This window comes from Prosopis cineraria, unplaced genomic scaffold, assembly GCF_029017545.1.
Source record: "Prosopis cineraria cultivar Desert tree isolate PC_DT_omini unplaced genomic scaffold, ASM2901754v1 PC5, whole genome shotgun sequence".
Classification (NCBI taxonomy): Eukaryota; Viridiplantae; Streptophyta; class Magnoliopsida; order Fabales; family Fabaceae; genus Prosopis; species Prosopis cineraria.
In genome coordinates this window covers 38,097,016-38,155,033 of record NW_026555336.1, presented here as the reverse complement: position 1 = coordinate 38,155,033, position 58,018 = coordinate 38,097,016, and the positions used below count along the sequence as shown (strand labels likewise).

The 58,018-nt window shown below is 32.3% G+C and overlaps 6 protein-coding genes and 2 long non-coding RNA genes across 15 annotated transcripts; 4 read left to right on the top strand and 4 right to left on the bottom strand.

Moving 5' to 3' along the window:
- Positions 1-4,206: 4,206 nt before the first annotated feature.
- On the bottom strand, positions 4,207-11,088 carry LOC129311638 (beta-amylase 8). Of its 2 annotated transcripts, none has more exons than XM_054954023.1 (10): positions 10,526-11,088; positions 9,388-9,612; positions 8,305-8,385; positions 7,905-8,108; positions 7,538-7,732; positions 7,182-7,346; positions 6,783-7,043; positions 5,829-6,041; positions 5,365-5,581; positions 4,207-4,505 (listed from the first exon to the last, which is right to left on the bottom strand). In XM_054954023.1, exons 1-10 carry the CDS (start codon positions 10,928-10,930, stop codon positions 4,483-4,485), a joined length of 1,989 nt encoding a protein of 662 aa, XP_054809998.1. In that variant the 5' UTR covers positions 10,931-11,088; the 3' UTR covers positions 4,207-4,482. The 2 variants fall into 2 exon arrangements, with proteins under 2 accessions (XP_054809998.1, XP_054809999.1); XM_054954024.1 differs by lacking the exon at positions 4,207-4,505 and adding an exon at positions 4,724-5,202.
- A 3,903-nt stretch (positions 11,089-14,991) lies between these two features.
- LOC129310971 (uncharacterized RING finger protein C4G3.12c-like) lies at positions 14,992-20,388 on the bottom strand. 2 transcript variants are annotated; one of them, XM_054952876.1, is made up of 7 exons: positions 19,817-20,388; positions 18,395-18,806; positions 17,773-18,305; positions 17,297-17,491; positions 17,061-17,212; positions 16,394-16,504; positions 14,992-15,537 (listed from the first exon to the last, which is right to left on the bottom strand). In XM_054952876.1, exons 1-7 carry the CDS (start codon positions 19,958-19,960, stop codon positions 15,477-15,479), a joined length of 1,608 nt encoding a protein of 535 aa, XP_054808851.1. In that variant the 5' UTR covers positions 19,961-20,388; the 3' UTR covers positions 14,992-15,476. The 2 variants fall into 2 exon arrangements, with proteins under 2 accessions (XP_054808851.1, XP_054808852.1); XM_054952877.1 differs by having other exon boundaries at positions 14,993-15,537; positions 17,061-17,191; positions 19,817-20,387.
- Positions 20,389-27,607: 7,219 nt separating this feature from the next.
- On the top strand, positions 27,608-32,279 carry LOC129310463 (carbon catabolite repressor protein 4 homolog 4). Of its 3 annotated transcripts, none has more exons than XM_054952310.1 (10): positions 27,608-27,780; positions 27,988-28,088; positions 28,923-28,963; positions 29,198-29,247; positions 29,338-29,407; positions 29,588-29,709; positions 30,360-30,487; positions 30,638-30,782; positions 30,941-31,088; positions 31,625-32,279. In XM_054952310.1, exons 1-10 carry the CDS (start codon positions 27,725-27,727, stop codon positions 31,931-31,933), a joined length of 1,170 nt encoding a protein of 389 aa, XP_054808285.1. In that variant the 5' UTR covers positions 27,608-27,724; the 3' UTR covers positions 31,934-32,279. The 3 variants fall into 3 exon arrangements, with proteins under 3 accessions (XP_054808285.1, XP_054808284.1, XP_054808286.1); XM_054952309.1 differs by having other exon boundaries at positions 30,360-30,493; XM_054952311.1 differs by lacking the exon at positions 28,923-28,963 and having other exon boundaries at positions 27,749-27,780; positions 30,360-30,493.
- Positions 31,216-33,199, bottom strand: LOC129310464 (uncharacterized). Its single transcript, XR_008593119.1, has 3 exons — positions 32,983-33,199; positions 32,734-32,876; positions 31,216-31,994 (listed from the first exon to the last, which is right to left on the bottom strand). It is a non-coding gene; the product is annotated as an uncharacterized LOC129310464 (long non-coding RNA).
- Positions 33,200-35,244: 2,045 nt separating this feature from the next.
- On the bottom strand, positions 35,245-42,195 carry LOC129311148 (pentatricopeptide repeat-containing protein At4g19440, chloroplastic-like). Of its 4 annotated transcripts, none has more exons than XM_054953189.1 (5): positions 39,287-42,195; positions 38,386-38,457; positions 37,842-38,295; positions 37,525-37,767; positions 35,245-36,775 (listed from the first exon to the last, which is right to left on the bottom strand). In XM_054953189.1, the coding sequence occupies exon 1, from the start codon at positions 41,975-41,977 to the stop codon at positions 39,482-39,484; it is 2,496 nt and encodes an 831-aa protein (XP_054809164.1). In that variant the 5' UTR covers positions 41,978-42,195; the 3' UTR covers positions 35,245-36,775; positions 37,525-37,767; positions 37,842-38,295; positions 38,386-38,457; positions 39,287-39,481. The 4 variants fall into 4 exon arrangements, with proteins under 4 accessions (XP_054809164.1, XP_054809165.1, XP_054809166.1 ...); XM_054953190.1 differs by having other exon boundaries at positions 37,525-37,974; positions 38,059-38,295; XM_054953191.1 differs by having other exon boundaries at positions 37,525-37,974; positions 38,177-38,295.
- LOC129311149 (coniferyl alcohol acyltransferase) lies at positions 35,294-36,926 on the top strand. The gene is given in 2 exon segments (XM_054953193.1): positions 35,294-36,274; positions 36,277-36,926. Coding segments are annotated over 2 exon segments (1,374 nt in total). The 5' UTR covers positions 35,294-35,368; the 3' UTR covers positions 36,745-36,926.
- Positions 42,196-47,162: 4,967 nt separating the features above from the next.
- Positions 47,163-53,616, top strand: LOC129311642 (protein NUCLEAR FUSION DEFECTIVE 4-like). Its single transcript, XM_054954030.1, has 3 exons — positions 47,163-47,555; positions 51,242-52,176; positions 52,512-53,616. The coding sequence occupies exons 1-3, from the start codon at positions 47,247-47,249 to the stop codon at positions 52,999-53,001; spliced, it is 1,734 nt and encodes a 577-aa protein (XP_054810005.1). The 5' UTR covers positions 47,163-47,246; the 3' UTR covers positions 53,002-53,616.
- A 227-nt stretch (positions 53,617-53,843) lies between these two features.
- LOC129312055 (uncharacterized) lies at positions 53,844-54,764 on the top strand. Its single transcript, XR_008593440.1, has 2 exons — positions 53,844-54,226; positions 54,326-54,764. It is a non-coding gene; the product is annotated as an uncharacterized LOC129312055 (long non-coding RNA).
- The last annotated feature ends 3,254 nt before the right edge of the window (positions 54,765-58,018 follow it).

The window sequence follows — 58,018 nt, the reverse complement described above, 5'->3', positions numbered from 1 at the left end:
GAGCACCATGTATTTGATTTACATATAATTTTCTAGAGATTACATGCAAATTATTTCTTAGGCCTACTTGTGTTTTTTTTCCATATTAATGTACATACAATCCATAATTATTTTCATGTAATTTTGGGAGATTGACAGGGGCATGCTCTTTATGTGCTTGATTTACATGTAGTTTGCAAGATATTACATGCAAATTATTCTTCAAGCATGCTTGCAAACTTTTTCCCACATTTGTTTACGTGTGATTAATTGTCATTTTCGTGTAATTGTAGGGGTATTGACGGTAGGTGCTCTTCGTGTATTTAATTTACATGTAATTCATAAGATATTACACATAATTGTGAAGTCCAAGTCAGAAACCTTACACCCTAAGACTTGTAACAAAGTCAAAAGGCTTGCACCCTAAGCCAAGCCAAAAGGTTTACACCCTATGCCAGAAATAGAGTTAGTAATTTGGGCTAAGATTGACGGGCCAGCCCGACTTGCTCAAAAAATTTAGGATCAAGCCTAAAAAAAATTAATTTTTATTGTTTGGATCAAGCTCAATTGGGTTCGGGCTTGACCCAAATACCCAAATAAAAATAATTGTTTAAAAATATATATAAATAATAAATATTAATTAATTCTTTAAGTTTTATATTAAAATACTATATATTTGAATGCATCACTATAGTTATTAAAAAATTTATATTTTCATATTTATTATTTTTAAGTAATAAAATACCTAAAAATAATATTTAAAGTATATTTTAATATTAATTTTATATTTTAGACCATTTTTTTAAAAAAATTTTGAGTTATATACATCATTTCCATATTCAAAAAAACATATTTTATATTTTTATAAAATAATATAATTAATTTCAAAGTAAAAATAATTTTAAAAATAAAATGTGAGCATGTATGAATTTTCAACTCTACTACTAGATAAATAAAATATTTTTAGATAATTAATTAGTTATCATCTATGCTAGATTTGGTTAAAAATTAAGAATAAATTAAAGTTAAAAGTAAAACCCTTTATATAAGGATTAAATAGTATAAAAAGTTAAAGAAAAACAATTCTAAAAAATAGTATTTTACTCATAATTAAATAAATTTTATATGATATAATGATAGTTATTTTTTCATATTCTTAAAAATAAAAAGTATAGTTTACTCAAAAGTTATTAAAAATTTTAAATAAATCAAAAAAATTTAATCAGTAATTTAATTATTGTTGGATTAACTTGACAAATAAAATAAAAATTTTTTAAAAAATAAAAAATATTAATAACTTTAATTTATATAAAAACTATATATTAATGCATACATAGTTATTAAAAAAATTTATATTTTCATTTTTATTATTTTTTAAAAAATTAAAATAATATTTTATTTTATATTATTTTAATTAAAATTTTTTTAAAAAAATTTTTTAAAAATCTTTTATTCAAAAAAACATATTTTATATTTTTTAAATAATAAATAATTTCAAAGTAAAATAATTTTTAAAAATAAAATGTGACATGTATAATTTTCTCTCTACTAGATAAATTTTAGATATTAATTAGTATCATCTATGCTAGTTTGGTTAAAAATTAATAAATTAAAGTAAAAAGTAAAACCCTTTATATAAGGATTAATAGTATAAAAAGTTAAAGAAAAACAATCTAAAAAAATAGTATTTTACTCATATTTAATAATTTTTATATGATATAATGATAGTTATTTTTTCATATTCTTAAAAATAAAAAGTATAGTTACTCAAAAGTTATAAAATTTTAAATAAATCAAGATAATAATTTCAAGTTAGTAATTTAATCATAGTTGAATTGAGATTAACTTGATCATAATTGAAAAATAAAAATTTTATATAACTATAATAAAAGCAATAATTAATAACTAAAAATTAATTTATAAGTAAAGAAAATATTCATGAAAAATTACACATGGTACAATAAAACAATAACAAAGTTACTTAATATAGAGTTGATATGTTATCATTTTTATTTTATTCTTTTAAAGTTAAATAATATTTTATTGTTTATAAAATTATTTAAAATTAAAATTATTTTGAAAAATAAAAAAATATTTTTAAAAAGCTTTTGGTATTCGGGCCGGCTTGAATAAGCCTGAAGCCCGATGGTGTTAGGGCTAGGCTTGGTTATATAGGCTTTTTAGAATGGGTAAGATACTTTAAACTCGACCCGCTCGAATTGTTGACTCTACTAGAACATGTGTACCCTAAGCTAGAAATCTTGCTCTCTAAGCTAGATCCCTTGCACTCAAGCCATAAACTTTGCACTCTAAACCAGAAGCCTTGCACCTTTTAATTATTGAGTTTATATGTAATCTTTAATAATTACATGTAATTAAGGGTATTCACTTTTTTTTGATGAACCTTTACTGGCTAGCTGAAGTTTCGGCAAGCACACTGTCAACTATTGAAAAAGTGGCCGGAGCTCCGGTAATCAAATTTTGTGCCTTTATCTTAATTTTTTTAGTTAACATAGAAGGGCATTTTGGTCATTTAATCAAATTATTTTATGAATAAAATAATAGGCTTGGTCTTTCAATTTATTTTGATTCATGAGCACAATTTTGGTTTCAATTAAGTCTTTGCTACCGATTTTCCCCAAAAAATAACTATTATTTTGCAAACTTTAATATCATACATAAATTATAAATGCATTCAATATGTGATCTTTTACAAATATACAAATTCTATAATTACATAAAAACAAAAAGAAAAAATTAATCATTTGGTCCTTATAGTTTTGACTCAACTGTAACTCAAACTCTTAATTTTGACTTATTATAACTCAATTGTTAAAGTTTTGACTCGATTATAAATCAGTCTTTAAATTTTATCTTTTATAATTTAGTCTTTGAAAGTTCTACATTTTAAATATTGATCCTTATATTTTAACGAGTTAAAGTTGAGTTACAACTAAATTAAAATTATAAAGATTAAAAGATTAATTTTTTCAAACAAAAATTTAAAGATTAACGATAAAACCTATCCATCAATGCTAATGTTAAAAATGTGGCTGATGAATTGTCTGAATTGCGAAGCATGTCCAGGTCTCGTAACGTTTGCTCTTATTTTTTCTCAAATCTTATCTTAAAGCTTGAAATTTTCATGGGTTCCTCTTCGCTTCGAACTTGTTGCTACCCATTGGATTAAATTGAAGATCAGAGGTAGCGTGGAGTACTCGAGACCTTTGAAGGCTTGAGTGAGCATGGATTTCCATGAAATAATTTTGTCTAATTTTGTCATTTTTAGTTTCTGGAATTGAATTCCCTCAAGTGGCATTCGTAGTTTTGTATGGTAGTGACAAGCATATTGCAATGGTAATCACAGCCGTCAAGGTCAATTCTTTCTACACATACATACCTGAAAATTACATACCTATATTTGTCTATTTGATATTACTTGTTAAGATGAATTAACTATTTATATTATTTACAAAAAAAAAAAGGATGTAGCATCTATTAAAAAAATTAGTAAAAAATTATTTAAGAGGATTTGACTATATACAAAGAAAATTACAGTAGACACCGATTAAAAAGTGAAATGAAAAAATTTCAATCTTCTTAAAAAGGGACAAGGGATTGTCAAACAGAACATTTATGAAAATTATTAACTACAACTTCTCAATTAACATTTTTAAAATTGATAAATAATAAAATACAATAATATAGTACAATCCATAGAGCCAATCTTATTTAATGGAATAAAAGTTGTAGTATATATTGCGACCACACCCGTGCGAATGCACTATGTTTGAAGATTGCCATGCCCTAATGCTACATTCTAGGATATTAAGATTTTATTAGATCTGAAGGCAATCTTCAACCTCAAGCCTCCCTTACATAGAGGAATTGAATAGGTTTGTAATAAATTATTTTAATTATGAATTTATGATCCTTTAATATTTAGAATGAAATTCAAAACGAATAAATTAATAATGCAATGATGATGATAATAAACTTTCAAGAATAAAGCAGATGATTTTCCATTTTCGGCCACAAAAACTTACCACCCCATACTTGCCATACAAAAATCATTGATATCAATATCAATAAATTGACAAATTAATATATCAATATCAAATCCATAAGAAGCAACGCTACCAATAAAATTATAAATGATGCCAACGCCATCCAAACACAAGACCCATAGGCAGCTACCATAATATTTCGGGGATCAAGCCTCAAAAGTTAGAATGAGTCCTTCTGTACTACTTATTCTCTTCATTAAATTAATACTTCAGTCTTTACCAAATATGCAAAAACTCTAATGATATCATGGTATGGCGAGGCATGGGAAGTAGCAAGCCACACACACACACACATCTTGAAGTCTATGGACATAATAATATATATTACACATAACAATATACCTTGGCTGCCATAAGATAACCAGTTACGCCCATTATACGAGGGCAAGCATGCCCTCTTAAAATGGCTTACAATCATAAATTAAAACCTAAGCCATTACAGATCCCCCATCATGTCACCTGCAAGGGAAGTTAGCAAAGCAAACATCAAATGGATATTAAAAAGAGAATTAAGTTTAAAAGGGCTTTGCTTGATCAGGGACGTAATTTCCTCCGCAACAAAATAAATTCTAATTTTTCAATACCAAGAGGAAAAGACAAAAGAAAAGGACAAAAGGGATTCCAGTTGCCATTCTCCAAGCGAAAAAGCCTATGCTAGAGCAAGAGTGCCACTATAGTTTAAAGTTAAATTGCAGCGCATGCAAGAACGGCACCACATCTTATTTAGTTTTTCAAAATGATCACAGAAATTCTAGTGATTTTTAAAACTCCTTCAACTCCCGCCCCCAAACAACAACAAAAAAAAAAAATTCTATAATTGGAAAGGGAAGAGTTGGCCAATAAAGAAAGGGGAATTCCTTTAAAATTGAAACACAACACTCTGGTTCAGGCAATGAAATTCTCTAGACTAAAGTGTGATTGAAGTTCCTACTCCTTTCTTATTGGAAAGGGAAGAGGTTGCCCAATAAAGATAGAATTCCTTTTATTGTATCAATCTTCTTATTTCTTTGCCTCTTCAGGTTCCATCCGGGGCACAAGTCCACGTATAATAATGATAGGGCAATCAGGGCATTATATTTAGCAAGTCAAGCAAGATTGTCATAACAGCTCGAACAGGGGTGGCAAATAGGAGGATTAGAGCCAACCTGATTTTAACCTGTTTAGAGTCAAGCAAGAAACTTTCAAAATTAATCCATGACATATTTCTGGGCAGGGTATCTATCCACTGACCCATAATTTCGTTGGTTATCTAATCTCTCCAATCCATCCACTACATAAACATGCTTTTCGTTTCAGAATGCATTCTCATAAAACTTACCATGCATACATTTGATGAAGTGATCCAACTCTGGCAAGCAAATATTCCCCTGAACCATGGAAGGTTGTTGATATGCAAAAAATGAAAAGAGGTGGTGATCAGGATCATTTCTTGGCTTCGCGATATCAACTAGTCTCTTGAATCCTTCTCTCTCATAACAAGGCATTGCATTCTCTCCAGCTACTATCAACCCTCGATCCCAGGATGAGTTCAATACCTGGGAACATATAAAACTGGTCATTACTCATGCCAATTATATAAATTTGCCCAGGGTGGGATGAACATGGTGATCAAAATCAGTTATGCAAATTTCAAACCCATTATAAAATATAAATGCTGCCTTTAAGCAATGCCATTTCAAAAGCTTGGGCCAAAAAAAAAAAGAAGGAAAAGAAAAGAAAATGGCCAGTTCAAAAGCTGGATTCGGGTTGCAAGCCTGGCAGAAAAAAAAAAATGACTACTACCTGCCAAGTCAAGCCCTCTGGGTCAGCCAATGACTCGTCAGCTTCCTGACTAGAAAGCTGAAATCCTAAGCAGACAAACTTCATGGTCACACCATGTTTTTTTAGAACCTCAAAAACAGGAGAGTATCCATCCTGGTTCGCAGGATTGTGATATCCTGCCGTCAACTCTGCTGCATGACTACCAGTCTTGTAACACCAGTATACAGCAGGAACCTGCACACCAGCATCTTTTCAGGTAACCCTCCATTGATTTCAATAATATTAAAAAAATCAGACTCCAATGATTAGTTCCAACGGCCCAGATAAATGACAGTAAATGTAACAATCAGTCTTCCAAAGGTTAATAAGCTATAGCAATAAATAACACTGAAATGAAAACTCATGTCAAGAATTAACTTCTTTTTTATCTTGTCAGCTCAATTGAATACCAAGCTCATGCCTTTCCAAGAATCGACAAATTTCTCAGAAAAGCAATTATCAATGAATAAAGCAGGTATAAAAGATGGAAAAATTACTATAGGAAATCATTCCGGTCAAAGTTCATTTATTAAAATGTCTAATATTTGATTAATTAACCAACAAATAAAAATATAGCACAAAATTTTTCTCCAACCAGCCACCATTTATTTGGTTGCTCTGCAAAAATATATTTCACATGCCATAATTCTATTGGGGAACCTCATAGCAAACACCTTGTAATTATATCCAAGCAAGCTAGAGCCTCTGATTCACTCTCCTGTTCCCATAAAATTCCCCAAACCATACATACTTATCCCAACATGTTTATTCTGCTGCTGATAAGCTCATTTCCTTACTTTTCTTTCCCCTAGAATACATTTGAAATTGGACCACATCCACCAGCACTTAATGCTGGCACTAAAAATCATCAATAAAATTTAGTTGCACAGATTATAAAACAACTATTGAAAAAACTATGATGTAACAGAAACATACCTTGACAATTAGTCTTTTTTCCTCAAAAGCCAGGCTTGCAAGAGACAAAACATTATCTGCATGGTCTATTAATGACTGGGCATACCAATGCAAGAAGAAGCGCCCATAATAACTGTCGTAATCGCCCCGCTCACAAAAGAATCCAGTTTCATGTGGCATAGAATTGTATTGTCCAGCATTATCAGGTCCTCTAGCCCAGAAAGTGTGACCACGTGATTTGGCTGCTCTGCGTAGACTTTGTAGCAGATATTTATCATAACACTGCCCACAAAAATGTACCAAGAAAAAGGCAAAATATGGATCAGTATCAGTACCTAAACTATGGTATCACACAAATGCATAGCAACGTTTGTAATCCAAAAGATGCAATTAATTTAAAACAGGGACAAAATTAGATACCTGAAACTCACCAATACCAGGGTACCTCCATCCCATCCTTTCCGAAAAAGAAGGATATTTCAGCTCCCCAGATGCCCCAAGTCCAATTTCTACAGCAGAAATGAGGCCCTCAGCAAACAGGTCATTAAACTCTGTCCGAAAGCTTCTCATGAAATCAAAATAGACCTGCACATATAAGACAAGGTTCATCAGAGATACAAAACAAATGGCCAACTCTTCTTTTTAATAAATGAAATGCACAACTACATTGGCAATCAGTTTGTAATGCAACTAACAGTCATTCAATGACGTTGAAAAAATACTTCATTTTTAAACAATGGAATATGAAATTAAAAAATGTATTTGGTATTTCATACCTCAATTCCAGTTCTTCCTTTCAGAACTCTCTCTTTGTCAATGCCCCAAGAAAGACATTCAGTATTCCTCCGTCCTTCACGATCTGTGAAAAAAATATCCCGGTTGTCTTTTCCAATCTCCAAAATCCATTGCGGGAGGGCAATGAGCGGATCACTAGAATCATCCCCTCCATATTCATGAAAAGCCATAACAACCTTCAAAATTTGGAATGCGAATCAGATAGGTTACTCATACAATCGTAATTCAACTAGGAAAGCATCCAAACTTAAGAATCAGAATCCTGATTCAAGATAAAAATTATATACTAATCCTCCATAAGAAGAAAAGGATAGAATAATACGCATGTCTTGGAGTAATTAAAAATACCTGCAACTTCAACTTGATTTCTCTAACAATGTTAAAGAGCTCCCTATAGCCAGACCACACATATTTCTGTGGGCTCCAGCCTTCCACAATGCCCCACCAACAATCCACAATGACACCATCAAAATTTAAAGACTTCATGTGAATTAGCTCCTGTCTAAGTCCTTCAGGATCAATCAACTGGCAAAATTTGTTAATAATACCAGCCTGCAGTAAAATCCATATTTTAGAAATAGAAATCCTATAATTGAATGAAAGGTCTAAAACAGTCAATGACTTAGAAACAGAACCTCAAAAAGTGCCGTCGTTTCGGGGGGGAAAAAAAATTGGCAGGCATTAATATGCTGGTTTAACACAAAACTGAAAAACAGAAAGATTACGGCAGCAAATAGGAGACACGTACTGGAAGTTTTATATAAACAGGAACATAAGGAGTGCCTGTAAAATCATTCCGATGCACCCCAGAATGAATATCCTGCATGAGCTGCATAAATAACTTAAATCATTAGGGGTTCTGAATAACATCTGTTTGTACCAAGTAACAGAGTACCCAAATAAAGGATATCCATCAGTTCTCAGCCTAAAACTGCAAAAGACAATTCAGACTTCTTAGTTTTAAGGAATTGACATAAAACCCTTCAAAGTTCAGTGCAATATGCATTTTATCTAAAGCACGTCAGCATGGTAATTGTAAATGTGTACTTGGCACTTATATTATCCCTGATTGCAGAGCTCAATCATTCTACGTCAGAAATGAAAGGATCATACAAATTCTGAATACCAAATATGTTCGCACACTCCAAGCTTTCTTTTTACTATGCAAAATGTAACTTCGTAGATTCACTGGAGAAAAAAGAAATTGCCAGCACGTAAGCATGACCCTCAATGACTTTTGCACCATAAAAACATGGATTAGGGCTGCAATGCTTTACCAAGAAAATTAATAAGATGGTCTCAAGTTCAACAAGCTAGATCCAAGTTAGACATGAGAATTTCATTCCTTAACCACATTATAAATTTAAATTCACACCATTCTGACCAAAATTTAAATGAAATAAATTTTACAGATAAGTTTTTGATCTATCAAAAACAAAGTATAGGATAGGACTACAAGTCATCTTTCTTTCTTTTTTCTTTTCTTTTCTTTGTTTTCTTAATATTCATTCATTCATTCATAAAGCGTCGCGACATGAAATATTGGCTAGATATCCAAGCCATCAGATGCCTCATATTTTAACCACAGCTCATAAACTGAGACATAGACAAGTCATGGAAGAAGAATATAAGACGGAATATAAAAATAGTAATGACCATGGCCATATTTCTACCAAACACTAGAGTGCAAAATTAGACTATAAGTATGCAATTTTCAAGCTAAGCTAACAAAACTGATGAAGAAGAATGAAGTCAACCAATAAGATTGCTCATATAGAGATAAATTACATCAAAAGTAATTTAAAAAAATTGAATTATACACCAAAATTACCTGATCAGCCTCCAAGCAGTCAACTGGATTGATAGGGCTTGCACTTGGATATTTCTCATTCTTTGAATCCCTCTCTGCAATTACAACAGAATCAATGGATGCAGGTGACAAGCTTTCATCAATTCTAAGTACTTGTGGCTGATTCTCTAGTGTTTCTTTAGCAGTGCAAGCTCTTAAAGAACCTGCAGAGAGTGGGGTTTCAACTGACCCCGCAGCAAATGATGCCTGCACGGTAGTATAAGTTTGTAACGTTATAAAGTAAAGAACTTCAAATTATTTTGTGGCCAAATCAATCATCAGTCATAATTCTATCTTCTTTTCTTCTGATTTTTGAAGGGAACTACTGGTCAACTAGGCTTGGGACAATAATTGCCAGGTAGGCTTTTCTTCTGATAGACCTGCTAAAGAAACAATGTCTTTCCACTGTGAATTTCAGTTAGTGGAAGACATAGCATAACCATTCTGGAATCTTCCCTTATAACTAGTAGAAACTATGCTTTCATCTGCAATAAGAGACATTACGTACGGAAAAAATTATGGCAATAACCATGCAACTCATTCCTGACTTTGAAACCCTACTAAAACCTGCTTTAACGTGTTTAGTTTCACATTAGAAAGCCTATTTCCACCAACCATGGTTTTGGTGGTCGTGAAGCCAAACATGCACTTAATCAAATTACCAAAAATGCAAAACCAAGCTGCATTGATTTCTACGTCAGAGAATGGTTTATCTTTGCCTATATCCCCCTCAGTCAGCCATATTCTAGTAAACACCAATGCTAAACTCAAAGTCAACCCCCTTCACAGATTTAGTTGGCAGACCTACGCCAACTTTTAACTAAGATGCTACACGTGCTTTCTTCCGAGTTCCAACCTTCTAAGCTAAAAATAATAACGGATAAATTTGTTTTGTTTTCTTAAATGGGAATATAGTTTCCACATGATTAATACTGCTCAAAATTCAATGCTCAATTTCCATGAATGTCACAACTCAGAAAGGGAATCACAAGTACCCCATCAATTAAGCAATACAATCAAAAGCAAGAGATGAATTAAATATAAATTTTATCAAGTTCAAGACGATGTTACTGGACTATTGCAGACATGAGCAGAGCATTTCAAAGCATATCACACGAACCATTTGCGAAGGAGGCGGGCACTGACGGTAGGTGGTACCATCTGCCTCGACAACCCAACCAGCCTCACGGGCGAGGGCAGCAAGCACATCATTCATGTCAGCACGCGCCGGGAGAGGGAAATTACCATATTGACGGAGGCCGGCGAGCATACGGCTAGTGATTGCTCGACGGTGACGCTCTCGGAGCTTGGTGCGCTCCTTCTCTTTCTCTCTCTCTTTCTTGCCCTTTCCGGCGGAATTGGGAGCGCCGGTAGCCGCCGCAGACGTGGCTGCGAAGCCACGAGGGCGGCGAGGCTGGGGCTGGGGCTGAGGTTGGAGAGGAAGAGAGTGAGCTAAATAGTCGGAACTGTGGTCACTTTGAGGGTCGAGATCTTGTCTGCAGTTGTCGTCGTTGATGCTATTCATCTTTCAGATCCTTCTCCTTCATTACTGTTATCACTGTAATTCCATTACTCTACTTCTCTATCCCTCTCTACTCATTTCCAATTCCTTCATGCTGCCTTCCAATACTCCACATTTCACAGGTTTACTTTCAATTTCAATTCGTCGCTGCTTGCTTCCCTTTCCACGCCTCTTTCATGAGTCAGCTCCTTTGTCAGTGGCTGTTATTTATAAGCGTTTTCAGCATGTTTCATTAAAATTAAGTAAATTTTAAATTTAAATTTCATTAATTTTATTTTAAAATTTAATAAATTTTTATTTCTAATAAATATTTTTAAATTTTATTATTGATATTTTTATTCAAAGTATTTAAAAAAATAAAAATTTAAAAATGAGCATTGAAAACTGACAAATATCATATAAATGAGACTAATTTTTTTTAATTTCTCTATTCTATAAATAAAATCAGGTGTAAAATTTAAATATGAACAATAATCAGTGTAATCCCATCATTATTGATGGCTAGAAAATTAAAATCATCACAAGTATATTAATATCAATATCATTACTGGTAAAAAAATATAATAAATCAAACTATTTATAAGCCAAATATTACAGTTAATCTTTTGAGCAAGTTTATATTTATGAGATTTGTTTATATTTTGAAATAGAAATTGCAGTTATTTCTAAATAATATATAATGTTTAATCGATAATACTGTCTCCTTTGGCCCAAAAAAGAAGAAGCAGGGTCTCAGGGATATCATTCTTAAAATGGATGCAATGATGATTCTGTACATGCATATCCACGTATCTGTGTATTGTGATTAGAGCGTAGGTTTTGTGCTATATGAAATTTAAAATAAATCACTCATGACTTGTCAATAATATCATTTTTTTTATAAAGCTTGTACTGTATATTTGTAATATCTTTTTGTGGAAATCTAATTCCTTTGTAAATTAACATTATTAATTTTATTAAAATATAATTCATATTTCATAAGAGGGACGCTTATGCGGACCACATGAAGGGAGGGAAAAAAAGAGGGATGCTCGTATAAAACAAAAAACAAAAAACAAAAAATAAAGAGGGATACTTTACAATGCTCCATTAAGAAATTTTCATAAATTCATAAATAGTAATAGCAATTATTATTATTTTTTAAATGTAAAATATTTTGAACACCTTCGATTTTATATTAATTACACAGACATTTTTTCTACTTTGAAAATATATAATTTAGTACAAGCCATTAATTCTGCTAAAAATATTCTTAAAAATTATAAAAATTTATTTTTAAATCAAAATTTATATTACAGAAAATTTTATTACTAATTTATCTATCACCCTAAAAATTCTAAATTATATTATTTTGATAGTTACATAATTTCATTGTCAAAAATATATTTGTAAATTTTAAATTTAAATTATTTATATAATTTTTTGAACTTATATCATTTTATGTTATGTGATGTACCAAAATATATTTTTAAAAACATAAATAAATAAGCTTCAATAAATTTGATAAAAATTAATAAAGTTTATAATGTAATAAAAATGTGAAAATGTAATTATTAGATTTTTAGTTGTGTACAAATTTTTTATAAATATAAATTTTAAAAATTCTTATATTAAAGAGGAGCATTATGATTGAGTTAAAAATTTAAAAGTCAAAGTTAACAAACAATTGAATAGATGTAAATAGAATATTAAATATATAAAAGAAGTTTATACAATATATTTTAATTTTAAAATAGATTTATATGTATTTCTAAAATAGAAGAAAGATATGTGTAATTAAGTTGTAATATAAGAATGATCAATACATTTAATTTTATTTTTAAAAAATCTATTTAGATTGTGCTTTATGCTCTTGGGCTATTTGGACTGAACTCAGCCTAACTTGATGTGCACAAGACAGTCCAAATTGCAAACTGTTTGTTCCCATTAGGTCTCATGTTCAAAAACAAGGACTCAGCGTCTTCCCAAGTCAGGCACTGGATTTTTTGCCCTTGTTTAGAACTAGTTATTTTAAAGGTGTTCATAGGTTCGATTTGGTTTTGACCAAAAATAAAACTGAATCGAACCATTCGGTTTACTTATAATTGAAACATGATCAATTTTTATGGAGTTTGATTTGGTTTGATTTAATTTTTGATTTGGTTAAGATCTGGATTGGGCTTCAATGCACTTATTTAATTTTTTTAAACTTTTTTCTATCTTTATAATGGTGCTATGTATTAAAATTAAATCTAATTCTTTTTGGCTCCTTTTTTTATAAATAGAGGTATAAAAATATAATAAAATTTCAATGTGATAATGATGATTAATCATAAAAATTGATATAAGTTTTTGGATTAAAATTATTTAGTATTATACATTTTCATTCAAGTCATTTGAAAATATTTATCTATGTATCTATATTTTAATAAACAATAAAAAACATATTATATAAAATTCAAAACAAAATATTTATTGTAGATAAATTAAATACTGAGACTTTCAAGTTGTAAATAATTAAATGATGGTCATAGCATCATCATTATAATTATTTAATATTATGCATTTTCATTCAAGTCTTTTAAAAATGTTTATCTATTACTATAAAAAATTAAAACAAAATGTTTCTTGTAAATAAATGATTATGTATTTTATAAATAAATAAGTAATATTTTTTAATCAAGTTTGGCTCGGTTTGGTTTGATTTGATTTCTATATTTAAAATTGAACTTGAATTAAATCAATCAATTCCCATATCATAAAAACTAAAGCAGGCTTGATTGTTATTCGATTTTGATTGATTTTTTTTTTGTTTGAATTAGTTTGAATCGGTTCTTTTAATTTGGATTGGTTTTAAACACTGTTAATTATTCATAAATCTTAATGTCATCCTGTAAATTTTACAATCCAGACGAAACCAGAAAAGCAAAAATGAAAAACGAAAAATGACATTTTCTTTCAAAAATAAAAGGCTTTAAAATACAAGGATGGATTTACAAAATAAAAAATATTTGAATGTTTGGCGAACTTATTTTATTATATTATCGAAAACTGTTTTATTATCTCCTCTTATTAATTAATAACTTCCAAACAAAAAAATTCAATTAAGTTTTTCAATTTTTTTATTTTTAAAAACAAAAAATTTAGAAACTCATTTGGATAAGTATTTTGGATTTAATTATTTTCAAAATTGTTCTATTTTTTGTTTTTTAAAAATGAAAATATCTTAAAATTATTTTCTTTTTATTTTTCTTATTTTCAAAATACATTACATTTTATTATTGAAAAATATAATTAGTTTGATCAATGTTTATCATAAACTGCCTACAATCATTACTAGTAGCTTATTTTTTAATTCCAAAATATTTTTAAATTAATATAACTAAACAGATTTTCATTTCATTTTGTTTTAAAAAAATCCAAAAAATTATATTATAAAACAGTTTTTAAAAATAAAAATTAAGAACAAAGACCAAACATGCACTATAGCTCCCTTATTTCCTATTCAACCATATTTTAATTAAAAATGAAAGAGATTAAAAGTCATCTGAAGAGGATTGGCTATCTCTCTCTCTCTCTCTCTCTCTCTCTCACTACTATTATTTCAACAGTTTTGTAATTTCTTGTGAGATAATTCTGAATTTCTGATTGCCGTAAAAGGCATTGGAGTGAACAAGATTAAGTCACACAATAATCAAATCAAAAATAAGATTTAAGTCACGTAAAACGTCCGGCCCAAACAATCACATAAAAGAAGGAGTCCAACTCCCTGAAATCCAAAAAGATGAAATGAATTCATTTCAAGGGTAATCCTCCCAACTCAGGCCTCGTGGTTTCTTTTCCTATTCTCATTTCTCAGCGTTCCATTCTTTTTTTATTTTTTTTTCTATTCTTTTCTTTTTTGACCAGTGATCTCAGCATTCTATTAAGGTCATGTAAACTTTACTCTGAACAATTCCTATAATAGTGCTGCAACAAACATGCTTTGCTTCTTCCTTTTTACCCCTTTTCTCCGGAAAAGTGAAAAGGCAAATCGTACACATGCAAAACTGAATCATTATTTTCAAGCACGCACTCATATAAAGTTGCAGTCAAAGATGGGGAAGCAAAAGGCACTCATTTTACTGATTTTTCTTCTTTTGGTGGTATAATCAACACCTAAAAGAAGCATACCAATAATTGTTGCCAGAACCCAGAGTAGGTTTTGAAAACAGTGTGCACATTTAGCTGCAAGTGTGAAGCAAGATGACGACTCTTCACAATGACAAAAATATCTGCAAGATACAAAAGTGTTTGATCCCTTTTTCAGAAACGTATTCAGTGTTTCTCCTTGAAAAATATCATCCCTCTTTTCTTAGTTTTTTCGTTTGCTGATTAAGGCACAGAAAGCAATAGTTCAGCCCATTTCTGCCACAATGAAGTTACATTGAGCAACGACAGTAAATAATCCTTGGACAAAAATGATAATACTGGCAGAAAAGGAATGAACTACTTAAAAATTTTTTCCCGGAGGGTCGCACAACAATGAGCTTCAAGCCTCTTTGGTAGGTTCCGAATAACAACTAGCACCTTAATTTTCCATTGACAGTGAATCAGATATACAGATGTCCCTCCGACAAAGTGGACATACCCTGCGTGCACAAGTTAAATTTTTAGCATCTCTGCTACTAACAAGATCATTAAAATAAGCAGAGACTATGAGAAGGTACTTTTTGACCGTTAGAGAATTGCCAAGTTTCAAAGACTGGGTTTGAAAGAAATCTATAGCATCAAATTTGCCACAAAGGAATTTGAGTTGCTCTAAATCCTACTCAGCATGAGCAAAAATGTTTGTTTAGACTAGAACTAGAATAGCACAGATGGAAATGTCCGCAGAAACTATGGTAGTAAAAGAGATAGTGAAAGATCAAATCTTTTTTTTCCTACAGTGCAAACTACTGGCATTTAGCAGTTAGAAGCAGGCCTAGATTCTCTTTAGTGACAGGAGGGAAAAGTGAAGAGGCAGAGAGAGATAGGGTGGGACTTTGTGGAGGGAAAAGTCGAGATATGGGTCTCACCTATCTCTTTCTCTCTCCACACTTTCTCCTCCAATGAATTCATAATAGTTAGGACTCAGACTCACTTTAATAACATAAGGATTGAACTGCAGATTAGTAGTCCCTAGAAGTTAAGGTAGGCAGACCATAAGATTTGCTTGGTGTCCACTCAACTTGAATTATGCTGACACAACATACCGCTATTAGGTTATGTTGTGCTTGTAAAAACATGGAGAAGGGAAGATTTCACTGAGACCTTCTTCCGATTTAAATATAATCTAAATTGTTCATTCTCCTCAATCCAAACATACACTAAAGTTTCCTCCAATAGAGAAGAAAAAGAATCCATCCACGTTTTACACTGCCCACTAGGATAAGTTTAAATGTTGATAAACATAGATATAAAATTCAACATGTTAAAGAGGGAAAAAAAACAGCAAATCATTCATACCTGTGAATTTCCTTGAGCCACTTGTCTATGCATGTTTTATGAAATTGGTGATGGCAAGGCAGCTCACGCATGCTGTCTCCATCCTCATATTCCACTAGGCATATATAGCATCTGTGAAATTAAGGAATGAGATAGGCAAAACTCCATCATTAAATTTCAATATTAGCAGAATTCCAGTTGTAATCTCAGTTAGATTTAATAGTAATAAATAAATAAAGGAAGAGTACACAGATGCATATCAAGTATAAAGAAGTAATTTGTAGATTGTAACAGGTCCATAAAAACTGATGTTTATTAGTTCCAATTATGAAAAAATCATAAAAATTGCAAACAAAGTTTCATAGCAATCAGTTGGCTGACATTTTCATATTATCATGTGAAACAGTAACAGTACAACTTGCAAGAAGACATTGATATCTAAGTCAGGCTCTTAAGACACTGAAAAGATGTGTGTCCAATTTTTGCATTTTCCTCCGTGATATCTCACTTTCAACAAAATAGCATACTTAATAAACTTTATCTAATGTGCTACTTGTAAGAATGAAGTATAAAATACATTATAAAGAAAAGGAAATAAAAGCAACAAAAGAACAAGAAAAAAATCCATTAATGCATTTGATAAACTGAACTATAAGAGGTTGGCGGGTGGTTAAATTCGAAAACTTACTGGGCAGCATCCTCTTGATATTTATGCAACTTTGTGTATAATCTGACTGGCAAAGACTCCACAACATCATTAGGCGCAGGAACAGATCCAATGGAAGACACAGAAGGGCGAGAAGATAAAACCGCAGATTGCTGGTGAATTTCATCCAGAACCTAATTAAAATATGTATAGAGGATTCACTTTGCATAAACAAATAATGGAAGGCCATCCTTATAGCTACCGTCATATAAACATACCTCAAATAAGGCTTCAGCTAGCATTACAATTCTTGATATGCTAGCTCTAGTACCAGTATCATCAATTGAACTAGTATCACGACTACCAATTCGGCATGTACAATGACCATTTCTATGTTGACCAGACAAGATACAAGATCTGTCATGTCCAGATAGATTCTCAAACCTGCTACCCAACCGCTGAAGAGCACGAACCTGAACCAATTTATATATAGGTCAATAACATTGCATAAACTCTTGCAGTATGATCCCCGAGCATTAACAGTTCTTTCTGTGCATTAAAATCTCATTATCGAATTATGCTAACATCAATCTCATCACCTTCCTACATGTGGATATACTACATAAATGGCCTCATGAGAATGATATTTTAGTTATGCTTTCAGTTTTTCCCCCTTTTACCAAGTTTTATTTGTGGAAGTAATACAAATTACAAAGCCATCAGTATCTGCTCAACATATAGAAAATTCATAAACCTGGGATCTTATCCTCCTTCTCCGTTCAAGGAAGTTGGACCTGTGTTCCAGCAGATCTTGGTACCTAGATTCTCTAGACCGTGAATTCTCAACCTCATTGTCTTGCACGTTGAATAAGGAGTTAGACATACTGGGTGGAGGATAACCAGACAAAGAAGAAGAAATTATAGCATTACCAAAAGATGGTAATACTCTTGAATGTCCCTCCCCTGCTTGTCTTTCATTGTCCTCACTAGTATCCCTTGCTTCTCTTTCTTGTTGCTGGGGACAAAAGCTGACATCAGATAAAGTTGATTGACGAAGAACTCTATCACGAAGCCTCCCAACACTTAGAGTTCGGCTATACTGGAAATTCCGTTCAACAGGTTCTCGAGCTCCATTTCGCCGAACTTCAACATTTTCAGTCTCAGCATGAGTTCTTGGAGAAAACAAGTTTATATCCAGCCCTTCACATGAACTATTCCCATCTCTAACCACGTTCTGAATGGAAGAAACTGAGGGATTGCACTGCAAGTTGCCAGACGAACCTGATGCTGGAAAATTAGAACATAAAGTATTATAAATATCTTCATTGTTCTGTTCATGCATTTGGTTGGCAAAAAAGGAGGAAACGAGTCATTACATTGTTGAGTTTCGTTTCTATTAACCAAGCTGCCATTTGGTCCTGGATGCAGACTAAGGTCGTCTTCATTGTTGAATATTGACAATGAAGTAGAAGAAACATGGCAAGACCTTGATGACCCTACACTGCTGGTTCTGCTAAGTCTAAAGCTTATATTACCAGGAATAAGGCCAAACCGAGAAAGAAATCGACTACCAGTTGAAGAAGTACGAGTAGATCGGCTACGAGTTCTGGAGGAATTACTGGAGATGCTTGTTTGAGCCCACTCATTAAGGTCAATGCTGGAAGGCGTGTCATCAGATGTTTTCGTTTTATTGTCTCTAAAAGACTTTGATTTCATCTCATTTGAGTGTGCTTTGGTGCAACTGCTGTATATGACACCACTGCCATTTACTTTACTCTGATCACAAACCTATAGCATGAATTATAAAACACAATTAGTGGATTGAAAGGAATCAGGTCTCGTAGTACATATTTCATTAAGGACGAAAGCAACACATTACTACAACTCAATATCAGCATCATTTACAATCTTATTTTTAGACATTGTGGGAGTTTATAGGCAGCAAGCAGTTACTCACCACCTCAGCAAATTAAAGTTTACAATCCCTTTATAGTGGAAGCAGTGAGTTTAAGGGTCTTGTTTAAACTCAAATAACAAAATATCCTTTCAACAGAAGATTATAAGTCAGACTTTGTATTTATTGCTTGAAAAACACATCATATCATCTTCATACTTGAAGGTTAAAATTCACAAGCATAAACATGTTCAGTAGCATATGGAAAGTTGGCAATTCAAGTATTTAAAGATCACTTCTCTCAATTTCTTTCTTTCTTTTTTCAAAGGTCATTAAATCATTGCCTTATAAGATATGAATCTCATCTAACTGTGAACAAGACTAGAGCTTGTTTTTCAGAGTCCTTAGCAGTGTGATCTTAGTGACAACTTTCATTCAATTATTATAAACTATCGCATGCGCCACACTTTTAGACAGAAGTTGAGATGACACATATTGTTCATCACCTTTGAGCGTTGCGGCTTCTTATATGATATATGAACTACTCCAAAAGATATCAGTTAACAAAAATATGAAAGCAAAAAAACAAAAAAAAAACAAAAAAAATGGAAACAAAACAGAATCGTAAACAAAACATAAAAAAGCAGAGAGATGAACGAAAGACCAGGATGCTGAGGACCAGAAAAGATCTTATACGCTACAATGCAAGAACAGAGCAGAACAGTAATAGCAATGCAATGAAATTGAGACCAGAATCTGTTAAGCAACATTTAAAACTGCACTTAAACTCAATGTACCTTGTATAGTCTTTCCACGTCAATACCAACCAGAACTCAAGCTCGAATAAACAACCATAAAGGAGAATCCAAACAAAATTTCAGGAATGAGCCAATGAACTACTTACCTGGTCGTCATGAGATCCAGAGGTTGTTCCCAGACAATACGACTGAAGTCCTCCGTGCCCTTTCTTAGATCGAGCCTTCCGGAAACTGCCAGAAGATGGCGACGAACTGCAAGAAGAAGTGGCTTTGCTGCTACTGGATCCCATGCTCACACCAATGCCACAAGAAATCTCCAAGCAGCAACGCTTTTTCTAGGTACTTAACCCCCTCAGGCCACAGGAAACAACCAAAACACAGAAATTGAAATGCTTCAGAATTCAGATCCACGTTGATGCCAAAATAAAGTCGCGATGTTTACTTGGTCTCGCATTGTCGTTGTCGTTTGGGTGAAATGTAAATTTACATAGGCAAAATGGGTCCAAAGAAAGAGAAGCATGTGGGGATAAAGCATTGGGAAAGTGATAGAAGGCAGTGATGGCAGAAGCTCAGTGAGTGAGAAATAGTAAACCGCAGTGATGGAAGAAAGAGAGCCATCCTCTCCCGAGAAGTAAAAAGTGAGAAGGTGGGTATTACAGACTTCAGTGTAAGGAAGAGGACGAGAAAATTGGCCTATACCGTGCCAGCATGTTAGCAATCCAGTTCCGCGGAGAAAAGGTCGGACTCATCGGTCTTTATCTTTGTTGTCCGAAACTTAGCATTAATGATGTAATAAATAGTAGTAATTAGCAGGGTTTTACATTCTTTTTTTTTTTTAGTTGAAAACAGTTTGTTGTCGGGTAAAGATATAAATTTGGACATAAATTATTTTTTGACAAACATCTGGCAGCAGGAACTTTTAAAAATAAAATATTCAGTGGTCCGATATTAATTTTAACTGATGGACTTTATGTAAAACCTACAATAACACATGACATTTCACGTTAGCATATATAAAGATACAAATTTAATCATGAACTATTTTTCAAATAACATTAGGTAGCCTTTATTATAAAAAATGAACCATTCAACATCATCCCATTAATTTTGATTAAATATCATTTATTTTTAGACTTATGAGATTGATAACTCGTCAATCTCTATAATCTTCTTACATTCTTTCATAATCATATCTCAAGAAGCAGATGTTCAAAGAGTTTTTATTTGAAAATATTCACGAAGATGACGCCAATAAAATAAAAGAAATAATCCGTGGTTAAATTAAACTATAATCAAACTTTTACTTCATTGACATCATCTTTGCGAATGTCTTTATATAAGAACTCTTTAAATATTTTTTTCTTGAGCTGATATTGAGAATGAAAGCAAGGAGATTGGAAGGATTAATGCTTTGTGAGTTTCATAAATATAAAAATAAATAATGTTTGGTCAAAATTAAGGAGAAAGTGTTGAATGATCCGTTTTTTATAATAAAGGCTATCCACGTTCCTTAAAAAATAGTTCATGACTAAATTTGCACATTTATCCATACTAATATGAAGTGCCATGTGTCATTATGGACCTTACATAACTTGTCAGTTGAAATTAACAACAAGCTACTGGATGTTTTATTTTTTAAAGTTCATGATTTATTTCATACCACTTAATAATTTAAGCCACTAAATATTTTTAAAAATAATTTATGACTAAATTTACTACTCTATTCATTTGTTACTTAACATGTCAATCGCACGATTATATTTACATATTATTTTTAATATCTTTTAAAAATATATAATTAATTAACTGTGGCTAAAAATTTAATAACTTTTAAGTTTTATTTTAATTAAATAATATATTTTCTTTCAAGAATATTTAAAGAGGTGAAGGAAAAATTAGTAAAAAAATTTATAAATAAGATAAAAAAATTATTATCTCCCTCTATCTCGTAAAGAGAGTTAGAAGTAAATATTTCTGCTTTAATAAAATTAAATGATCTAATTTACTTTGCTTCTGAGTTAATTTTATTAGTTACTCGTGTAAAGATGTTTTTAAGTAAATATAGACAATAAAACTTTTAATCTTTTAAATTTTTTTTGGTTATTGATATAATTTATGCACGAAAATTTTAAAAATTTATAATTTATACATAATTAATTAATTAATTTAGTATAATTCTCCCTTGTGTATGGTTTATAAAAATTAAACTTCATAAAACAAGTATATAGTTTAGACAAAGTTGAGTGACTAAATTTTATTATTTCATCTATACATCAACTTAACTCACCAAGTTAGTGAGTTAAATAGCCAAATCACTAAATTAAACCCATTTTTGTGTATCTTCTTGTAATGTTAATAGAATATTTTCTGTGATCTCATTTATAAGATACATTTTAAAATGTTCATTTAGTTTCATTTATAAGTCACAATACAGTTTTTTGGATAATATTTAAAATGTATTTTTAAAGTGACTTTTTATAAGAGAGAAAAAGTATCATAATATTAATTTTTAAATTTATTATAAAGGATCATATTTAAAAATTTATACATTTTTATTATTTTATTTTATTTTTATATTAATATTGATGAGATTGATGAAGATGAATTATAAAGAAGGTGAGAAAAATACATTTGTAATTAGAGAAATATATATATATATATATATATATATTGGTAAAAGAGAGGGCAAAGCCCATGACATTAGAAAATTAACCACCAAAAGGGAAACTAACTCCCACACGCTCAGTGTTCACTAAGCTCCTCAGGAAGGCAGGCACCACATCATGAAGACATGAATAAGAGAATCCTTCCTTAGCCAAACGGTTAGCTACTTTGTTAGAAACTCTTGACACATGTTTAACTTCCACACGCCAATTAAACTGAAGTAAATTATAGATTTTTAAAAGAATCAAACTTCCAAAATTTGAGTATTGAGACTACCCATTAATAAGATCTACCAACATCTTATAATCAGACTCCACAATGACACACCTAAATCCCATGTCCTAGACCAGTCTAAAAGAGCCCGTTCTTCAACTTCAAAGGGGCTACAACAACCCAGTTGGTATGAAAACCCCATAATCCATGAACTATCATGGTCTCTCAAAACACCTCCACATCCAGCCTTGTACATAGAAGAGGAGACAGCACCGTCAATATTGATTTTAACCCAATCCCTAGGGGGAGGTTGCCAAGTCTGTACCCAAGCTCCACTAAAATCCCTTGTATGTAAATCATCTTCATTTTTGCAAATATAGGATTTCCAAGAATTTAATAGAACAACAGTAGGATCAGGAGGTTTAAGAAAGCCTTATTGAAAAATGAAATTATTCCTCCATTTTCATAATTTTCAAATAGCTACTCCCTAAAATAAATCCCAATTAGATAGAAGATCGGAATGTTTATCAAAATTAAGATTCCAAGTCATCCACTCATTTAAAGTAGCAAAAAAGAAAATATTATGGTATTTACTTGGCACAAGTTTATACCAAACCAATTGAGCATAGCAGCAATCACGAAGAATATGCAAAACACCCTCCACTTTAATATCACACTAGGAGTAAAGAGGTGAACAATTAGTCCATGAGCTTCTCCATGTGTTAGTGGGTAATCTATTATGAAAAGTAAGCCAAAGGAATGGATGAATCCTTTCAGCCCCTTTCCATTTCCAAATCCTCTTGAGTAAAGGATCATACCAGTCTGAAGGTGGATCTTTAATCATAAAATAAGCACTTTTTAAGGTTAAGATACCACTAGCATTCCCTTACCAAACCATGGCATCATACCCAGCAAAAGAAGAGGGAGACATAGTACAAATAAGCTTAGAGAAAACCTTATTGGAAACAATAAGTGATAGCCTACTAAAATTCCACGCACTAAAACGTGTCCAATTAGCTACTACTGTTTTCCTTTCCTTCACAATCAGGGGCCTTAAAATTATATCCTTGCTTTTTTTTAATCAGGAAATAACCAAAAATCTTCAAAAAAAATTAACAACTTCACCATTTCTGATCTACCATCTTATGCCCTCCTTTACTAAATCCTTTTGTTGGCATATAAACTTCCAGAGCTGCAAATCTCCTCCTTTTACATTGAAAAGATCTTCCTCTAATTGGTACATGTATTTTTCTGTAATAAATCTACTCATAAGCCTTTGCTGCCTGATACAAGTTTCCACGCCAGCTCTGTACCACAAGCTTTGTTTACTGAAGAGAGCTTCTTAAATCCAAGGCCCCAAAGGCCTTTGGTTGCATTACTCTTTTTCAACAAAGAGGATGAAACCCTTATGAATTGTTACTTCCCCAAATGAAGTTTCACTGGAACTTCTCAATCTCATTACAAATCTTGGCAGGCACTTTAAAGACTTGCATTGGGTACAAAGGGATAGCACTTAACATAGACTTAGCCAAGATTGCTCTTCTAACAGTCGAAAGACAATTAGATCTAAACTTGCTGGTTAGAGAAAAATATTTCAATTGATAAAACGTGACCCATACTCCAACAATCTCTTTTGGCCCAAATGATTCTTTCTTTTTTGGGCTAGCATATGGTCCAAATAATTCAATCTAGCTAATTTGTTTTTTGTCCTTCGAGAGTCAGAGTAGACTACGTCGTTTAGTCCTGGATAGTGATAAGGGGATGTTGACAGGGGTCCCCTTGCCCATTCTCCTTTTGCTCATCAGCCCAGACCCCTTTACTTTGTTCGTTTTTGTTATCAAAAAATGAATTTTTTCTTCAATAATATTCACAAAAGCACTTGCAGAAATTAGCACAGGTCAAAAGAAACTGAAATGTGAGATAGTTAGGGTTTGTTTGATTTCAGTTTTCAAAAATAATTTTTATTTTTAAAAATAAAAAATGTTTAAATTAGTGTTTTGAACCCAATTATTTCAAAAACTGTAATATATTAAAGCTGTTTTCATTTTTTTTACTTTTAAAATACAATTATCTTGATTAATAATCATTATAAACCATTACCATTAATTACTATTGGTAATTACTATTGACCATCACTGTCATCGAGTTTTTAATTCTAAAACTATTTTTAAAATATCATAGTCAAATAGATTTTTTTTTGTCTTGTCCTAAAAATCAATTTTTAAAACTATCTTGCAAAGAAAGTTTTGAAATAAAAAATAAAAATAGAAACCAAAACAAACTCTAAAGGCCTGTTTGATTTTAAAATTATTTTTTAAAACAAATAAAAAGAAAATTTGTTTGGCTGTGATAGTTTTAAACAGTTTTGAAATTAAAAAGTTGACTAATAATAATGGTCATGGGTAATTAATAATGATATCTTATAACATTCTTTGATCAAGGAAACTATAGTTTTTAATAATGAAGTGTAATGTATTTTGAAAATAAAAAAATAAAATCAAAATGACTTTAAGATATTTTTATTTATTTGGCTTCTAAAAAAAACAATTTTAAAAACAACTAGATTCAAAGTAGTTATCCAAACAAGTTTTTAATTTTTTTTACGTAATTTTTAAAATAAAAACATGCCCTTAATAATTTCTCTAGCTTTAATTTTCTTTTTAATTAGAGAGACGGGACTTAACAACATGAAGTTACAAGAAAAATTAAACCCATGATCTTTGACTCATAAGAAATTTCATTAGTGCCACGAAATTTCAAAATTGTTGACATTTCTCTAGTTTTAATGACGTGTTGAGTTAATAATAATGCTTCATTTTATTCAAAAGTCCATGTCCCTAAAAGAGGTTACAATGAAGAAAACCAAAAACAATTTTTTAAGGAAAAAATTAAGCATATTTAATGTACTTGTTTTTAACAAAATCAAAACACAAGGATATTTTATAAATAATTTATTCTATATTGAATTGTTATTATTGATTTTATAAATATATTAAGATCACTCATCATTTTAAAGTTGCAACAAAAGCCGATTTTTTGTAGCTGACCATTGCTTAATGAGGAGGTCATGGAAGTTATTCATAAGGTTGAGTGTGTATATTTAAAGGTTGCACAAAGCTTGCAGCACAACTGAACACTCGCCATTGCTACATTCTAATTATATCCTTGATGTATTATTATATTATGTTAAAAATTTTGTTGGCATTATAGTATCGTGGTAAATCAAAATCATGCACAAAGTCCTAAATCAATCATAATTCAGCTGCGCCTAATTAAAAATGAAAATAGGTTAAGAGATTTATCAAGAGCCTATGGTATAACCTAATCAGGTCCTGACCTATTTACTAAAAGCCTGTAAGTTTGCCATGCCTTCTGTTTATGTTTTTATTTTAAAATATAAACTAATAAATACGAAACTAAATTAAACCAATAAACAAAGCAAAACTTCATTTTACAATTTATATGATACCAATTAACTATTATCACAAATACGGAGCTAAACAATAACTGTTACTATAAACATAACTAAATATTATTTTCTACCTTGTATAAATATATATGAATATATATTCCCTTCATTCAAAAATATAAAGCATTTTTAATTGATTCTCACCCTAATAAAGTAGTTACCTATTTTTAAATTAATCATATCTTTTTATATTTATTTCTATTAAATATCGTACAATAAATATAAAGTCATTCATCAATAGATGTACTTTTAAAAAAATACAATTATTACACCTTAAAAGATTAAAAATATTTTATATTTTTTAACACTTAACTATTTAAAAAATGCCTTACATTTTTTAATTGAGGGAGTATCTAATATATTATAATTTAATTTAATTAATTTTTTTTAAAATAAGTAATCACACTTGGCTACAGACATTTGCTCGAAAACTTAACTTGGAAAAATATCACTCAAAGGCCATGGAAGCAATTTAATGTCATATAAGAATCCAAAGATTTTAATATATTAATATAGAATCAGGGAATTGCTCTGAAAACAATTTTAGATAAAAAAAGATTATAATACTCCTACCCTTCTTTCTTTCTTTCTTTCTTTTAAAAATTCCACTAGAGAATTTTTTTATTAAATATAAATGAGTATTTATTAATTAATGAATGATTATTTATTAAAATATCATTTACATTTATCTCTTCTCACAATTAAGTTCTTTTAATTTTTAAACTTATCAATTAACAAATAATTTATTATTAAATATGAATAAGTACTTGTTAAATTAATGAATTGTTATCAGTTGAAACATGATTTACAGTTATTCCTTTCCACAACCAAGTTATATTTTAGATCATTAAACTTGTCAATTAGCGAATCACTTTTTATATTAAATATAAATGAGTACTTATTAATTAATAAATGGTTATTTGTTAAACCATAATCTATAATTATCTCTTTTTACAATCAAGTTTTTTTCATATTTTAAAATTTATCAGTTAGTAAATAATTTTTTATTAAATGTGAATGGGGCAATTGACATTTGTTAAATCACAAATGATAATTTGTCAAATAAAAAAAAAAGACAAAGGAATTATAACTTTTTTCTTTTAAAATTATTTTTAAATCAGTCTTTTAATCTTGTATTAATATTTTAAAATGTTTCCATCCTTAATTTGTACTCTATCGGTTTAAAAATATAAAGCATTATTAACAAAATCTTACCTTCAATAAAGTAGTTACCTACTTTTAAATTAATTTTATCTTTTCATATTTATTCCTATTAAACATCCTATAATAAATATAAAATTATTATTAATAAAATATTTTTAAAAAAGATAATAATTATATCTTGAAAGATTAAAAATACTTTATATTTTAAATATTTAATTTGTCAAAAAATATTTTATATTTTTACATTGATGGAATATTCTCTGTAGTCTTTTGAATGATATTTTCCGAATTAAGTCAATTAACCTTCTATCTCGAAATAATTTATCACATATCACGCCCAACATCATTTTTATTTTTTAACGGCAACCGCAAAATTGAATTCCATTCTTATTTGAGTCTCCTAGTCCCAAGACTGAAACAACATAACACCAAACTAAATCTACAAACCTCGACGGAGCTTCACTATGCGGTTGTTAGTAAGCGTTCAAAGAACAAACACCTTGCCTGCAAACTAAATCTACACATACCTCGACGACCCACGGATATGTTAAAAGCTTTTCCTGTGCCTCCTCGCCTTCTCTCTATGCCTTCTTTCACAAGGTACGTCCCATCCTCCCGCTGATTTAGTTCGCATGTAAGCCTCGTTTTCTCTCATACAACTGGTGTCTATTTACTTTCGCATTCCAGGAAAATGGTTGTAAGAAGTGGGTATTTCTTAAGTAGTTATAGTTCGCTGGTGATTATTGAATAGCTTAGCGGGTGAATGGGAAATCATGTGCTGAATCCGTGACTATGAATTTGTTGCAGAGTATTTTTGAGCAAAACGAGCTCAGTGCCATCGCAACTCAAAATTCCGAAGTTCTTTTCCGTGGAAGGAAGTGATATACATTCAAGAAGTAAACCAGATGGTAATGCGATGTCCCTTAGCTGTTTGGTTTATCCATTAAAGTTTTACTTTTATGTGATTATAATTTGGTCCATTGTGTATGTTTTTTTCTGCTGCTGTGGTTGTTTCTCTTCTATATTTTCCATATGACAATTTTCAGCGTGCTTGGCTTGAGTTTGAAGTACAGGAATTTAACTGTAGAGCACGATGTATTCCATGGGGTGGGCTGGAATTCTAATCGAGCATTTTGAATGTTATGAACAAGAGGGGTAGTCTAATAGAGAATGAAACCATAAAGTAGCCAAATATTCTCTCTCCGATCTTCTTTTTTCTGTTTTCTTGTAATTTCTTCATCTCCCGCATTTTTGAACTCTAGTGGGGGTGGGAAACAATAAGAGGAGGGAATGGAAATGGCAAGAATGAAAGTTGAATGGGGATCGAGAAATGGTGCATACATTCATTTCTTTCTCTCCTCTTTTTATCTTTTAAACTAAGCCAGGACCAACAACAATTCTTCATGTTATGTTAGATGATGTCAATTGAACCTAAAGGCTATTCCACTATAAAACAACATAAAAAATGGCTTTAGTCCTTAGATCCAGGTTCCCAAATAAGCCACAAACCAAGCTGTCACTTCTTCTGGTCTTCTGTGTTGGCCTTTATTATGCTGACATTTAGGCAAAACAAGTGAATGGTGGTGACAGGTTGCCATGCCATTTGATGTCAGAGTATCTTAAAATGATTCAATCTGTCTCTTTTCAGCCTCACTTAATAGTGCATATTCATCAATTAAAATAAGCATGTATTTTCAATTTTTTGGGGATCATTTACAGACATCTAAAGTTTAATATCACAGGTTTCAGATTCAACCTTGTCTCATATAATATATTGGCTCAGGTATGGTATTTATTTTTTTCATCCAATTTCTAAAAGGATTTTGTTACTTTTTACATGCTGGTGCAAACCATGAAATGTAATTAATAACTATAGCTATATGATATTTTCTTAGGACAAAGTTGGGGTCAGCGATAAACTGAGTCTTAAGTTGTGCATGAGCCCAAGTCATTAAGGATCTTGAACCTTTGTTTGTTTTAACCTTATTTATTTGATTTTTTTTTATTTGTGATGTAGGCTTATGTGAAGAGCTCTCTATTCCCGCACTCTCCTTCCTCTTCACTGAAGTATATTACTTTGGATCCTAAGTTACAAATAATGATAGCAAGATCTGCATCTATGCTTCATTTTACCATTGTTGTTTTCACTTATTGTAGGTGGAAAGCTCGTTCAAATGCAATTTTAACGATTCTCAAGAATCTTGGAGCTGATTTTTTCTGTCTACAGGTTCTTTCTTTATAAATTTTGGGTCTTCTTTTATCTTCTCTATCTTTCTCTTGGGTTGCTTTTAGTTGAAGTCAAATATTGAATGTTTTATAAATTTATTGTAAATTTCAATTTCTTGACTACTTTTCCTAATAATATTGAAAACAAGAAGCTCCTTCTTGATGCTAAAAACCTTTTCAGGAAGTTGATGAGTATGATAGCTTTTACAAAGGAAGCATGCTCAACATAGGATATTCTAGTGTTTATATGAAGAGAAGTGGACAAAAACGTGATGGGTGTGGGTTATTTTACAAGCAAGATCGGTATGTTGAACCTTTTGTGCAGAACACAAGCAACTTATAGTTTTGCGGACACAAGATTTGTAATTTAAATTTTGCGTGAGTTATAGGAATTATAATTATTAATAGCTAGGAATCAGGATTTTGTTATTAGAACCCAGTTTGCTTGCCAGGCCTGTGTTTTCTTTACTTTTGATCCTTGTACTTCTTCTTTCCATTGAAAGATTGAGTTTGAACATATGACTTTTACTCCATGACTGGTGATTGTAGTGGTTGTAATGCAAAGTTGGTTAATAGATGGATTTCTGGAGGCAGAAATCCTGAATTTCCAATGTTGTAATGTGGTAATCGAGCTATTATCAATTGATTATTGTTTGGATGAGTACTTTGTGTCTATCTCTACCGCCTTTCATTTCCATATCATCCTTTGTAGTTGATTGTAGTTGAATATATCTGTTGCAAGCATCCAAAACTCAAAACAAAGTATATATTTACATTACCTAGGTTTTGGTTAGGTTCTTCATATTGCCTCAAAAAAATAGAGTAAGATGTGTTTTATGCGTGATTGGTGTTCTTCAAATGGATTTTGAGTTGTGGCTTGTTAGGGAGAATGCTTATCCTTATGGCCTTCAATAATCTTAGTTTTATATTTATCCATACTTTGTGCTATTTAGTGCAGAGCTGGTCTTAGAGGAGAAAATCGAATACAATGATCTGGTAAATTCAATTCAAGATGGGAACTCTTCAAATGATGGTGAGCACAACAATGATCAGTCAGAGAAACAAAAGGATGCTGCACCAAGTACTGGTAACTTTTATGCTGTGTTATTATGCCTACACTGATTGCGGGTGGGGATGCAGCGTGAAACCAGATTATTTTATGTTTTCTGTTATTTGGTATTTTTAACATTGATTGGACGATATCTTCATTAATTTTATTTTTCACATTCAGGACCTAAAAAAAATGCAGAAGATCGTGGAGATCCTAATGATCCCTGTGTGAGACTAAAGCGTGATTGTGTTGGTATTTTGGCCGCATTCAAATTTAGAGATCTTCCTGATCATGTTGTTATTGTGGCTAATACACATCTTTACTGGTAATTTAATGATTCATATGTGAATGTCTCTTTTCTTTTCAGTTTTTTTTTTTTTTTAACTTTTAGCTAACTTTTACCATAGCGTAGCTTGGTTCCTATGAATACAAGTTCGCTCAACTTCAATGGTGAAATTGATGAAGTTTACATTTTTGCGCCAGGGATCCTGAATGGGCTGATGTCAAGCTTGCCCAAGCTAAATATCTTCTATCTCGTTTAGCACAATTCAAAACGCTGGTGTCAGAAAGATTTGAATGCGTACCTGAAGTCATAGTGGCTGGTGACTTCAATTCTACACCAGGAGATATGGTACACAAGCACCTCTAAATTATTAATTTTCTATTTTATAGTAAGGGCTCATTTAATGGAGATAAAATGAATACAACCATTTTGAAGATAAGAAGTGACATTCGTGCTCGAATTTTTAGAAGTAAAATAAAAAGAAAGGAATAAATATTATTAACTGCAATGATGAATGATGTAACAACTTATATAAATGACAGAAAGGGATTGTCTTTAGATCCATGATGCTAAACAGTGGTGCGAGTTAATCTTCAAGTAATGCAATATCACTTATCCGGCAGGTGTAAGTCCACATGCTTGATAAGAAACCAGAGGAATTCTCACGGAATTCCTGCTAGAGAGAAGTTGTTTTGCCATTTCTATTGATAATTTCATTGGAATTTCTGCAAGAAAGTCTTTTCTCCAAGACTTTTTATTTTTTTACACGGAAGATGTTCGCAGGGAAATCACTATTTTTCCCCCCCAATTGTTGTACTTTCAAAATTGGAGCTGCATATTTTCTCAACATGTTTCTAATAATTCAATCCCCTTTCTTTTTGCAGGTTTATCAATACCTTGTATCTGGCTACCCTTCATCAACACCGATGCCTGAATGCTCAGAAGACCTTTCCATTCCCTTATTAAGTGTCTATGCCTGTACAAGAGGAGAGCCTTCATTTACCAACTGCACTCCTGGGTTCACAGGAACATTGGATTATATACTATTTAGCCCTTCTCACACTATTAAACCAATCAGTTTTCTTGAGCTTCCTGACTCCAGTGCCCCTGATGTTGATGGTGGACTGCCAAACTTCAGTCATCCAAGTGATCATCTACCGATTGGTGCTGAATTTGAAATTATCAAGGGATAAACAGTCTTATGAGAAGTTATATTTGATTTCCCTGGAAAATTGTGCTCCTTTTCCTTCAAGGCTGCAAGAGTAAGTGAATGATGGAAGTTAGCATGAAAACCACACAGTAAGCTAATTCTATAACGAGGAATTGCTGGGCTTAGCGGGGAGAATGAGGTTATACAGTTTCAACGAGTTTGTTATTCCTGATTTTTTGAGTTTGTATCAATTTAGAGGAACATTGTGTTGTGTCCTATTTATTTTAGGGAAAGAAAATGCTTTTTAGATTTATACATTTGTGTTTATTCATTTCTGAAAAATAAGTGATCTGCTAACTTTCTCTATAAAAGTGAACAAACTTTGCAAATGCTGAGTTGGGGCTTGAATCTCTAATTGCGTGTTGTTATCACTGACTTGCACGGATAACGGATTCACACTTGATACTGTTGACGTCAATTCTGCTTGTCTCCTTTCCTTCCTTCAATTCATTGAATTATTCTTATCTAAATGGTTTGAAAAATTTAATAGGACTAAGAGGGGAGGAGGAAAGGGGTGGAAAAGAAGCCAACTTTTTAGGGCGAAGGGTGTTTGCTGCCCAGTTTTCCTACCTTGCCTGATGCGCCTAGTATCATCCCTTCAATTGATCCATTGGGTAGAAACATTTCATTAATTGAAATGACGTCATTTTGAAGGAGCAAATCTTGACTGCTTATCCACAGAACAAATTCTAATCGTTGATCTCTTTTAATGTTTAATTCATTGATTTTTTTTGACCAGCAATGTTAAATTCATCGATTCAGCCATTTTTCGTTCCAAGTTACCTTTTGGCGACGGCTTCATCCCCAGCTTTCTGACTTCGAACGATAGAGTACAAGTTCAACAAAGATGCAGATCTTTCCGTCCGACCGCCCTAGCTTCCTCACGTCTTCCTTTGCTGTGCCCGCTGGCTTCCATGATCAAATTCCTATTTTAAGATTCGATGAGTTGCTTTCGCTGGCCTTTTTGCATCATTTTCACACTAATAATCATAAAAAAAGCGTCAAAAATCATGCTTGATAAAGTCCACATACCTGTGCAGAAGTTTCCCGCGCTTGAGACTTTGTTTTTGCGATCAGCTTCTCTGCCAGTGTGATGAGGAAGACGGTGATTTTAAATTAAAAGCCATCTAGGATTAAGTGTTGGAATGAACTGTCCAAATTTAACCTTCTAAACAACGTAGTTTTGATTGATGAATTGTTCATAGACGTAGGATGAAATTAATGGCTAAGATGAGAGGCATCAGAAGGGGCAGCGCAAAAGGCACATTAGACACCCCATGCACGACTTTTTATTGACATATCCTGATGAAGCTGCTATACATAGATTTTATATTATGGAATAGAACTTTACGTGGACATGTGCCGTGCAGGTTAGAATGAGGCTTATAAATGGTCTGAACAAAGTTTTTTTTTTTTTTTTATATTCAAATTTACCATCAACAATTTTGTGAGCTTGTATTTAATAAGAATATGAGGTGGGATTGAAATGAAACACAACTTTAGGCCACTATTTCATCCAAACTTCAATCATACAAATCTGAGTTTTTCTTCTTTAAAACTAATCCTAAATTCTCATCAAAGCAACAATTTATCTAATATCATAACTAAAATAGGACACACCAAAAAGTGAAGAACCAACTTAAATTACCTTCCCTTATTAGAACTAGAAGTTCAAAGCCAATGAAAAGGACAATTTAAATTTGGCATTGCCGCTGAAGGTGGGTGTTAAAAGTAGGGCAATTTGAGTGGTGGGTTGAAGAAAAGTGATGGTTCCAATAAGTGGTCATTGCTCACCTCATTGCCCACTTTTTGAAGTGACAAAGGAGCACTCCCAAGTGCTGCAAAAGATTCCACGTATTTTGCATCTACAAACTTCATCTGTCATCTGCTACGTTATAATGCCCTTTGCTTTGTGGAATGGAATTAAATAATTTTTTTAAAAAAAATGCAGGATGCCATATCTAACTTATTAAACAATAATTAAAAATGTAATAAATATTTTGTCTGATTGCATGACTAACACAGAATGTATTTTAAATACAGAATGCTACCTCTAACTAGTGTTCTCCAAATTCTTGGAAACTCTAGCAGTTTTCTGGCTCATCACGAGAGTGGAGCAAACTATTTATATTTTATGAATATCTATAAAATCTATATGCTTGAATTTATGTATGATAATTTTTATTGCCTCTTTAAAATTTTGAATTTTGGTAGTATTATATCAGTCTCGTTCGCATAAATTTTGAATAAAATTTTATTTTTTATTTATCGGAATAAAATATACAACAAACTAGCCATTCACATGACATAAATTGTGCTACTCATTAATCAATATCTGTGCATACGTGGAAAACGTGTAGTTGTATCAGTAAATTGTTGAGACATTTTATGGCTTGTAACATTTTTTATAAACAGAATGCTTATTATCATGAAACTTTTTGAGATGAGTCTAAAATTAGTCTCTTCTCTTAAAAAGTCCTTTCTTCTCTAATAAAGACATAAAACAATATTATTCATACGAAAACAAATGCTAAATAAAGTTTTGATAATTGAAATAATTCACTAGCCACATTCCTCTTTTTACCCTTTTTTTTTCTCCTTTTGAGAATTGCACTCCTCTTTTTTCATAATTTTTTTTTAACTAACAGAATCATTTAATGACCTTATGACTTAATGACATGAAAACTTACATAAGATCACGAATTAAATCTGACTTGTAAGTTGTAAGCTTGCGCCATTAATACCTACCCACTCTAAATTAAAAAATAACTGAATCAGGTTTGTGTGAAAAGAAACTATTTTCTCATATTCTAAATGTGCTTTGCACCAATTTTAACAAGTTCTTATCCTGCATTTTTACTAATTTCAAGGGCAAGCAGTGTACTTAAGATGCATACTTTAATGCCCCCACCCGCGCCCCAAAAAAAAAAAAAAATCTAAAAGTGAAGTCCCAGTCCAAGTCCTGTCCTTGATCTGTGTCAACCGTCTACCAAAACTATTCACTAATTTTCTTTGATTTGATTTGCATATTTTTCATCGTTAATTCATAATGTAATACTCACTTTTTTTTTTTTTTCAAATCAACGAACCTCATGGTATTAAGTTTGTCCTTGGTCTGAGTTATTGTTCGTGCTGCAAAAAGCATTATGTCGGATCTATAATTATGTTGCCTGCCAAACTTGACCCCTTGTATAACATGATCGAACCATTTGAGTGACTTCTGAGATCAGCTTATAATCATTAAGTCACGACCTTCTCATCACTCAACATGACCATGTGCATTTCACGGTAATATAAATAAAACCAAATTCCATTACCTTGCTTATCACACACTATAAAAGCATATGCTAGTTTTACTTACTCCATAAGCCTTTATATTAAATCCTCAGGATAGAGAAATACCACCCTACTACAAAAAATGCTAGACATTCTTGAGGACTTTGAGGCCTCAGAGCCTGGGAAATTAATAGTGGAGATTACCAAGAAAAGTGTTGTAAAGGCTATGAATCATCCGCCGGCATCATTTTCAATCACTCTCTCAAATCTTGATCTTCTTTCTGGTCGTTTTCCTGTGACATACTTGTATTTCTTTCGCAGACCCAAACTATTAGTTCGTGACTTTGGAGCACTTATTGAGTCTCTCAAGAGCTCTCTAGCTCAAACACTTGATTGCTACTATCCCTTTGCAGGCCAAATTGTTCAGAACCCCAAAACTGGTGAGCCTGAAATCATCTGTGACAACAATGGAGCTCTAATCGTTGAAGCTCACGCCAATCTCCCAATGAAGGAACTAAATTTCCATAATCTCAATGAAACCATTCAAGGTAAGCTAGTCTCTATCCAACCAGGCTTCCCTCTGCAAACTCAGATAACAGATTACACTTGTGGAAGCATCTCTATCGCTTTCACTTTTGACCATGCATTAGGTGATGCAAGTTCCTTTGGTAAATTCATTGCCTCATGGTTTGAAAGAGCGCAAAATAAGCCCCTTTCAATTCTCCCAGACCATACTAGACACCTTCAAGCTCGTTTTCCTCCCAAATATCACCCATCATTGGACCAAACTTTCATCAAGTGCACTATAGAAGAGATACAGAACATGCCAACGAACAACATAACGCTTAAGCGTCTTTATCACATCAATGCATCAAGTATTGATATGCTCCAGAGACTGGCATCACGTGGTGGCACCAAAAGAACAAAGATTGAGGCTTTCTCTAGCTATGTATGGAAGATAATGATTAGAACCATTGATCAGAGGTACGAGAAATGCAAGATGGGTTGGTTAGTGGATGGAAGAGAAAAATAGGAGGAAAAGGTAGCAGGAATTGTATGTCAAATTACATAGGCAATGTCTTATCACTGGCTTTTGGGGAGGCAAGGATTCAAGAGTTGAAGGAAGCTTCAATCTCAGAAACTGCCAAGAGAGTGCATGAGGCTATTACAGAGGTGAACAATGAGGCTCATTTTTTGGATTTGATTGATTGGGTTGAGTGCCAAAGGCCTGGCTTGATGCTAGCAAAGGCAGTGTTGGGTCAGGAAGGACCAGTCCTGGTTGTGTCCTCAGGAAGAAGGTTTCCAGTAACTGAAGTGGACTTTGGGTTTGGGAGTCCCGTGTTAGGGACAGTCTATACCTCTGTTGAAAGGGTCGGGGTAGGTTATATGAACCAGAGGCAAAGTGGTAGCAGTGATGGCTCATGGACTGTCTCTGCTATCTTGTGGCCAGAGCTAGCGGCTGCACTTGAGGATGACCCTATTTTCCAGCCCATGACTGCTTCTCATCTTCAACTTTAGTGCAGTGCAAAGTCCAGCTCTCTTCTCTATCCTGCAGGTTAAAATTAACACAAATAATATTAAACACACACACACACACACACACATGAAGTTCTGCCATGCCCATCATAATCAACGTGTATCTTTTCATTGTATTTGATGTTTGCGACAATTTGATAAGAGCCATATGTTTGCTCTCCAAACGGTGCGATGGGATGAGGAAGTTATAAGCAATAAGCATAACTCAACGCATGACCACCAAAATGAAGATTCAACAAAAAAAGTTGTGACATATTTTTCAGGGAACAGTAAATAATACAAATTGCAGATGTTAAATGTTATTTAATGTCATGTACTAGGCCTTAGTTACTTGGACTCTGGACTTGGGATGAATTTTAAGTTATCATTAAAACAAGTTAGCATGTTCAATTTTTTCGCTTCAAAATCTCAATACAATAAATGACAAACAACCCCGAGATTGACAGAGACTGAGCAACAGCAAGTGGTTCAAGAAGTTTGACACCTGATTTCCTTAAGTAAATCTCATTAGAGTCTTGCAAATGAAGAAAACTGCAGCTGGGAGAGCTTAGCACAAATGTAGTCTAACCCAACTCAATCCGACTTAAGGTCCAATGTAGCTTTCAAAAACCAAATGGCATTGAAGCAACATAAATAAAGAAATAAAATAAAACCAAAATTTTCCTTTGCACTGGTTGGATGTACCAAATTTGAGAGCATCCTTTTAAAATTTTCTTTTTTGAAAAACACAAGGGAAATTCTTAAAAAAGCTTGACAACCTACCTAGTTGCCTTTGTCGTCAATTGCTAATTAAATCTGAATATCATCGCATCACATCCTGATTGTAATACATACTTCGATTTGTTTGCATATCCGAGGTTGCACTTCACTTTTTTTCTTGGAGCTGTTATCCTAAAAGGACTAAGCTGAGGATGATGAAATTTGGGAAACGAAAAGTCATTGGTCAACGTGCATATTTAATGACCTCACATATCATTCCTTGGTGCCACATCCAAATGCCACAATCTGAACAGGAAAAAGGAATATGAAAAGTATCATAGAACATGAATATTCCAAGGGTGGAAGAGAGGTTAGCCCACATTTCACAGATTTAAGCAAGAAAATAGGTCCATTTTTGGCATCTTCAAGTCTCCAATGCAATATCTAATGGTGGATTCAGCTCATTTGATCTCTATGAAGTCTTTCAGCACCAACTGTAATCGACAGAGGTTCCTGTGTGAGGTAAAGAATTCCATCATGAGACTCGCGTAAGACAGAAGTTAGTAAAATTGAAGAAGACATCATGAGACACTTAACAACATCGACAAGCCTTATTCCACTAAATAAGATTGGCTACATGAATTGTGCAACATCATTATACTCTATCACATCATGAGAATAACGACAAGCCTTATCTCAGTAGATGGGATACTACATGGATTGCGTGACATTATTATGCTCTCCCGCATCTCATGATGCTCACTGGACAAAAATTAGTAAAAATGACAGAGTCGTCCTTTTGATACTTGACCATGTCACTTGTTTCAGAGATGCCTGCACGCAAGAAGTAAAATCACGGCAATAAATCTACAAACCACAGAAAAACGAACATAATCCAATCAAGGACCAACAGAAGACCACAACCTGGTAGATGGTTAAGGAGCAAGAAAATCATTGCTGTGGGGCAGTCCTTGTACACTCGAGAATTTAATTTCCCTGATTTTCAAACACAAGCAATGGATCACTAAAAAAATAGAAAATGTATAATATAACAGGAATCTTTTTTTTTACCTTAAGGAAGGTACTAGACAATAGACAATAAGCAGGATCATGTTAATTATTTCAAATTTTCAATACACATCATATATTTTCAACAATATTAGACTACTCAGCATAACACAGCCGCATGACTTCTATTCTAGATCAACAATAACGTGACATAATTGGGTATAGTCAGCTAAACCAACCATTTAGAAACAAAGAAGATCAAATTATGTGTGAATTGCCTTTAAAACAACTAGATTGAGCTTTGTAAACCTATCCCGTATTTGAATTAATTTTGACTTGAAATATTTGGTCTAGCCTTTTTTGAAAAAATAGAAAAGGTTAAATTATTTTTTAAAAAGGAAAATAGAAAAAAAAGAGATGTGTAAAATAATTCTTGCTTATCAAATATTAGATAACATATTTGTCTGCTTCAACAACAAATCAGCATAGTGATGAAGACCAAGCCAATCAGTTTTGTAACATAATTACCAACACACAAATATATATTCTAAAGTAAAAGTTGATCTACCATTCAGAGAACATGACTGTGAATACATTTAACCCCTGAAAGGAGCACTGCACCGTATGAAAATATTTGTGAAAAAAGGAGCACTGCACCATATGAAATTTTTTGTGGAAAAAAATGCTTATGAAGGTTAGTAACCATTGTCCTAGCATAACCTTCAACAATCAATTTATTCAAGCCATAAACAAAAGACATTAAAAAACACAATCAGAGCAAAAAAACAATAGTATATTTTTATCTTGTATGACCAACCTCTTAAGCTCCAAGTTCATTCTTCGATTGGGAATCTGGGGAAAGAGCATGCTGCCTTAGTTGTTGCCTTTAATCCACATGTTGGATATCAAGCATATGAAACCTTCATCTTCAGGAAATGCTGAGGCTGAGCATAATTGTGACAGCATCAATCCCAAGATTCATGGTATCAACCAAATCAGAGAAGTTTACTAATTACTCTTGAAAGCTAAGTGCTGAAGGAGGATGCAACCCATGAACCAACGTCGTATATGTAATTTCATCTAGTGATACTCCACCACCAGACATGTGATCACACAGTTGAAAGGCTTCTTGTAGTTTCCTTTCCTTGCAATGCCCATTTACCAATGCATTACAAGTGACAGTATCTGGTGTTATACCATTTACTATCATCTTACATAAAATCTCATTTGCTTCTTTCATATAGCCCAATTTGCTATACCCATCAATTATAACAGTGTATGTAATTTTATTGGGATGTATATTGTTTGCAGACATTTCAAGCAAGACACTTATCGCTCTATCCATCTGGCCAAGCTTACAGTAACCCCCAATAAGTGCAGTATAACATACAACGTCTGGTAACAAGCCTACTTTTCTCATTTCTTCAAAAATATCTTTTGCCTCATCAACACGGCCAATATTGCTCATTCCATGTATTAGAGAAGAAAATGTGGCACATGTTGGTGGAATACCCCTACTTTTCATGGCATCACGAAGTTTGAAGGCTTCTATCACATTACCAATTCGACAATAGGCTGATATAAGTATGTTATAAACAACAGAATTTAGTTCTACTATCCTATTATTAACTAACTCATTGAATAAGCTTATAGCGTCATCAAGTCTGTCAAACTTACAATATCCTTTAATGATCAATGCATATGTATAGACATTTGGAAGCAAGCCCTCTTGCTGGCCTTCATGCAAAAGCTTACTCGCATCATCCATTTTACCCATATCAACTAAACTCTTCATTATACAATTGTAGGTTTGTATATCTGGTTGGATCCCTTGCTTAGCCATCTCTTTCTTAAGCTTGAAACCTTGTTCAACCATACCGCTTTTGCAACAGCCAAGAATGAGTATGTTGTATGAGATCCTGTCCAATACCAAACCCCTCTCAAGCATCTTTTGGAGTATTGTGTCAACCCTCTGAAAGTTCCCTTGTTCACAAAGTCCATGAAGAAGAGCATTTGAGGTAATAGTATTGGCTGCAAAGCCTTTATCTGCAAGGCTAAACCAAAGCTCAATAGCCTCTGAATGTTTTCTACACTTACAAAGGCCGTGGACTAATGCGGTAAGCAAGTTATCACTAGGCTTGATATTTTTCAATAACAACTCTCTAACAAATCGAAGGGCAGAATCAAACTTTGCTTTCTTACATAGAGAATGAATAACAGAAAAACATGCATCCAGGTTAATAGATAACCCACTGGATAATATCTCCTCTAATATTTTCTCAGCTTGCTCTATTTTATTAGTTCTGCAAAAACCTTGTAAAAGAGTATTAAGAGCAACAGAATTGGGTTTTATGCCCTTAGATAACATGTTATCATTGATCCTCAGTGCTTCACTCATATTTCCCCTCCTACAGCATCCATCAATCAGCGTGTTATAAACAAACTCGTTGGCAGTAAAGCCACTGTCCGACATTTCCACCAAAATGCAATTTGCTTCATCATATTTCTCCGATTTCACCAAAGCATTGATAAGCACGCTATAGGTTATAAGACTTGGATTCACATTACTTTTTACCATCCTTTCTTTAAATCGAAATGCCTCTTCTAATCTAGCACTCTTGCAGAGCCCATCAATCATGTTATTGTAGGTAACAACATTAGGTGAAACACCAACCTCCTCCATTTTCAAAAACAAACTAATTGCATCCTCCGCCCTGCCTCCTTTGAAAAATGCATTGATTGCAGTAGTGCAGGTGTAAACATCCGGTAAAACAAGTTGACAATAAGCATCAAACACTTCATAACACTTTTGAAGTTCATTAGCCTTCAATAATGAGTTCAACAACAAGTTGCAAATTTTCTGAGATGGAAACGTCCCCTTTCTCCAAAATAAGTAAAATATATCAATAGCAGCATGTAGACCCGAATCCTTGAATCGGGTGCAGAAAACATGAATCAACAAATCCAATCCATCATGATTTTTTTCCGTGACGGTATTTAACTCCAACATTGAAGCAGCTATTTCAATGTGCCTATCGTAGTCACCAAACAAAGCAGGCAACTCCCCATCAATCAGACGGATTAAAAGCAACCTTGCAGGTGATAAAAGGGTCGAAGATAGAAGCAAACGAACCAAAAGGCAGTACGACCGAACCGTGAATCGAAACTTGAAAGAATCAGCAGCGAAATGAAAGAAGAGAAGAGTTGTTTTGAGGTTCACATTGGATTTAATAGTAAAGAATACGTGATCAAATTCAAGAGGCGACAAGCGGGTTATCAAAGCTTGACAGGTAGCAGAATCCAGAACCTTGCTGGAGAGAATAGAATGCACCAAATCAAGCAGGCTCTGCTCAGAAGAAGGTAATGATTGACTCTGAGGCTTTGGAGGTGGAGATTGAGGAGGGCTAAAGTGGGTTGATGTCACCCAGGTCAAGGAACGCGAGATGCGTGCCGAGAAAGGAGAAGGCATAGCTCTTGAAAGCCTTCTCAAATCCATTGAACAAAGCATTGGTTGGAATTTGTGGGTCTTCGAAATGCACTCTGAGTGGTTTTATAATTATAATGAAGCTGAAGCGGAAGCGGAAGCCATGATCTGGGTAGCTTCGCCTCACAAGAGAGGAAGTGACAGAGCCTCTCTTGCCATGGGGATGGGGAGCGACAAAGGAGGAGAAAATGGGCGTTGATGTTTTGCTACTGGGCACATGAGACGTGACTCTAGAGGTGGGCTTGAGACAGAAAACTCCCACTGCGCATAACCTTGTTTTTGGCATTGAAACTTGGACTTCCTTAAAATGGGCGAATATTTATGTTTGACAGAAACATGGGAGGTCACATTTTCTCTGGGCCAGAAGGGAGAAACCCAGAATTGATATGCAAATTTGGTTGAGCGAGGCAATTGGCGTGAAATTCGAATCAGTTCCACTTTTTGGTGCACGTTTATGCGTCAATTTTAATCCATTTATTTAGTGAAAATATATCAAACATTTTTATTACAGTCAAAATTAATTATAAATTTAAAATTATAATTTAAAAAAATATTCAACATCTATTATACTTGTCAACATTAAATATAAATTTAAAATCATGGTTGTTTTAAAAATATTTAAACACTTTTATATATGTTAAAATTAATTATCAACTCAAAATCATAATTTATAAAATAAAGTATATGTATTTTGTGGATTAATTTTTTTTTAAAATATATAATTAAAAAAAGCTGATATAACAAAAATAATGAAGGATATATATATTTAAATTGGAAGAGTGGAGGCGGAGGGATGGGTCCCTGCCCCTTCCAGTTTTGTAAATTGTGAAAGCGGTGGTGGTGTGGCTGCGTCCGCGCCTCTGCCTTTACGGGAATGTTTGGATAGATCCAGCATGAAAAATATTTCAATATTGTTAATGTAAGGTTATGTTTAAGAGCATATATCATATAATGCAAAAGTACGGTCATTAGTGAAATAGAATAGGGTGGAGTAAGACAGGGTAAAATGGAATGTAACATTATATTGTTTGAGAGTTTTATCTGAGGAATAGATGATTTTATTTAATCATTATTTAAGTATAATTGTAAAATTAATATATTTAAATTAGATATAACTATATTTTTTAGTTTTAGGGTTGGAGGGATTGAAAAAGTGAGAAGAATGGGATCATTTTATAATAATGTTAACTATTCCATCCTCAACCCTCAAATTGAGGGTTACAAAAAATAAGTTTAAGATGGTTAGAAATAACTTGAAAAATTATCTCAAGTCATTCCACCTTTGAAAAAAAAATTCTCTCAAACAATTGTCTTAAATTTTTAATCATCTCACTCTATTTTATTCTATCATAAGAAGAAAAAAAACTCACAAACAGAACCTAAAAAAACGCATTTATGGGGTTCCTTCAAGGGTCCAATTATAACATAATTGTATAGTAGCATGGAAGCATACCTTTCAAGAATAAAATATTCAATAACCAATTGATTTGATTCTAATAGAAGGTGCTAATCTCTCGGAACGTGATAAATTAAAATTTAAATATTTACTAAAAAATATATTTATATTTAGTGTCTGCTTCTATTTTTAAATATGATTGCCTCCAGAATATTCAATGGCGAAGCCACATGTATTCGAGGGGCATACGTCCCCTCACTTGGGAAGAATGACATATACAGGTATGAATTTTCATATTTTGCAATTTGTGCCCCTCTTTCTTATATTTTGCACCTTGTATTTTAATATTTTAAATATTAAACTTATTTCAATCTTATTTTTTAACTTAGATCTAAATTTTAATTTTTAACCTAAAGCATAGTAAATATTACCTTATAATTTCATTATGCCTAGGTATTAATATTATTTATTAATCCTTTAAAAACAGAAAAAAATTAATTCGATTAAATCAGAGTCATCCTTGTCTCAAATATTAGTCAAGGACTAGTGAAAAAAAAAAAGACAAATGAAAATTTAAAAGTCAAGTAAACTCAATGAATATTTTTTATTATATTTCTACCCTTACAAGGTTACAATTAAAAGCTGAATTAAGAATTAAGGATAAAAAAAAAAGAGAAATAGTGAATTAAAAAAAAAAAAAACCTTGTGCCAAGCATCCCAACCCAGCCGCTGCTTTCTTCACCCAGGATCCTAACTTCACAGTCGAGAATGTCAATTTAAAGAAAAAACAAATTATTCGATGTAAAGGAAGGGGGTTATTGCAGCTGATTGCTATAATACCATTTGACCTTTTCTTTTCTTTTCTTTTTTGACATGAGATGAACGAATAAGGGTATGTTTGATTATCCAAAATTCTGCAGAAAAATAAATATTTACAAAGTTCTTTAATAAAAATAATCCAACGTTACTTGTTTGGAATGGACTTTCTTGCTTGATTTTACCTTTTCAAATGATTTTTTTTAAAAATATTCTAATATGTTTAAATAATAGTTTATTAAGAGGACTCTTGACTTAGGAGAGTCATAGCCAAACATACACTAAAGCTTTCACGGTTCAAATGTATTTTTTTATCTCACGACGAATATCAACATCTAAATGCTCAAAATCTAAAAAAAAAAGTAAACTCATTGGTAAATTTTATATATATATATATATATATAATGGATTCGTACAGGTATTTAAAAACAATATCAATTCCACGTGTCAAAATACTTTTTATTAAACGAAACAAAGAGCAGAATTTGAGATCTTCAATTAAATTGATTCACTGGAATTATTTCATGTGAAACGTTTTATTGGTCCTCATCATAATATCATTTCATGACCAAGCAAGAAGGTCCCCAGGATAAAATACTCTCTTTGCACAACTTGTAAAGAGTTTTATAATAACTAGCACTAATATATATATTTTTTTAAATTCCCTTTGTTCTGATATTTTCCAAAATACTGACTCTGTATTATACATGAATTTTATTGAAGCTGGTTTTGGAAAAAAAGTAAGAGTTTTCCACAAATTTACAAATATTAATTAATTTTAAATGAATTTCCTAATCTAATTGCCAACAAGTTCATGTAATAAGGAGTAGGTTTAATTTCATTTATTGATCTTAAATCATATTGAACAATTATCAATAATCATAACAACCATCCATTAACCTAACCAATTAAAATTCAAGGTATAATACTCGTAATAAAATTGACGTGGATGATGCTTTTAAAACTCGTGTCTTGGTCAACATTGACTCATGAGGTCACAATTAGTCAGCTCCAGTAACCTTTGCCACGATATAAACTATTTTGGTTGAAATATACTACTCTATATACTTTAGATTATAAAACAATTGAAGATAAGATTATATATATATATCAATAAAATATAATAATAATATTTTATAAACTTATTTTATTAAAATAAAATTATAAACTTTTAAAAATATTCTCACACACTTAATTCTTATTCCCTAACTACCACAATATAATACATCTTTTAAAAATTTTATTGGGTTCAAAACACAAAGTATTCCCTCTATCTCAAATTATAATTTTTTAAATAAAATCTTATATATTAATAAATCTTATTGAATACATTCAATAACCTTATCTTTTTAAAATAAAAATATAAAATTTTAAAAATACCCATAATTTAATATATTGAAAAGAAAAAACACGAAAATTAATTGTAGAGAGAGGAAGGATAATAATAAAATTGATGCATTTAATGAAATTTTAATTGACTCAAAGTGTCTTGTATTATAAGACAGAGAAACTTTTTCAAAAGTACTTCATAATTTAGGACGGAGGTAGTATCAAGTAATTTTTATAATTGTCACTTCAATTATACCCATATTTCATGTATTACTCTTTTTTAAAAAAGGGTATGTTAGAATTTTAATTGTTATAATCAATGCACTTATATAGAGTATTCAATGAAAAAATAATTAAAAAATAAATATTTTTTAAGAAATTAAGATTTTAACTAATATTTTTTTAAATCATGAATTAGTTATTAATATCTTGTATTATGATTTAGAGGGAATACACTATAATATCATTTTAATTTTTCCTTCACTTAAGGGTAATATTAAAAAATGAATTGATAAAACCTTACTTTTCTCAAATTGTTTTATGTTATAGGATAATAAAATTTTTTTAAAGTTATCTTATAATTTTGGATAAATGGAATATTATCTAAACAAATTAACTGGACTTGTGTTTATAAATCAAACTTAAAAATAAAATAAATTCCTAACATTTTATGGTGTGACGAGACCAGAAAGCAAAGAAAAAACGTAATCTTTGATCTCTATAGTTTTATCAAATTTTGCTTTTAATTTATGTAGTTTTTTCTAGTATTTTTCAGTTCCTATAAGGACTAAAATAACTAAAAAGTAAAAATTATTGCAACTTAAAAAATTAAAATCGCGTCATTCTTTTTAAAACTATAGAAATTGAAAATACTAAAAAAAATTACAGGAATTAAAAGCAAAATCTAATGAAACTATAAAGATTAAAGATTATGTTTTCCTTAAACAAAAATATGAAGGTAAAATTACAATCAGGGACCCCAAGGCTATTGGTTGCAATTAAGAACTCTAAACTACCGAAATCTCAATAATAAATTATGATCTTGAATTAAAAAATGCAAATAGTTTAAAATGTCCCTTGAAAGTGATTTTAATAAATTTCTAAATGACTAATATATAATCACAAGTACTTTGAAAAATTTTAAAAGTAAATTTTAGCTTTATATTATGAAACAATTCATTTTTAATTATTACTTTTTAGTTTTTCAATTAAAATTAATAATATTCTCATTCCATGATAGTAATTACACTAATATCATTTCTTTATTTTAAAAGTTATCTACCTATATATTAATAAGTATAAAAATTTATAAGTGATTGAATTCATATTTAACAGTGATGTTAATAAATTTTTTAAATGATCATCATATATTCACAAACACTTTTAAAAAGTTCTAAAAATAAATTTTAATTTTATTAAAAAATAATTCATTCTCAACTATTATCTCTTGACTTTTTAATTAAAATTAATAATATTTTTATCTCATGATAATAATTTTAAAAATATCATTTATTTATTTTTAAATAGAGGATAACTTTATAAATTTATATATATTTTTAATTTTAATTTTTAATAAGGACAAGAGTTATTTTAATAATTTAGTGTGGGGCGTGAAAGAGACGGGGGCGGTCATCTCAGCCCATGTTATAAACGAGGGAGTCGCTAACTCTCCAGTCGCCAGTCGCCACTCATAGAAGCAAACTCCATCGGAAGGGGGGAGAGCAGCGGTGCCGTCGGGGGAATCTGGTGGCGATGGCGGGGCAATCTCGGAAGTGGATGATTCTGGTGGCTACAATATGGATTCAGGCGTTCACCGGCACGAATTTCGATTTCTCGGAGTACTCTTCGTTGCTGAAGTCCACCCTCGGCATCTCTCAGGTTCAATTGAATTATCTCGCCACCGCGAACGACATGGGGAAATTGTTCGGATGGTCGTCAGGGTTGGCTCTCGCCCATTTGCCGTTGTGGATTGTGATGTTCATAGCGGCGTTCATGGGCTTCGTCGGCTATGGCCTCCAATGGCTCCTCATCAAGAACATCATCTCTTTGCCTTATTTCGTGGTACCGCTCTTTCTTCACCTCCATACCTCGTCCCCGATCTAATTTTATATTCTTTAATTTGCTTTCATTGCTTGAGTTATCGCTAGTAATTTTGAGGAATTTAAAGTTCGTAACATTATTTTAAAAATATCACTTAGTTAAAAGTATTTGGTGAACTGCATCTCTTAATATTTCATCCATCGCGATAATAGGTATGTGGACAGGACTTCAGTTCACTTTCACTGATTGCTAACCTTGAATTGAAGCTTCTTTTGTTTCTCTTTAGCGAGTGGCCTGCGCAAAACTGATTTGCCTTTTCATTTCTAAAATGAATCATCTTGTATATTTTTGGCCCATTCACCCAGTTTTAGAAATTAATCATATCTCTATGACTTTAAATATATGCATATATGTCATATTAATATTGAAAGTAAATTGATGATAATATTATTAATTATTAATATTTATGACAAATTTGATTTGCTAAAATAGGAATTTCTCCCCATATAAAAAAGGGGGATTTCTTTCCTGGTGAAGCTGCGAGAAAAGTTTCTTAAATATCTTAAAAGAATTTGCACTATTTTTTGTAATTTTTAATTTTTAAAGCCGAACAATGAATTTTTATAAATTTAAAAGTCTGGACATTAATTTATTTGTTTTTTATTTCATTATTAAATTTGATAAATCAAATTTTTTTGTATAATATATTTGTATATGAAAAACTAATATTAGATTATTATTATCATTGTTATTTATTTTTTTTGTTATTCCATCGCTTTTTCTTTGTGGCGACTATCGAAGCTACGTCATACATCATACATACGTCTGGGATACTACCTGTGAGGTCTGATGTGTCGAGCAGGCCTAATAAATAATAATAGAGATGTTGATGCCTCTTTTATTAAAAAAAAAATAGATAATATAAAAAAGGAAAAGAAATGTTGAGGAGGCATCATCAGAAGTGGGGACCATTTATTTTTAAAAGAATTACAAGAATCACTCAAATAAAATTATTTGCATATAAAAGTTAATATAAAATAAATTATTGTTAAAATAAGAATGTGAGTTGTTTTTTTAAAATGAAATTTGTTATTAGTCTTTTTTTTATAAATAATTTGTTTGAATGATCTTTAAATATATTCTCTTTTTATTTTTTTATCTGTTCAGATTAATGGACCATGCATCATGTTACTCATGTTAATCATGTTGTTTAAGGTTAATGCTTTCTTATCTCTTCCATTTCCCACAACTACCAAAGGGGACTTTAATAATTATTAAAATTAAAATTAAAATTATTTTTTATAATAGATGAACCTTATTATTTAGTTTGAGTGATCAAATTAAAATTCAAATACACACACACACACACAATATAAATCAAACATTTTGTATTTGTCTTAAGGTGTCATTTTCTGTTCTCTCTTTTTTTTTTTGTGTCAAAAAGCTTTGCTGTTCTTTTTTCTTTGTGCTAAATATAAATAACAAAAGTAAAAATGGTTATGTTAGCTAAGTACTGAATAACTTTTTGCCTTCTCTTCTCTTTTAAAATTTGACCAATTAAGGAGCTTTATTTGCGTTTTTTGGCCCCTTGGAACTCCATTTATTATTGAAAGGAAATTAAATAAAAATATTTTGCCGGAAAATAGTTGAAGTTATTGAATTTATTTTAGCTGCCTTCATTTCATTTGTGGTCCAGTATATTCAACGGATGACCTTTTCCCACGGTGCTATTTTTTTGTGGAGTGCTTTAGTTTAATTTAAATGATATAAATGTATCAAATTATCAACTTCTAAATTTATCAAGCTGAGTATAGCTCTATACTTTGTATGGATTTGAAGATAAATTACACTATTTATAAGTCTTTTTTATGGATTTTGTAGCATAGACAGAATATTATATCATATAATATATATATATATATATATATAGGTATAGAAATGATCTATAGGTAAATGTCTTTTCTCATACTGCACGGAATAGTTAATAGTTATTACAAAACTTCAAACCTTTTTTTTGGAAAGTGCTCAGTGCTCCGAAAAGAGTTGTATTTTTTTTTTTCAATTGCTCAGGGTATCCACCGCCGGTAGCGGTGATTAATCCCTTCGCCGCGGGTTTCCCACAAGGGAGTAAACGGCTAGCCATAGAGTGCTCTCCATTCGCATGAGTGAGAAATCAAACCCCTCACCACATGCTTAAGGGACAGTTGTATTTTTTATGACTTATAAATAATATTTTTTTACAAATTTAATATTTTATATGTTGAACACATTGACATTGATTTTTTTTTTTCCTCCTTGTGATATTGATGATTGAAAGACTGTTAGTAAAACTGGCGTGAGGAAGGCATAGCATATCACATGATGGATACCAGCTATAAAGTTGATTGACATGTAAAGGGAGTCTGCAATATTCTTGAATTTCAAAACTTCCTCAACACTTTTCAGCGAGAGTAAAATTCCTTTTCTGATGTTTGAACGCTACTCCAGACAGAGATACATGTAGAAACTGCTCAAAGAGAGCTGAAAGTAGCTTTGTCTCGGATGCTCTGTCCTCTACACTTTTAAAATTCCATTTAAACTTTCCGCTGATGTAAAATTTCTTTTGTGATGTTGGAACACCAAAAATGGAAAAAGTGGGAACTATTCGAAGACAGTCGGAAGTAGTTTGGCCTCTCGCGCTTTCTCCTATAGGTAGCATGCTATTGTGTAATATGCACTGATCTCTCTATCTGTCTCAACCTGCAACTCTGAAAATGAAAGCCTATGAAAACCAGAATTGCATGATGGATCAAAAACTGCCTTAATTGTTAACATTTCTGAGATGTGATTGTGACTATCTGAGCGTATACTAGAATTATATACTTCTTGTCTTGTATATGGATGAGTGTTAGAGTCAATGCTACCGATTTGAAAGGCATTGACGTGGAAAATTCTTAGGGATATTTCTTTACGTTCATATAGTAAAGAAGGAAGCTAATAACCATTCATATATTCCGGAACTTGCAATTAGTGTAGTGCTAATTGTTGAGTACTGTTTCATTCTATTTGCAATTGATGCCTAACAATGTACTACTTGTAAGGCAATTGTTTTATCTTTTAATAAATTCTCAACTTTAAAAGTATTTGCAACTATTTTCACAACTTAGTCATAGTAACTTTCTGGTAAGATTAATACAATAAGTATGATGCATGGGAGGGTGAACGCTGGTTCATTAAAATGGATGTGCCAATAGATTTTATCATATGCAATACCGTTGCACTATTTAGCTGTGTATGAAGTGTACGTAAATTTAGTACATTAAAAGTTTGGTTAATGACAGAGTATAATGACATTATTCAATTTATGTATCTACCGATCTCAACTTATGGGATAAGGCTTGTCGTCATCGTCGTCGTCGTCCAGGACTAGAATGTTTGGTGTACTTCAAAAGTTTTGGCTTTATCTCTCACTTCGATACCTCTTACTGTCTATTCTACTGAGTCATATCGAATAATAACCCTTGAGCATCCATTGGAGGAGAGGTTTTGCTTTGAAAAACAAATTGCTAATTTCTATTAACCATAATTTCTGATGCTGGCTTCAAATTATGGAACTAATGATCCCTGGTTCAGATTTGGAACATTTTCTTTTTCTGCCGGTGCAAAGTTATGATTTACTCACAGCCTAAAATTACAGTGACAAGTTTTCGATTTGTGTGTTGGACCAGGTCTTTCTTCTCTGCTTGTTGGCTGGCTGTAGCATCTGTTGGTTCAACACAGTATGCTTTGTTCTGTGCATCAGGAATTTCCCCGTCAATAAACCCCTTGCACTGTCACTTACAGTGGCCTTCAATGGTGTAAGTGCAGCACTCTACACCCTTGCTGCCAATTCAGTAAACCCATCTTCAGATTCAGTGTATCTCCTTCTGAATGCTCTCGTTCCCCTTGTCACTTCAATTGCAGCACTCATTCCAATCCTTCGCCAACCAGCCTTAGAACCTCTGCCTCCTGATGCAGTTCATAGGGACTCATTCATTTTCCTAATACTAAACGTCTCAGCCATATTCACCGGAATTTATCTCCTTATCTTCGGTTCATCTACCTCTGATGAAGCAATAGCTCGCTACTTCTTCTGCGGTGCTATTTTCCTCCTTGTCTTCCCATTATGCATTCCTGGCATTATCTATGCTCGACAATGGTTTCATCGTACCATCCATTCTAGCTTTCGGATGGAAGGCTCACGCTTCATTCTTGTACATGTGGATGATCTTGAGCTTCACAAGGAACTCCTTTCCCGACAGAATAGTGCTATTAGCAATGGAGATTCTCTCGGCTTGCTGAGTGACAACAGTAACGGGTCCATATACCAAAGTCAGAAGGCAAAAGTTAGTGATCCCTGTTGTGAGCATTTGATTGAGAAGGATCAGTTGGTAATGCTGGGAGAAGAGCACCCAGCTTCGGTGTTGGTTCGTAGGTTGGATTTTTGGCTCTACTATGTTGCTTACTTCTGTGGAGGCACAATTGGTCTGGTCTACAGCAATAATCTCGGACAGATTGCCCAATCTCTAGGCCTGAGTTCAAGTACTTCTACCCTTGTCACACTCTATTCTTCCTTCTCCTTTTTCGGCCGCTTGCTTTCAGCGGGACCAGACTATATCCGCAAGTAAGTATTCATATTCTCAATGCTCTCAGATTTTAGTATGTTTTTTATTTTAATTTCTGGGGGAAACTGCGCATTCACCTGCCATCCTTCTCTTTATTTGCATACACCTCTTCGCATCCATTTTATTGTCATATGGTATGCCCCATTGATTTAAAAGGAAATAAGGGTCGTCAAGTTATTACAAAATCTTTACACAGGAATGGAATGGTCTAAAATCCTGAATTCCAAATGTTCTCAAATGGTAAAGGACGGAAGTTTGGGGGGCATAAGTTTCCCATGTGTTAGTGTTCTTGGCTAATTTCTATAAAGGGTGATCATGATTTTGCTGTTTTCAGGAAATTCTACTTTGCAAGGACAGGATGGTTAGCCATTGCTCTTATCCCAACCCCAGTTGCTTTCTTCTTGCTTGCTTCATCGGGAAGTTCTCTGGCGCTTCATGCAGGCACTGCTTTAATTGGGTGGAGCTCTGGGTTTATATTTGCTGCTGCTGTATGTATTACATCCGAGCTTTTTGGACCTGACAGTGTAGGAGTTAATCACAACATTCTCATTACAAATATCCCAATCGGGTCCCTTCTCTATGGCTTGCTAGCTGCGGAGGTTTATGATGCCAATGCACAGACTTCGATGGTTGGAGTAGGAAGCTTAGCAATGTCTGATTCAGTAGTGTGCATGGGAAGGCAGTGCTACTTCTGGACATTTATCACTTGGGCATGCTTATCAATCCTTGGTGTAGCTTCTAGTGTGCTATTATTTCGAAGAACCAAACATGCTTATGAAGCTTTTGAGAGGCACCGTATTTCAACCCAAACGATAGCATCCTGATTTCTGGCCCTGAAGAAACATCAAAGGGCATGGGGTGACTTTTGTATCCATGATTTTGGATGCAGAGACTCAAGCAAGCGGGGATGAGTCTTGATGGACGATCACATTATGCAATTTAGCATTATATTGTAGTCAGGGGATCTAGATTTGGTATGCAGAAAAGGATGATGGTTCAGTTAAACCTCCTCGCCATCTTCCAGAAAGTTTAGACAGCATACTGAAATAGGATTTGAAACTTTGAATGCGTGAAGCTTGAGGAAACCGTCAATGAAGCAGAATTAAATCTGGAGCTTCAAAAAAGAAGGAAGGGTATTGTCGTCTTTGAATGATGTTTTATGCTAGCCTGATAGTTGAGATGTTGAAGCTGTGGAAGCGCTTTGGCCAGTTTTGCAGTATGTTTGATCCTAATACAATTGCAATGTGCTTCAAGATATGCTTTGGTTAAGTAGCTAACTCTCAAAAACAAAGCCGATAACTTCCATACTTTGCTATTACTACAGGAACTCTGCTATGTCTTACTGTTTCTTTCTGGCTTTGCTTGTTAGACGGGTTCAAGTAAGTAAAATGCATGCTGCCGCATATTAATTATGAAAGCGGCACAAAATTAGTTTAATATCACTCTTTAGAACAGCTATAATTAGTTAAAAATCGCAATATCTCAATAGTGATATTTGATAAAGGGTTAATATATAAATTTATTCCTGAAGTTTGTTCAGAATGCAATTGATATTTTAAAATATTTAAAATTATAATGTTGCCCTCAATATTTTTAAAATGTTATAATGTCACCCAGAATAAACAGAAGCAAAACGTTGACTGTTAATTGACCTTTTTATACTTATGTAGCATTCCTAGAAAGCATCCACGTCACTATTTTTTTCCCATTCGGAATAATGCTATTCTTGGGTGGACTTAATGGTAGGTCCCACCAGTTTTGTCATCACCTTGCATCTTCCTCTTTCCCAACCTCTCATCTTCCATCGTCACTGCTGAGTTCACTTTCTTCTTCCTCTTCTTCCTGAAAACCAAATCTAGATCGGTAGCAAGAAGGATTCAAAAAAACATCAATGACTCAGTTTCATCCTCGATTTTTTTTACCACCATTGAACAAATCTAAAGAAGCACTTGACCCTATCACTCTCCCTCACCACCATCGAGTCTCTGGGCTCACGATGTTCTTCAATTCGAGCTAGTGCTTCTCCGTCGTTGATTTCATTTTGTTAAGGTTTAGCGTTCATTGATTTTGTTTTTTTTTTTCTTGCTCTGATTGGCGTTGCTGCTCCTTGATGCTTAAATCGACCACTGTTGTTGCTTGCTTGCTCAGATCGCTCTTCCTCTTCCTCTCATGGCTTTACCTAAGTTTCTTCTTCTCTCTCTCTCACTTGCCGAGACCTTATTCACCGAGATCCCTTGTTCGTGTTTCCATTTGTAGTTTCTCCTCTCACGCCTAGGGTTTCATTTGTCAAGGCTTCAAAGGGGTATGGATCGTTAACTCTCCTTTCCTTGAAGCAACAAATCTATGCTGGCTGCCTTCCGATTTCATGAGTCTGGGGATCCCATCATTTTGAAGAAGCACGAAGATGTCGATGGACCTTCTTTGGTTGGGTAAACTGCCTCTGGAGGGCAGATTGCTGGTATAATATTGTCGAATGTGTGAATTTGAGATGATGATCTACCTCTGAAGCACAAAGAAATCAATAAATCCTCTATATTTCTCTTTTGTAAATTTCTGCTAAATTGATGGAAAAATTTTATTTGCCTTATTCTTGATTTGTTGGGTATTGTTATTTTTTGACTTGGGTCCTTCAATTAGAGCATAAAGGAAAATGATGAGTGCTGTTGTTTTCCCCCTCATCGTCATTCTCTTCTTGATTTTCTGGGTATTGTTTCTTGATTTGTTGGGCATGGTTGTTTCTTGAATCTAAGCTAAAGGAAGAGCAACAAGACAAGGGCTACTTTGTGTTGTTGAAGAACATCAAGACCTTGTTGCGGGGAAAATGTCAACTTTTTGATTTACTGATCTGGGCAACAAACGCCACATGGGCATGTTCCATCTGCAGGATAAGTCAAATTAACGTGTCCACGTTTTGATTTTGTCAATTCAGGGTGGCATTACACCATTTAAAAAATGTTGGGGCGCAACATTGCCTTTTTAAATACTCTCTATCTCTCAAATTATAAAATATTTTTTTAAAAAAAATTTTAATTTAAAATATAAAATATTTTGAAAAAAATTAAAGTTTTATTAAATATATCAATTTTAAAATTATCTTTTTTTATAATTAATTTTATCTCTTTTCTTTTCAATATATTAAATAATAAGTATTTTTAAAAGTTTATATTTTTATTTTAGAAAGATAAGATTGTTAAATATATTTAATGAGATTTATTGATATGTAATATTTTATTTAAAAATATTTTATAATTTAAGACGAAAGAGATATTTTAGAATATTAATTGTATCTCTAAACAAATTTTAGAGGCAGATTTGTACATTAAGCTTTTAAGAAATCCTTCTTTTATATTAAAACTCAGCCAATAGTAGTTCTAAGTAAAATTTCAGGTAAATCTAGTGCAATTGAAATGTAAGCATACCTCTGGCCAAAAAAAAAAAAAAAAAATTTAAGCATATCATTTGACGAGCAATTAGGCATGTCCAGTCCCTTGGCACGTGGTTTCTTTATCGAGCCTTTTAATGTTTACATTTTCTTGTTATCAAGAGAGAGGCGCAACGAATGGAGGCTGGAAACAAAGGATATCAGATAGTAACCAGTAGCAACAATGGTGATAAATTAATGAAGCGGACCTCGGGAGATGTCCTAAAACACAAGTTGACATGTTGCTTTCATGGATATATATATGAGAAAGGTTTCTTTTTAATCAGAGTAAATAAGTAAATTGACTTTTAAATTATAAGTTTAAAAAAATTTGGATCCTAAATTCATTTTTTGTGTAATATTCTCTCAAAATTTTTTAGAACAATGTAATTTGATTATTATCATTAATAAAAATTAACTTTAACAATTAATTGATTATAAAGTGACACAAAAAGAATTCAAAATTTTCATAAAAGTACCAAAAAATTTCTTGGTCATTTTCTGGAATTTCTTGGATCCTTTTCTGAAATTTTTAAACTTCTTTTGTAATTTTTTTGATCAATTAATTGTCAAAGTTAATTCTTATTAATGACATTGTGAATATCGTGTTTTGTCCGAACTTCCAAATGTAAATTAAAAAAAATAAAAAAGCTCAATAAAATTGCATAAATTAAATAAATAAGAAAAATAGGATTTTATAAAAAAAATAATAAAATAATATCTTCATAACTTAAAAAAAAAATCTTTTTTATTGACTCCCCAATCCTTTTATTTTTGTTGCTATCAAATTGAAGGCCCTTAATGTAAATATGAAATCCAAAATAATTAAGAAAAGTTAAAATAAAAGTTGCCTTAATATACTTGATTATGTCATTAAGAGGAAAAAAAAAAAACTTTAGTTGGGGCCTATAAAAGAGACAGCATAGAAAAAGAAATAGACCGGAGGGGGGGGGGATTGACAAGGGAAATCCTAGAAGGAGACTGCAAAAGGCATTAGTAAGAATTTGAAGGTGTGTGATTTCTTTTTCATTATTCCTCTAGTTTTGCCTGGTGAATGGGTAAAACAAAAAAAACCTTCTTGAGTCAATATCAAAACCTTGTTGAATCCTTTCTCTATGGGCATGGCAGCTGATTATTTGTGGTCTTCTTATTCTTGAACTTCATGTATTCGCTTCTCACCCAATGTTAGCGTCTCGTATTTTGAAGCTTATGTTTCCTACACACATTCTCGGTTTGGACTCGAAATGACTCTTTTTTGTTTGTTTGTTTTTCGGTTCTGTTTGTTATTTATTAATATAATTGATCTTTGTTGTGAGTTTGTCCTAAATTGGCAAGGCACATAGACTCTTTTAATCATCATCTTATACATGAGAAGATGCTGTATCTATACTATCTTGATGTTCACTTTTCCTTTGTTTTATTTTTTTATTCTGTTAAAAGTTGTGAGAATAATGTTATTGCAGCTTATTGTATAGTCTTCTTGATAAAATATTCTTATAATCTACTTATTTTTTTTTAAAAAAATGGTAACCACGAGTGATACTAAATCACTGTGGGTATTCAATACACTGATGAAGTGAGTAATATTGAATCACCGTGAATATCAAATGTCAAAAATTCTAAAAAATATTAAAATTTACCAACATATTTTTAGGATTCATGAGTGATACTAAATCACTGTAGATTAATACAAATATCAAATAAGATACCGTGAGTGATACTAAGTCATCGTAAGTATTAATTTTTACACTAAAAGTTCACAATAAAATTACTTTATGGAAAATTCATTTTGAAAATTCTTTTAGAATTTGTCATGAGTGATAATAAATCACTGTGTGCATTTACAACATCAACCGGTGGACTATAAGTGATAATAAATTACTGCAAGTTCTAATATTGATTAGAATTTCCCCTCTTGTGTATTATAAAAAAATAAAAATTAGGTTGTGCTATAAGTGATACTAAATCACTGTAGGTTTTAGCATTGGTTATTTTCCTCTTACCTAAAGGGATTTTCAAGGAACAATTTTATATTTTAAAAAATAATACAACCTAAAATAACATTCTCTTCATAAAATAAATTAATAAAAAAAGTAAAAGAAAACTTAAATAATGATATTTTGAACTATGTGACTTTGATCCTCATCACAAGGTATATAGACCTTAGGCTTTGATCCTAAGTCAAGTTTTCCTATGTAAATAAATAATTTTTTATCTTTAGTTTGCATGTGATTAAAGGGTAATTAAGATATTATTAAAAGACTAATTAATTTGCACAATCAACTTAGGGTAACCATTCTTATGAACGGATATCATGGGGTGCCTAACAATTTTCCCATACACAATCAACTTTCGAACTCTTTCGCAAACCATCCTTTTTCATCATATGATTTTTCAAGGTTTCTTAAAAACTTTGGTGG

Bases quoted from the DNA above. Each gene is read 5' to 3' on its own strand.
- LOC129311638 (XM_054954023.1), bottom strand. From the start codon at position 10,930: ATGAATAGCATCAACGACGACAACTGCAGACAAGATCTCGACCCTCAA. The intron at 6,042-6,782 runs GTATGTTTCTGT...GCTGGTGTGCAG, and splicing joins AAAAAAGACTAATTGTCAAG to GTTCCTGCTGTATACTGGTG. The intron at 5,582-5,828 runs GTAGTAGTCATT...ATATGTTCCCAG, and splicing joins CAGAGGGCTTGACTTGGCAG to GTATTGAACTCATCCTGGGA.
- LOC129310971 (XM_054952876.1), bottom strand. From the start codon at position 19,960: ATGGGATCCAGTAGCAGCAAAGCCACTTCTTCTTGCAGTTCGTCGCCA. The intron at 17,492-17,772 runs GTTTATGAATTT...AAATTGGTTCAG, and splicing joins GAAGGAGGATAAGATCCCAG to GTTCGTGCTCTTCAGCGGTT. The intron at 15,538-16,393 runs GTATGAATGATT...TTGTGCACGCAG, and splicing joins TGGCTCAAGGAAATTCACAG to GGTATGTCCACTTTGTCGGA.
- LOC129310463 (XM_054952309.1), top strand. From the start codon at position 27,725: ATGTTAAAAGCTTTTCCTGTGCCTCCTCGCCTTCTCTCTATGCCTTCT. The intron at 28,089-28,922 runs GTAATGCGATGT...TTAATATCACAG, and splicing joins TTCAAGAAGTAAACCAGATG to GTTTCAGATTCAACCTTGTC. The intron at 31,089-31,624 runs GTACACAAGCAC...TTCTTTTTGCAG, and splicing joins ATTCTACACCAGGAGATATG to GTTTATCAATACCTTGTATC.
- LOC129311148 (XM_054953188.1), bottom strand. From the start codon at position 41,977: ATGCTTTGTTCAATGGATTTGAGAAGGCTTTCAAGAGCTATGCCTTCT.
- LOC129311642 (XM_054954030.1), top strand. From the start codon at position 47,247: ATGGCGGGGCAATCTCGGAAGTGGATGATTCTGGTGGCTACAATATGG. The intron at 47,556-51,241 runs GTACCGCTCTTT...GTGTTGGACCAG, and splicing joins TCTCTTTGCCTTATTTCGTG to GTCTTTCTTCTCTGCTTGTT. The intron at 52,177-52,511 runs GTAAGTATTCAT...TGCTGTTTTCAG, and splicing joins GGACCAGACTATATCCGCAA to GAAATTCTACTTTGCAAGGA.